Genomic DNA, 72089 nt, shown 5'->3' with positions numbered 1-72089 from the left:
AAAATCAAAATTTAGACCGAAAAATTAGGAATACCCATATTCTATAACTGAGATAAATGAAATCAATGAGTTTAATACAAAGAAGTTATTAACTCAATACTAAGCTGAAGCTAATTATGTCTGAAAATAGCCTCTAAACTGGACTAGAAATACTGAGACAAGCCCCAGCTAAATCTAGCAAAAACTGAAACTAAAAGACTAAATACTGAAAAGAAACTCGTGACTATTGTCCTCGGAGAATAAGGACTCACCACTGAATCTGCTGAACTGAAGATCAAAAATCGAACTATGCGTGATCTGGATGCTGAGAACCTGAACCTACATCGCGAGAAGATGTAGCGCACGTATGCGTCAGTACTTGAAAGGTACTGAGCATGTAAGATAGAATAAAGCTGAAATAAAACATAACTGAACAAGCACAAAAGCAAGTATAATAATCTAAACATGATATAGAGAATTTTGAGCTAACTGAATGCAATGACCAATCTATAACATGGTGAAACTGAATACAGAGTATACTGATGTATCGTCAATGCAAGAGAGTCTGACTGAACTGTGGGAGCTACTAATAACCGAAAATAAAACCACATGAGCTAAATGTGGAGTCCGATGTATACACCACATCGAGAGGACCCAATATACCCTGCCAAAGATATAAAGACATGCTGACATGATAATTAAACTGATCGCCCACAGAGGGGACTTACAACCTACTTGGCTAGTAGTTCTGGGACTAATTGGGTACGCTGAACCCTAGTCCAACTCAGTATTATGCTACTCCCAATGAATTATGTAGTTAACTGATTATGTCTGAATTTTCTGTAATTACTGGATAGCTCAAAACCGTACATGCAAACTGAGAATGCAACATTTAATCTGATAATGATGCATTAAAACTGAGGCATGTATAACTGAATAACTAAAATATCTGACCTAGCATGTGTAATTTAATATCTAAAGAAATACATAGCTAGGGTTCTGAAATTCATGCGATAAACTGAAAAAACAACATGAATATCTGATTTGAAACATATAACTAATTAATTCATGAAGTTCTGTTGAAGTTATAGAAACCCTAGTTCTAAGCATGATACGGGAATCATGAATCTGACTGAAAACTAGGGACCCAATGGGTGAAAGGAATCCACTAGTGAAATCCCACATACCTGGTGAAGAAATTCACGAAGAAACACTTAAATTTCGGGGCTGGAACTGCTGGAAACTTGTTGCGTTCTCAAGCTAGGGTTCTTAACCTTTTTCTCCTTTCTTGCTTGTAATTTTCTAAGTTTTGATTAATGATTTGACTTATGATAAGTTTTAATTATGTTTAGGCTTAAACTGACTAAAATCTAATGATTTAGGGTCAAAACGACGTATCTTAGGATTTAAACGAGGTGAGAAAAGACCAAAAGACCCATGGGTAAATTGTTGTCCGACCAAACGACAACCTGGACAGACGGTCCGTCGTTCCATCGACGATCCGTCGTTTGGTCCGTAGGTTGGACCTGTTCGACAAGCCTTTATTAAAACGGACATAACTTTTTACTCGGATGTCTGATTTTAGCATGATCGGTGGCTATGGAAAGCTAATTCAATTATCTATCTTTGGTAGGTCATGGGACACCTAATTCATTTTGTGCTGAGATTTATGATCATTTGAAGTTGACCCAACTGTGTTTCTCCCTTAACTGTCTATTAATTTCCACCTACGGACTGTAGGTCCATCTACGGATCGTGCTGGTCAATCGTGGTTCCTGTCAGAGAGTGGGTGAATGGGGTGTTAATCGACGGACTCAGACTACGGACCGTAGTTTGACCTACGAACCGTAAGTTCGTCCGTCGTTCGACACTTAGTCAAATTTTTTAGATTGAGATTCTGGGTAGTTTCTGACCCAATCGACGGATGTGCAGGACGGAGCGTGGGTCAGGCTGCGGTCCGTCGCTGACAACCGTCTGTTGCACCTGTAAATTTTCTGAAAAACTGATTTTTGGTCTGTTTTTGATACGGGGTGTTACACATTACATCAATGCAAATAAATTAATGAAATTAGAGATTAAATCGAGTTCAATTGAGGATTTTCTAAAAAAAATTTGAGAATTTTCTTAAAATGGAATAAAACTTAAATTAGTTAAAATTTAACTCAATTCAAATTATTCGAGTCAACCCGTTAAAATTCCAAACAAGTTATCTATAGTTGAGTTCGTTTTTGACATCCCTAACTACACCACAATCCAGGTCAGAGGGTTAGAGTTTCTTTGGAGTAGAGTAATTTTCGCATGGAGTTTTGCAATCATACAAAGACAATAGTGGGACCCTAAATCCAAGGTAAGATAAGATAATTTCAACTTTACTACTTCCTCCCTCCAATATTATTTATCATATTGTGTTTTATAAAATTCAATTTGATTAATTAAAGTTAAATTAGATCACATTAATTCGATATTTTAAAGAGATAAGTATCAAAAATACACCTAAATTATACCTTTTTTTTAGTTTTAGACCTAAAGTATTGAAAGTTTGAGTTTCATACATAAACTATCACTTTTTAGTTTGAAAAACACATCTCTCTTTTATACCACTCTCATCATGGTATGTGTAATACACTCTCTCTCTCTTTTATTTAAAGAATTTCTACATCACACTTCACATGTACAAAATATTCAACCTTGACAATAAATAAATAAATTATTAATATTAGCTAAAATTAAAAATTTAAAAATATTATAAAAAAATAATATTTTCTTTATAAATAAAATGTAAAATATTTTTCTTACCCACACCATTTTTTAAAGTTTTTTATTTTGCTTAAATTTCTTTTATAAAAGTATTTCATTTTTTACTTCATCTCCTCCCCCTCATCAAATACTAAATGAGAGATTATTTTATTTTCTTAAAAATATAGTTCTACCCATCCCACTTAACCCTCTATTTTCAATTTTTTTCCCCAGTGTTAAGATATACATGTCGAAAAAATTTTTTACTTGCCGCCACAAGACTTTTTATATTTTTAGTTGTTTATGTTATATTTGATACACTAGTAGAATTTTTTTCTAAAAATATATGCACGTGCATATCTAACACAAAAATAAGAAAAACGTAAAAAAATAAATCTTAGGAGCGGAAAATTAAATTGGATGGGGTAGATTTTTAAATAAAATAATATCAATTTCTATCGGGGGAGGGGAGCAGGATGAAATATGAATTTTTTACAAATATTTTATAAATAATTTTTTTTTAAAAAAAAGAATGGCGTTGTCGCGGGGGAGGGGGCTACATGGAGGAGGTGGTGGAGTGAGACAAGAAAAATAATTTAATTTTTTATATGGATAATTATCTTTAATTTTTAATTAATATTAATTTTTTATTATTTAATTTTTATCTAGATAAAATATTTTATCTATGTGGAATGTCATGTGTCAAAGTTTTTTCATATAAAAGAGAGAGTGCACTACACATACCACTGTCGTGTGTTTCTCTAACTAAAAAGTGATAGTTTAGGTATGAAACTCACACTTTCAATAGTTAAGGTATGATATTAAAAAAAAGTGAATAGTTTAGGTGTGTTTTTGACACTTACTATTTTAAACAAAAAAAATTAGATATTATAAAACTATATGAAAAGTACTATATAAATTGCAATTTGTTGCATATTAATATGAGGAAAAAATACATCTTAAAATGTTAGTCCAAGTTTTTTTATAATTTGACTCTAAAAATAGAAACTATGACAAATAATACCGGACGGAGAAATCACTTGATGATATTTGGAAAAAAAATGATAAAAAATAGCATTTGGAGTTAAATTAAAAAGTATTACTCTCTGTGTCCCAACTTTTGTGATATTTTTTATTTTTTTAGAGTTTGAACAATTTAAATTTGTTAAAATTTATGTATTTATAAATTATACAAAAAATATTATAAGACATAATAATTTATAATTTAAAATATCTTAAAAGATTTGAAGAATTTGAAAATAATATTGAAACATGCATTTTAATTGCAAGTGGCCATCAAGCAAGTCTCGTCATTGTGTTTCTTAAAAAAGAAGAAGAAAAAGAACTACCGACACCCTTCAAATATGTTAAATAAAAAATAAACGTTTTTTTCATGTAGTAATAATAATACTTTATATTTTTTAAAAGGATTATATTGTTGGAATTATCTATAATAATAATAATAATAATAATAATAATAATAGTAATGGTGATGAAATTTGTATATGGTGAAGTTGTTGTCCAGAAAATATCATGTGAGATAACTGTGCTTTGTGTTTAAAATTATTTCATATTATAATATATTATCTAAATTAATATAATTAATTTCAATGCAACTTAAATACAAGTATTATTTCCCTTCACCGACCAAATGATATACAATTATGCGAGATTATTGTTAAATTGGTGAATACATTCACGCTTCGTACAACAATTAAAATCTTATTAAATTTATATAATATTATTTTTACGATAATAAAATTTTGTGAACAATATTTTTAAATGAGGATGAGTTATAGAGAAAAATGATACTTACTAAAAATCCTACACTTAATTAGAGGATTTATGTGAGTCTTTGTCGTACTCATTCTTATTTATTTATTGTTTCAAATATGTTAATATAATTATAGTTATCGTATGATATAATTATTTGTTTCATAAATAATAGATTGAACATGTACTTTATAGAGTATAAAGCAATACTCTATGTTTATTGGTCCATTAATAAATGATAAGAAATCTTATCTTTAACAAATTATCTTGCATTAAAATAGAAGAAAAAATGAAAATAATGTTGAAATTTAAAGGATGAAAAATGAGATTGCAAGTTTTGACGTCTCATGTTTGATTTTTACAAGTGGTTAGAACACACCTGAACTATCCCTTTTTTTTGAGTTTCATACCCATACTATCGAAAGTGTGAGAAACACACCTAAACTATTACACTTTAGTTTGAGAAACACACCTCAAGTAAAATGTGATAGTGTGTGTATTACACTCTCCCAATTTATTTATTTTAAATGCCACATAGATTGCCACGTGGAAACAAATTCCACCATGGCAAAAGTTTAAAGTTTAACATTCAATATATAGAAGCATCCTCTCTATTTCTCAGCTGATCTTTGTGTGTGAATAGTTTGAGCAAAATTAGGGCTTTCACTATTAATTCACAAATTCATCATGGTTTGAAGGTTAGTTACTCATTTGTCAAAAAATGTTAGGGTTCTTATTTTTGTCTCAAAATATTAACGATTTTGTATATTTTTTTAGGTTTTGATTCATAGCATTTGAAAAGAGTTGAAAGGAGAAGAAATTGACTACATAAGGTACACTTTCTTTAATCCTGAACTTAATTTTGATGGTGATTTATAGCTACTGATTTCATGAACAATAGTTGGCTTATTAAACTTTGCATATTTCAATTTTTCTAAGGTAATGGACACTAAGTACGGAAATTTGAGGTTTCATATCGGTGGTATACTTGTGAGTGAGGTAGGACCTGCTTATATTGGGGGGAAAAATGAATATGCCTTCAATGTTGATATAGACCATTTGTCTATTCCGAAAATAATTGACTATTGCAGGGATTTTGGGGTTACCAATATAGAAAAAATATATATTGGAGTTGCTCAAGTTGACAATTTGGTAGAATTGGTCAAAGATAGGGATTTGTTGGTCTTGGCCATTTTGTTGGTTGCTGGGGGTACTATGGACATTTATATCTGCCATAAAGGGGAAGTTTTGATCAAAACAACACATACCAATGAGTCTTTTGAGACCACATGCAATGAAGTAGATAGACCTAATAAAGAATCTACCAACAAAGTTGGTGAAGGTCTCAATGCACGTTTAGGTAAAAAAATATCACTTATTGATGGTAGAGATCAAATTGTTGGGGTCCAACAATCAAATCTGATAGAAAATGACAGTAGAAACACAAACGAAGCTGAGGATGAATTTCAGTTTTCTAGTGAAGATGAAGATTCAGAGGAAGATGAAGCAAAAACTATTGTGCATAGTGATGCTGAAAGTGATGAGAATGATGACTTTTCTAGTGACGAGGATGGGTATGGGAGTGATATTCATGAAGAGCTGAGTATAGTTAAGAAGGATTTGAAATCATATTTGAAGAAAAATAAAGAGCCAAAAAGAAAAAAAAAGATTGCTGAGTGTTTTCTAGGAGAAGTTGGCATTAATCCTGGTTTTGAAGACATTGATAAACCCAAAAAAAATTTTACTGGTAAGATAGTAGGTGATGAGACTTTTTACGACAGAATTGATGCCGACAGCTTTGATAGTGAAAGTGAGGGAGAAATAGATGTTGAAAAATCTGACATTTTAAGGGCAAGAAAGAAGGACAAGAGGGTCTCATATGATCCAACATGGTCAAAGGTTGTGTGGCAACTTAACATGGTATTCGAAAATGTGAAAAAGTTGAGATAAGCTTTGAGCAAGTATGTAATTGAGAGAGGTTGTCAACTGGAGAAGATCCACAATGATCAAAGAAGGGTCAGAGTAAAATGCAAAGCTAATGGTTGTCCTTGGATACTTTATGCAAGCAAAGATTTCAGATCTTCTGATTTCATCATAAAAACCTACAATCCTAGACATAAGTGTTATAGAACCAATATCAACACAATGTGCAACTCTAAATTTTTGGCTAAGTACTATAAAACTAGAATTGTTTCTCAACCTTGCATAAAGGGATGGGAAATACAAGATTTGGCCAGAACAGACATGGGATTGTATGTTGGTAAGTTCGTGTGTTTGAAGGCCAGAAAAATGGTGTTGAAAAAGATAATGGGTGATCATGTTGCTGAGTTTAGTAGAATCTATGACTACAGAGATATGCTTCTTGAATCAAATCCAGGAAGCACTTGTGTGGTGAAAGTGACAAATTGTGACGATTGAAAAAAACTGTTTCATTCCTTTTATTTGTTTTTCAGCTTTGATTGAGGGTTGTAGAAAGTGTATTGGGTTAGATGGTTGCTTTTTGAAGGGAATATCTAAAGGCCAGCTACTAGTTGCTATTGCGAAGGATGGGAATAATCAGATGTTCCCAATAGCATGGGTTGTTGTTGGAACTGAAAGTAGAGAAACTTGGACTTGGTTTTTGAGAATTTTGAAATCTGATTTGGACATTAATGATGAAGGAGAAGGATTGGCTATTATAAGTGATATGCAAAAGGTACGACTTTTAGCCTCTGATTTCAATTTTTTTAGCCAATATTAGCTGATATTTTCAACTTCTTTAGCTACTGATTTAACAAGTTCTAGTTAATGTGTTTAATTAATTGTAGCTACTAATTTAAGCTCTTTTTAAACCTCTGTTTTTGTCTCTTATCATTCAGTTTTAACTATTTATTTCATGATTTTCAGCTGATGTGTTATAAGTAGTTTTTAGCTACTAATTTCAGCATTTTGTAAAGGACCTTTTGATAGTTCATAACAACATTCTATCTTGTCCACAAAATTAGATACTCTAGTGGTACTTTGTTATTTAACTTGTTTAGCTACTATTCTTTTTAGCTACTATTTCATCCCTTTTAGCTTTAGTTGTTAAGTGATTTTAGTCTAAGTTGTGCAGATTCTTCACCATATATTTTATTTATTGTTTTGAATGATTTTAACCACATAAGTTTTTCAGGGATTATATTTAGCTGTTCAGGAGTTGCTTCCAGAATGTGAACAAAGAATGTGTGCAGGGCATATACTTGCAAACTGGTCAAAAAACTGGAAAGGTGTTGAGAAACGAAAGAGATTTTGGGCTTGTGCTAGATCAACATTTAAAGCTGAACTTAGGAAGAACTTGGATAAATTATCACAATTAGGTGAAGATATTTCTAATGACTTGGTAAACTTCAATCCTAATAGATGGTCCAAAGCACAGTTTAGGACATCCTCAAAATGTGACAGTGTGGATAATAATATGGCTGAAAGTTTTAATGCTTGGGTGTTGGGTGCTAGGCACAAGACTATCATCAGTATGCTTGAAGAAATAAGGAAAAAGGTAATGAATAGATTCACTAAAGTGATAACATTTGTAAATAGTTGGAGTCATGACATATCTCCAATGGCAATGTTGGTTCTAAATACAAATGTGAAGAAGTCAATGAGGGTGGAAATTAGTTGGAATGGTGATATTGGGTATGAAGTCAAGGATAGTCCATATATACATGTGGTTAACCTAATTCAAGGAACTTGCACTTGTAGAAGTTGGGGATTGAAAGGAATTCCTTGTGCACATGCAATAGCAGCTATACATCACAATGAAGCTAATCTCCTTGACTCGGTTTGTAAGTGGTACAAAAAGGAAACCTATCTGAAAGCTTATAAACATTTTTTACAACCAGTAACAAACATGAAGATGTGGCCCGAAACATCGAATCCAAAAGTTGAGCCACCTCCTGTTAGGAAAATGCTAGGAAGGCCTGGTAAAAAAAGAAAAAAAGAACTTGGAGAGGTACCAAGTTCTGGAAAGCTTCCAAAGAGAGGAAAAACCATGACTTGCTCCGCTTGTAAGTCAAAAGGTCACAATATAAGAACATGTCCAAACAAACCTCCAGCCACTTCAGAGGTACATTTGATTTATATTAATATTTATTTATAGTGTATTAATACCTTTAACAGTTTCAAAATTATTCTTTGCATAGGGTATTGCTACATCACATACATCCGCCAGTAGTAAAAGAAGTGGCAAGCAGAAATCTCATCCCACTCAAGCAATGCAACAATCTGAGTCTTCTGAACCAGTTCAAGCAATAGTGCAAAGTGGCAGTGGTAATATGCAAATGATGCATTTAAGAGGCCAAGAGTAGTGGGTCATGGAGTATTTGTGAGCAAAGATGGTTTTATTTGTGCCGAGGTAAAAACGAGAGTTAATAAGCTTTTATTCTTGATTACACTTCATAAAAATAATTGAACGATTCTTTATTACTTTACAGCAAGGAAGATCTATTAGCAGGGTAATCAAGAGCGAAGCACAAGAGAAACTGATAAGTTCAGCTGTTGTAACCGGTGACCTTGGGTATGCACCAAGTAAAGGTCTTAAATGGAAGGGGAAAAGTGCTATCACGGGAAGTCAACTTCAACATAAAAGTGCTTTGCTTATACAGAAGTACATCAAGTCACAAACTTCATCACAAGGTGCAGCATGAACTGAAGGTGTTTAGGGATGATGTGGCTGATTTTTCATGTGGCTCGAACTATTTTTAAGTCGCCTATTTTGGTTGTGAATAGGACGATATCAACTATTAGTTTTGAATTTTGATGTAACTAAACACGGTGACTGATTTGCAGCCCAAGTAGTTATTGTAAGCTACTAAACATGGTGACTGATTTTTCATGTGGTTCGAAATGTTCTTAGGTCCTGTATTTTGGTTGTGAATAGGATGGTATTGAATTTTGGTTGTGAATAGGATGATATCAAATTTTGGTTGTGTATTTTAATGTTACTAAACATGGTTACTTATTTGCAGCCCAAGTAGTTTATCGTTGTAGGTTGCTCTGCAAATTGAAGAATTACTTGATTTTAGTGCTTCTATACTATACAAATTAGAGCCAATCAATTTACTACTTTGAGCTACTAAAAATGCTTTGTTGACTTCTATCCTTAGCAACTCATAGTTGTTTAAATAGTCACTTGAGCAAGCTTAAGCAACTTGAATTCCTTGTATGGCATCGTAAATTCCTTGAATGACATTATTGATATACAAATATTAGTCAATTTTGAGCAAGCTTAAGCAACTAATGTAACATATTTAAGGTGTGTTTTTCAAATTTATGAAAGATAGTTTAGGTGTGTTTCTCACCCTCCTAATAATTTAGGTAGGAAAGTCAAATAATTATATAGTTTAGGTGTGTTTTTGATATTTTATTTTTTTAGAAGAAGAAGCCATGTGGATGAAAAAAAAGGCTACACGCGCGTAAAAGAGTGTGTACACACACATTTGGTCCAGTCAGCACAGAGGTGTGTTTTTCAAACTAAAGTGTAATAGTTTAGTGTGTTTCTCACACTTTTGATAGTTTGGGTATGAAACTCAAAAAAAAAGGTATAGTTCAGGTCTGTTTCAACCACTTATCTCTTTATTTTTTCACAATATCATTATATTTCTCTCTCCTTTTATATTATCCTATCATTAATTGTTTTGCAAGTTGATTCTTTTATAGAGCGTAATTTTCTTATCTACAGTCAGTGAATCTATTATTGAATTATCGTAAGTGATATATGTTAATCTTCATGATCTGCAGCTCAATCAGAAGAAACAGAGAGTATTTGCAGTTGAGAGCTTCAGAGAAAGAGAAGTTTTGAGGAAGAAAATATCATTGATTGTACTCCTTCATCACATACATGTGATATATATTTATACACTCATTAACTAACTAAGAATCTTCTAGAACTAATCTGTAACTAACTAACTGTAAATTAACTAACTAACTAAGTAGTAATCAGCTGTTAGTCAGCTCTACACTATATTTCTGTTTCAACACCCTCCCTCAAGCTGATGGTTGATATATATCCTTCAAGCTCAGCTTGGACATGAAGTAACTGTGTTGTTGCCTTCCTAAGCTTTTTGTGAGTATATCTGCTTGTTGTTCCTTTGTAGAAACATGATGAGTCTGTATAATTCCTTGCACAATCTTCTCACGCACAAAGTGACAATCAATGTCAATGTGCTTTGTTCTCTCATGAAAAATGGGATTGGCTGCAATTTGAATTGCTGCTTTGCTATCACAGTAAAGATGTATAGGAACCTCAACTGTTATTCCAAGTTCTTTGTACAATCCAATCAGCCATGTTAATTCTGCTACCACTGATGCCATACTTCTGAATTCTGCTTCAGCTGAACTTCTTGCAACTGTTTCTTGCTTCTTTGACTTCCACGAAACAATAGCATTTCCAAACTTAGCTAAGTAACCTGTGACTGACCTTCTGGTTTGTAAACATCCACCCCAATCAGAGTCACAAAATGCCTCAAACTTGCATGAGCTATCTGCAGGCATAAGTAAACCAAGGCCTGGAGTTCCTTTTATATATTTAACTACCCTTAAAGCTGCTTCAAAATGAGACTGTTTGGGCTTATGCATGAACTGACTTAAAACCTGTACCACATATGCTATATCAATCCTTGTCATGGTTAAGTAGAGTAATCTGCCTACTAACCTTTGATACTTGCCAGGATCAGTAAGAAGCTTATCATCATTATCTGCAGGAGTATTGTTAATGATGGAATCATAGTCAACAGATGTGAGTTTAAGATTTGTTTCCAGTGGTGTTGTGAATGGCTTTGTACCACTTAGCCCCATCTCAGCCACCAACTCCAATGCATACTTTCTTTGGCTCATAACAATTCCTTTCTTGGATCTTGCAAATTCAATTCCTAGGAAGAATTTCAATTCTCCTAGATCTTTCATTTTGAATTGCAGCTTAAGATCATTTCTTGTTTGAGTAATCAATTGAACACTACTTCCAATCACTAGTAGATCTTCCACATATACCAAAACAATCACTATATCTCCTGCAACTACTTTAGTGAATAAAGAGTAGTCAAAGTGACTTTGAGAGAACCCAAGCTGAACCAATGCATCTGTTAACTTCTTGTTCCATTATCGTGGAGCCTGTTTCAGCCCATAAAGGGACTTATGAAGTTTGCAGACATGATGATTTCCCCCCTTGTCTGCAAAACCAGAAGGAATTTCCATGTAAACCTCCTCAAGTAAGTCACCATGCAGAAATGCATTGTGTACATCCATCTGAAAAACAGGCCAGCCTTTGGTAGCAGCAATAGCAACAATAGACCTTACAGTAACCATCTTGGCAACAGGAGAAAAGGTTTCATTGTAGTCTAACCCCTCTTGTTGACTGAATCCCTTAGCAACCAGATGTGCCTTATATCTCTCCACAGCACCTGAGGCAGTGTATTTGACCTTAAAAATCCACTTACAGCCAATAACATGTTTACCAGGAGGCAATGGTACTATACTCCATGTGGCATTATCTTCTAATGCTTGAATTTCAGCTTTCATAGCAGCAATCCACTTAGGATCCTGAGCAGCCTCATGATATGTAGTTGGTTCAATGATAGCAGAATAAGAAGATAAGGCTGCACAAAATGATGGTGAAAGATGATCATATCCTAGAACCTGAGATAAAGGATAGGAGCAATTGGCATTACCATGTCCTTTACTAATGTAGTCACTCATCCAAACAGGTGGTTTATGAGGTCTAGAAGATCTTCTTACTTCAGGTACAGACACATGTGAATGAGATGTTGTAAGTACAGGATATGCAGAAGAACTGGAAGAAGAGCAACTATCAACACTAGGTAAAGTAGGCACAACAACTGTAGAAGTAGAAGTAGATTCTGTAGAAGACTGCAAATGTGGCTCTAATACAGGGAACAAAGGATGTACATCTGCAGACAATTGTTGAAATGGAAAAATATCTTCATGAAAGACTATATCTCTGCTCACACAGAACACTTTGGTGCTAAGATCATACATGATGTAGCCTTTTTTTGTTGATGAATAACCAAGAAAAACAGCAGGATTGGCTCTAGGAGCAAACTTATCTACCTTGCGAACTTGAGTAACATATCCTAAGCAGCCAAACACTCTCATATGATCCAAAGAAGGAGACTGCTTGTATAGAACCTCAAATGGAGATTTACCCTTAAGAACTGAAGAGGGCAATCTATTGATAATATATGCAGCTGTAGTAACACACTCTCCCCAAAATCTCAAAGGAACTCTGGCTTGAAATCTGAGAGCTCTTGCAACCTCTAATATGTGTCTATGTCTCCTCTCAGCAACACCATTCTGTTGAGGAGTAAATACACAAGAACTTTGATGAACAATCCCTAAGGATTGTAATAAGGAATTCATGGATGAGTTAAAAAATTCACAGCCATTGTCTGTCCTAAAGTACTTGACAGAGGAATTGTAGTTGTTTTTAACCATGACAAGAAATGAAGACACTGCAGCAATGACATCTGATTTGGTAGGTAACAGAAATAACCACATATATCTAGAGTAATCATCAACAAGAGTCAAGAAGTATCTCTTTCCATTATAGGTAGGAACTCTATATGGCCCCCAAACATCACCATGTATAAGATGAAAACAAGTAGTAGTCATAGATGTACTGAAAGGAAATGGTTTTCTAGTCTGTTTAGCTAATGGACAGATGCTACAATCAGAAATAGAATCACATTTCAATGAGTTACAAGTTCTTATTTTCTTCATGACAGCAGCTGGAATATGCCCAAGTCTCATATGCCATATAGAGGCAATTAGTGTCTTGTTTTGAGTAACATTTGTTGCAACTGGTTGCCTTGAAATGTGCTTGGTATCTACACCAATTAGTTCCCTAGTTTGAGAAGGAGCTGACTGTGAACCAGATTTGTTAGCATTGAAGATGTATAAACCATTCTTCTCTCTACCAATCCCCTTCACCTGTCCACTGAAGGATCCTGAAAAACACAGAAGTCAGGATAGAAAAGTACTGCCACCTCAATTCCTTGGTTAATTGAGATACAGACAATAGATTATATTGGAACTCTGGTATATACAACACATTAAAAATGTGTTGAGTGTGAGGTAGGATAACTGAGGATCCTATATGATGCACATTAGCTAGCCTTCCTGTTGGTAAGTGAACCTTAGTATCATCACAGTGTGAAACAGCTCTAGAAGTAATTAACATATGTAGAGAATTGACCATATGATTTGATGCCCCTGAATCTACAATCCAGTACCCTGCATCATCAGATTTGGTCATACCTGCTGCCATAGCTGAATGTTTGCCCTCATTAGAGTCAAGTAGTTGCAAAATTTTGCTGTATTGATCTTTGGTAAACTGAGGTAGTCCGGGTATCATCTCATTTGAATCCTGGCTAAGCTCTCCACCTTGTTGCAATTTTGAAGTTCCTGCAAAATTAACAGAAGAACTAGCAGTACCACTAGTTACATTGCTACTTTTATCACTACCAGATCCTGATGTGTCTCTTGTAGATTGATTTTCAGCACCAAATCTTTTCTTAGGCTTGTAGTCTGCTGGATATCCATTCAGTTTGTAACAAGCATTCCTGGTATGACCTCGAATGTGACAGAAATCACAAATAACATCTCCTCTCCTAGATCTGTTGTTGTAAGGTCCAGATGAGTAATGACTTGGTGAAGAACCTGGACCTCCTCGACCTCCTCCTGGGTAGTTGCTGCCATTTCTACCAGTTTGAGTGCTGCTAAACAATGCCATTCCCTCTGAGTTCTCAACACTAGGTGAAGATGTTAAAGACCTTCTACTTTCTTCAGAGAGAATCATGGCATATGCCTTGTTAATGGAAGGTATTGGTGTCATCATCATAATTTGATTACTAGACTGAGAGTAGGACTCATTTAGCCCCATCAAAAACTGAAGAAGCCTCTGATAATCAAAGTGTTCCATATATTTTTTCGATTCAGTGCATGAGCAACTTGGACAAGGCATCAATGCATCAAATTCAGCCCACAACTCCCTCATTTTAGAGAAATAACTGGAAACTGAAGAAACTCTTTGAGATAAGGTAGCTAGTTGCTTATGAAGATAGAAAATACGAGATCCATTCACTTTATCAAATCTCTCTTGAAGATCAGACCAGACCTTGTAGGCACTAGTTGCATACACAATTCCACTTAGTAATTCAGTGCTAACTGAATTCATAATCCATGATAGGACTATAGCATTGCACTTTTCCCACAAATCATGTAATGTAGCATCAAACTTCTCTATAGAACATTTACCGGTTACAAATCCCAACTTACTTTTGCCAAGCAAGCTAATACGCATAGAACTACTCCACAAAGCATAATTTTTTGGACCAGTCAACTTAATAGAGATTAAGGAACTACCTGGAGTGTCACACGATTGAAGAAACAATGGATGATGTTGATCAATTGTCACCACATTGTTAGTCGAGTTACTTCCAGTAGCATTATCAGCTTCAGTGAGAGTTGGCATAGTTCTGATTTGGTTCAAACTTACAAAACGATGCAGAAGAAGATGAACCTGATGATTGCAGATAAACGAAAAACAGAAGGAGAGAAATAGAAGATGGAATTACGCAGTGTGATGCTCTGATACCATGTTAATCTTCATGATCTGCAGCTCAATCAGAAGAAACAGAGAGTATTTGAAGTTGAGAGCTTCAGAGAAAGAGAAGTTTTGAGGAAGAAAATATCATTGATTGTACTCCTTCATCACATACATGTGATATATATTTATACACTCATTAACTAACTAAGAATCTTTTAGAACTAATCTGTAACTAACTAACTGTAAATTAACTAACTAACTAAGTAGTAATCAGCTGTTAGTCAGCTCTACACTATATTTCTGTTTCAACAATATATAAATATTTTCTGTCATATTGTTAGAATATTAGTGCTTATGTCATTCAAAAACTAGAGCATATATATATATATCCTTTACACTAACGGACATACACGCGTGTCATAATCTCATTCATAATTCGACATTTATCGACGAATAAGATTGTGCTACGTATTTCTATTTAGTCTTTCATTAAAGTAAAGAGCATATATGCTCTAGTTTATGGACGACATGAATACGAATATTCCAAAATAATAGATGGTATCTACGTATCATCTATGATATTTTCAAAGATTTTTTTTCATTTTTCTACTTTGTTGTTGCTACTTCCTCTTCTACTTTATCTCTATTTGTTATTTCAAAACTGAAATACTTTTCTTCCTCGTTCATGCCCACAATTCTCTATTTTTTCACTTGCAATATTTGTGTCAGCTTCTTTAATCTATCAATCAAGATACACTTTGACGATAAATATTTAGTAATTTGATATAATTTTTTAGGAATTTTAAAATAAATCAATGAAGAAAATAAGATATATTCTACGACAAATAAAATTGTGCAGTAAAATTACCATCCCAAAAGTTTCAAATGAATTGATGGGCAAAATGTATTATTCACGTATATGAAAAATTATATTCTATCTCGATTAATTGTTTATCATGTATTAATCATAGGACATTTACATACTCTATCAGATTCTAGTCATGAAATATAAGAGAATTTTTTACCAAACTAAGTTATTATATAAAGTAATTTATTAAAATAATATATTTTTAAAAAATTTTACAAAACTAGTATAAACGTATTTCACACTAACGTATTATGGTATATTTTATTTTTTAAAAACTGACGGTAAGTAACGTTTTACTCCTAAAACGTTATTCACAGTAACGTTTTAGAAGTAAGACGTAACGTTTTAGGAGTAAGACGTTACTTACAGTAACATATATCAATCTAACGCCGTCAAAATGTATATATCATAAAACATTATTGTGAAATACGTTTTTACTAGTTTTGTAAAATTTTAAAAAATATATTATTTTAGTAAATTGTTTTATATAATGACTTAGTTTGGTCAAAATCTCAATATAAGAAGATCAACAAGACATAAAACATGAATGATTAAAAGAATTTGGCATAGAAATTATAGTAAAAATTCAATAGTAATGAACTAATTAATTATATGGGGATCATTTTTTATATTAATATTTTTAACTGAACCCAATATTATTTTATATGATATTTTACACTAAAAAGATTCATAATTAATTAAATAAAAAAACAGTGGTTAATTAATACACTTCCAATCCAATTTAAGTGATACCAGTTTACATAAAATTTCAAAAAAAAAAAAAAGGGAAAGGGTCAAAATTCTTAATCTACGTTAAAAAAATAAAAATATCCTCCATTTATAGATTGAATCAAAAATGCCCCTCCGCGAAATGAAAAATTACGAGTAAGTATATTAATATTTTTCTTTTTAAACACATCTTTCTTTCGAGTCAAAATATTAATGATAAAAATATTTTTTTAGCCAAACTATAAGTAAATGAGATTTTTATTTTTTTCACATAATTTAAAAATATTTTTTAGCATTGTTCCCAAAAAAATCGGCCCAAAATTTTAAAATAATGTATGAACAAATAAGACCCAAGAGCTTTATGTCCACTCATATCCACAGTAAGTTGACTAAGTCTAAATCTTATCTTCGAGTACACTCAAATTAACTCATTTTTTTCGTGTTTGACAGCTCAATTTTTAAAACACCCTACCCTTAGTTCTATAATCAAAATATAATTTTTTTGTGTGTTTGATATTTATATTGAAAATCTAATAATAATCGAATTACACATTTTGAAGAATTTATTAGGAGATAGCGTTTCTAATCGAATTTTCTCCCGTATGTTATAAATTGCTACCCCTTCTCCTAATTCTTTTGACACTTCCATTTTAATAAATTAAAATTACGTTAAACTTTAATTAATATTACTTTTTATTATATTAGTGCAAAACCTTTTTTAATATAAAATATTTTTGCATAATTTTTGAATAGCTAAATTTTAAACTTTTAGAACCTTAAACTCATCTAAGTCAATTTAGTTTTAAATATTATAAAATTAACTCATGATAAATAAATTATTTCACATATTTTACCTATAAACTCACTCCAAATTGTACGAAAAGAAAATTCTCTCCTCAAATAAGTTTTCTTCAAATGATGAAAAGTGTGTTTCACCCTCAACTAGAAGTTTCATGTTCGAGCACTGGATATGAAGAAAATCCTCTTCGGATCGCCACCCCTGAATGGGTCATGCAGTGCGTGATCTGAATTTAGTCGGAGCTTCAACGTAGAACAGCGGGTGGAAAACCAAAAAAAAGAAATGATGAAAAGCAAGAAAAAGCGGGTGGTAAACCAAAAAAAAGAAATGATGCAAAGCAAGGAAAAACTCCATCTTGGTCCCCCTCTCTTCTGTCCAAGACTATAGAAACAGTCTTACCTTACATTCCCTCCTCGATAAAAAAAGTGTGACGAATTTAGAATTTTCGTTCAGTGAGTTCGAAAAATAAAAGTATAAACATGTAAATAAGCTTTTAGAAATAGAAACCTTGAATCTTTTTGAGTTTAAAAATCACACTTTTAGCATATTTTTTAAAATAATTTTTTACTTTTTATATACCGTGTAATTTTTACCATTAAATCTCCTAAAAACCACGTGAATCCGCCCTTGATCCCACATACGATCTACTCAAAAAATAATAAAAAATAGATAGTGACTTAGATCGATCCATTTACACCAAAGAATATAAACACTATTTCAAAATACTTTTCGCAAAATATCATCCTATAAATACTATGACCAAACACTCACAAATCACAATCATACACAGAGAAAAATGAAGCCCCCCTCTATAGTTTCCATTCTTTCTTTTTCCCTCTTCTTTCTCTCTCAAATATCTCCATCTCTTTCAGCTGAAAGGTGTCACCCAAATGACAAAAAAGCCCTCCTAGAATTCAAAAAAGCTCTAGGTAATCCTGATGATTTGGGTAATTGGAATCCCAAAACTGATTGCTGCATTGACTGGTACGGACCTACTCTTGAATGCGATGAAAAATCGAATCGTATTAATCTCATCGACTTCTCCAAAATGGATCTCTCTGGATATCTCTCTCCCGCCATCGGAGATCTCACATACCTTACGAAATTCAGTATCCACAATGTACGTAATCTCACCGGTCCAATTCCATCAACAATTGTCAAACTCACGAATCTCATTTTCTTCAGAATTAGTGAATCGGACATTTCAGGACCAGTACCTGAAGTCCTTAGTCAATTGAAAAGCTTAACGTACATTAATTTGTCGTATAATAAGCTTGTTGGAACTATCCCAGCCTCGCTATCACAACTTCCATATTTGGCATTTTTACGATTAGATAGGAACAAATTAACTGGACCAATACCGGAGTCATTTAGCAAATTAGCTCCCAATTTAACGTATCTTTACCTTGGGCATAACCAACTTACAGGGATTGTACCGACTTCATTTGCTGGGTGGAGTTTTGACACAATTGATTTGTCAAGGAACATGCTTGAAGGGGATATTTCGTTTTTGTTTGGTAAAGATAAGACTACGTATGAAATGTTATTGGATCGGAATAAATTTGAATTCGATATGTCAAAATTGACGTTTGGGAAGGGGTTATGGAGGTTGGATTTGAGTCATAATAAGATTTATGGGAGTATACCGAAAATGATATCGAAGAATTAAAACCGTGGCAAATTTTGAACGTGAGCTATAATAGACTTTGTGGAAAGATTCCAAAGGGTGAGAATATGCAGAAATTTGAGATATATGAGTATTTTCATAATAAATGCTTGTGTGGTGCTCCGTTGCCGCCTTGTAAATGACCATCACTAACGTAAGAGCGGATAATATAAGTAATGCGTCTGTCTGTCTGTCTATCTGTTTGTCTATTTATGTATTTCAACTTCTCTTTGAATGTTGATGAATAATTGAGTGAGTAAACTTAAGGCTTTTAAGGCATAATAATGTACTTTAATTTATGAATTTTAGTTATCCTTTTTTCTAGTAACTTCTCGATGGATCATTAATTTTTTACTCTCTTGCTAAGCAAATGATTAACCATCATATCATCCTAGGAAATAGAAAATAAAAATAAAAAATAGAATTCATAGCTTTAAATATCATGAGCTAACTTTGTCCTTTTGACATATACTATTCGAATCATCTCATCACGATAAGATTTTTATACTGAATATAATATTATTATTGTTGTTGTTATATTGCAAATTTCAAAATATACACCCATTGTGTCTTAACTATTATTCCTAGAGTCTTCAAGTGGTTTGGATGGTCTGATTTCCATGATACCAACCAAACAGAGTGTCAAGAAGTGATTAAAATGAGGTCCAACTCCTAAATCATATTACTTTTGACATTATCATATTCACAAGCATTATAAGGTCCACAAAACTTGTCTACATTACTCTAGTCTAGTGCAAATTCTTCTACTTTTTGGCATCCTTTATAACTTTTAATGTGATTGGGTTCAGGGGCGTAGCTATCCTTTGGTTATCGTATTCAATTGGACACCCTTTATCAGAAAATTACATTGTGTTCATAAGTAAAATAATTAGATGGTTAAATAACATATATTGAACATTTTTAAAAAACAATTAATTTTTCTAGCTTAGTGATTTCAGTCTTTCAACTCTTACTAAGTTCTTTGCAACTTGCAGTGTGCGGGTTCGATTCTCGTTATTTGACTTTGATTTTTTTCTTTCATTAATTTAAATAAAATTTAAAAATAATTATTTAATTTAAAGTTAATAAGCAAATCTATTTTATTTGTTCCATAAGTTATAAAAGTGAAAATACTTTATATATATTCTTTTTAATATAACTCGTTTGATTCTATCCTTTATTTTTCATTTCTCGTTGTTGGTCATTAGAGGATTATGAAAACTTGAAGCATAAAAGTGATTTCACTCTAAATTGAAATATCTCTTCTTTTCTTTGTTGTTTCACTTCCTATAAGATAAACGTAAACATTAAAGCTAAAATTATGTAGTTTGATTTTAAAATTTTTGGAATATTTAAAATTTAAAAAATTAATCATTAATGTTATGTAGTTTGATTTACAAAATTTAAGTACACATAGTCTTTAAATTATTTTACGAGCTATGATATTTTTGGACACCCTTCATAAAATTTCTGACTATGCCACTGATTGGGTTGGACAACTATTTTGTACTCCCCCTGCTCCTTTTTATATGTAATTTTTTTTACTATAAATTGGTTCATAATATTTGTCAGTTCATAAAATCAGTACATAAATTATCATATCATTCCTTTTTTATTCTTGTGAGTTATTCACCTTGAAAATATTCATTTGAGCAGCTTAAAAATTTTAAGTAAATAATTCATGTTCATTGGTTAAATAATGGGAAACTTACCTAAATATGCTATGATAAAAAAAAAATATTTATCATTTATAACAATAATATTTTTTTCACTTGATCACTTTTAATTCATTTATAACACAAGTTTAATACATATTACAAAGAACAATTTATTATTGACATATAGTACAAGTTTTAATGATGGATAATACATTTATCACACATTTTTATACACTTATAATACAATGTGTCAAATTTTTACCAAATAAACATAATATATTTCAAAAACCAATTATAATTCATATATATTACATATATAATTCACTTTTAATACATATTGCAGATTTAACATAGTATTGCTATAAATAGTAATAAATAAAAAGTATCACTACAACCAGAAATTTTTATTAAAATATATCAATTCATGTAATATTTCCTTAAATAAATCAAAATAAATTGAGTAATTCATATTCAATGATTGAAAACTTGAGTTTCAAAAAAATTAAATAAGGATAGAATAGGAAACTTACTTAATTTCTTAAGGACAAATTTTATATATAACAAAGAAAAAATTGACAATTGTAGGCTATAGCAAACTATTCAAAATTGCATTCCGTAGCAAATTAAAAGTTTGCTACGGGTGATTTTTTGTGTATAACAGTTAACAGATATCTTCCTTTTATACAATTCAATTTTTAAAAAAATAGGCTGCAGATAAATATGGAAAAGATCCCACAATTCACGCGAACTCAGTTTTAGTTTTATTCTCTCTTCTTCTCCTTCACTCGTAATAGCTCCATTATAGACAATTTAAAAAATTGATCAAGCTATTTAAGTAGATAAATTATACACTTATACACACAATTGTATAATGAGACAGTAAATTAGGCAGTATAAGATATGAATATAAAGCAGATATTAAGATATTATACATTTATACAAGAATAATTGTATAAGCACAGAAACAGATACAAGAATTTATTATACATTTATACAAATAGTATTGTATAAGACATGAATCAACAGAAACACAAAAACATATACTAATATAGATTATACATTTATACAATTACAATTGTATAAGCACATAAACAGATACAATAATTCATTATACATTTTATACAAACAGTATTATATAAGGCATGAATCAACCGAAACACAACAACATATACTAATATAGATTATACATTTATACAATTACAATTGTATAAGACATGAATCAACACAAAAACAAAACATATAATATAAAATCTAAACATATACATGAACAATGACTATACAGATACCTTATGATGCTCGATTGACCCAGAACCAACAGCTTCATTTTTATCATTATGAACAGTATAAACATCAGTTTTATGTTTCCTTTTCTTACTTAACCCAGTAACAACATCGACAGGATTCTTCACACCTCCATCAACAAATCTACTTAGGTCATTATTGAATTTGGATCTAATCTCTTGAATGGTAGTAGATTTAGGCAATGAACCTGAAATCTCCCCAAATTTCTGAGTTACACCCAATGAAAATGATGGGTGTTCAACATCAATTTCAACATGCAATGGTATACCTCTTGTGAATCTTTTCGATGGAGATTGGGCATCCATTGATTGAACCAAAATTCTGAAGGAATTAACAAGTGAAGTGAAAAGGTAGTTTTAAGAAATTCAAAAAAATGAATAAAAATTGATAATGTGAGATGAGTTTTAGGTGGTACCTTGAAATTTTTGAAATAGTTTGAAAAACACAATGACGTGCTTGATAGAAGAAGCTGGTAGTTTGAAATCGCAATTATGGAGAAAATTGTGGAGAAATTGAAGGAAGAAGAAGAAATTGTATAAAAAGCGCAGAAAGAGGGAAAAAGAGAATTTTATTTTGGGGAAATTTTTTATACAAAATGGTGGGACGTGGTATAGAAAACTTACGGAGAGTTTGTCCTTTAAAGAAAATAATTGAAAGGGGGTCTATTTAATTTAATTACCTTCCTTAGTTTGTCATTCTTCACAATTTTTCCATTTCTTAATGTATGTAAAATCCAAAATGATGACATATAAATAGAAACGAAAAAAGTAATATTTTTACAGGTAACTAATAAAACAAGTTAGTTACCTTAAAAAATAAGATTAAGAAGATGATTATCATGGGCGGAGCTATGACATGGCAAGGTTGAACAGATGACCAACCTTCGTCGGAATTTTTTTCCGAATATATATACTAAATATCAATTTTTTTTAGACATATATTAACAATTGAACAGCCTTGACACAATAAAAGTTGACAGCCTAATGGTTAAGGCTGTGCAAAAATACCATTGATTCTCGGGTTTGAGCCTTACTGTGGCAATTTTTTGAAATTTTGCCATAATTTCATTTTTTTCTCTTAGAAAAGGCAAAACTCAGCCCGGGTTCGATCCCAGGCTTAAACATTTCGCTTTTTTATATATATATTTATTTCATTTTTCTCTTCAGAAAAAGTACAAAATTTACCCTTTTTAAGTTAAGAAAATAAAAGGACCATTTTTTACTTTTCTTTTTTTAAAAAAAAAATAGATTCATAGTTGTCATTTCCTTTTAGCTTGTTATTTTTTTCTTTTTCCAAAAACTCTTTATAACTTTACTCTTACCTTTCTCTCTTCTCAACTTTCATCAGGGGCGGAGCTAAAGCATATTAAGGGTGGTCAGGTGAACACTTAGTCAAGTGGTTGGTGTAGTCATTTATCTCATGGAGGTCCATGGAGCAATTCTTAGATAGCAAGCACTAGCTCCCGGTGCGACTTGATCGCCACTAGCTTTTTAAAAGAAATACAAATCTTTTTTTAAATAAAAAACACACAATTTTTTGTGAACCTACTAAAAAATATATTTTTAACCAACACAGAAATTTTTGTGCATCTACTCATTGTTAAAAAAAAATGTTGTGTCCCTATTCCGCTAAAAAAATTTTATCAACTCTTTAAATATTGAACATCCTTATCGAAATTTTTAGCTCCGCCACTGATAATCATTTGATCAAATTATTAATGAAAGACATATATGATAAATTATACGGAACTAAATTATTAACCAAAGACAAATATGATAAATTTTATATACTTTAGGAACGTTCTTAAACCTCTTATTTTATTAATTAATGATGTAAAAGTTTTGTTACGCTGTCAATGGATATGACTAATTTAATCATTTTATTTATTATCATTATAAGTTACATATGTTCGTTGTGTAATTAAAAAATTATATAAATTCTTGAATATTGTATTTAGGGGTGGCAATTTCAGCCCATGTAAGTGAAATGAAATTATATTTCATTTTGCTCAAATCAAATTAAATGAATTATTCATATTTTTTTTCCTTTACTTAAATGGATTCAATCAAACAATTTGTTGCTCCTAATTGTATTCATATAAAAGAACAATTCTACTATATATATAAGTGAAGTTATCATCTCATTGAATAAAATGTCCTCAAGTAAATTAACTAAGTCATGTGAAGCTCAAGTTCCCTTTACACTATTCTTTGTTTGTTTGTCAGGGAAATATTGAATGATAGAAGTCTAAATCATATTTAAGTTAGAAGTTAGATGTTAGAAGTTTGAATACATCAAAAAAGTTAAAATTTATATCATTACTGAAAAAAATAGTAGAGCGAAGATAGGGAATTATAAAGGGGTTCAACTGAATCTAATTTTTAGCTTCATCAAAAAAATTAGTAATGATCAAATTTTGTAGTTAAACAGTAAAATATATGTTTATTTTATATAGCGACGGATTATTAAAAAGAATATGATAGTTGTGAGAAATCTAGCAATGACGCTCATAGCTATTCCAAATTTAGCGTCTAATTATCGCTCCGTAAATAATAAGACACAGGAAAGAACATATTAATTCTAAATAGGGCATATTGACTTATTTGGTTCAATTACTCTCACAAGTCAGGATCCAATTTAGTGAGAAACTTTGCTAATGGATTTAAGTATATAAAAATAGAAAAAGCACACTCCAACATTACATTTTGATTTGTAAGTATTATTTACATGAATATTAGATGGATAAGATTGCCCAAACTAGTGAAAGAGTTGTTGCATTTTCAATAAGGAAAAAAAGAAAAAGTTAAGAATTACTATGTTTGTTCGGTAAATAAGAAGAAAATATAAAATATATTTTATAGAAAATACAATTTTTTGAACAATTAGTAGATTTTTTTACTTAATTTTTAAATTTTGGATAAATAAGAAAAAAAATAATTTTAAAAATATTTATAAATAATCTAGTAAAATATTATAAATATATAATAGCGAAATGGTGTGGGGAGTGGGAGTTCAGAGTTGGCGGATGGTTGGGGGAGGTCAGAGATATCAAGTGAGTGAAATAAAATAATGTCACCTATTCAGCTTGTTTTTCTAACGACATTACATAAGTCATATTCCTTTTCTTTTATATAAAAATATTTTAAACCAATCAAACGAGAAAATTGAAAATCGCATACGAATCACATTCTTGATTATGGCTGAAAATTTAACGGTAGCTTACCATCTTTGTGTATTCTTCCTTTGAATGCTTCTTTCGCTTTTATTTTATGTATAATCATACTTTTTATTGGAATAAATTGTTTAAAATATTAATTTGACTTGTTTATTTCATGGTTTGTATAAATGAATATTACATTGATGAAATTGAAAAATCAAAATGAGGATAGTACTAAGTGATAGGAGTATTAAATTTGGATGGGAATTATATTTATTTCTTAGAAATAAAAAAAATTATATGAAAAAAATGTTACCTTTGTGCTTTGACATTTTCATGACTTTTATTAGGTATATTATTATAAATAAAAAAGTAGTACTCTCTCCGATTAAAAAAAATGACCTTGTTTTTTTTAGTTTGTTTAAAAAAGAATGACTTCTTTCCTTTTTTTAGCAACACTGACATAACTTTAATTTAGAACCACAAAATTAAAAAAAAAATTTTTTTTTCTTAAACTTTATTATAAATCAAATTAAGTCATCCTTTTTTAAATGGATGAAGTAAGAGATAAAGCACATAAAGAAGTAAGCTAGTGTTTGAAAATGACTTTGTTTAGGTGGACCAAATCTAAGGCTTTTCTCTCTTAGATATAGCAAGGGATCCTAATAAAGATTGTTAATAACAAGAAAGTGAAATATACTTCCTTACCTAAATATTTTACTCTAGTTTTATTTTATGTGTTTTAGTTTGATTAAAAAACTTCTTTCTGAAATAAAATTAAAAAGAATATTTCTAACCTTTTTTTAAAAAAAATCAAATTGAAAGACCGCAATGACTTCTTAAAATCAATAAGTTCAAAAATATAAAGAAATTTTCTAAGAATCTTATGATTTGATCTTTTGATAACATATCAAAACTTTCAATTGTGTTTTATTATTCTTTATTAAATATGTCATGATGTAATTCCTAATAAGTTGTCACTAAAACTAAAATAAAAAATATTAAAATTAAAACCTAATTTAGAAGTGGCATTAGTTTCTTAAACATATTGAAATGAAATTAAAGCCACATAAACTACTTTTTTAATCTAAAGGAGGATATATAACACTTGTTTTTAAAAAGGGAACAAAAAGAAAGACAAAATGAAACAAAGTCCTGGACATCGACAAACCTCTTTCGAAGTCTTAATTTTGAATTTTAAATATAAAAAATTAATTAATAAAAATATAAATTTAAATCAATCAAATTTTAATATCGAAAAAAAGTCAAACCTCAATGGCGGCTTCTTTTGTTCACCCTGGCCAACCCCTTTGTATGTATAATAAAATAACTCCCTCTTTTGCAAGATAGTACTATAAATACATTTAATTATAACATTTATTATAAAGTACAAAGTTATATCTCTACTCTAACTAAAAAGTTATATATAGCTAGAGTCAGGCATGCATTTATTTTCAACTCTAATGGCTTTTGATTTTCAATCACAACAAGAGATCATATTATAATTTTCATGCTTTTCCCATTTTGCTAAGTTGATTTTTATTTTTATTTTTTCTATTTCCATTTCATTAATTTGTAGAAATATTAGGTGCTACAAAGTTTAAAATTTTTGAATATTTGAGCAATGGGTTGGAATTGCTTTGGAGTTTATCAATCATACAAAAACAATAGCGAGACTCAAGTCCAAGGTAAGTACACTCATAACTCTTATTTCTGTAAAAAAAAAAAATCGTTCTTATAAAATTCAGAATCCAGAAAGTTTGAAGATTTTGACGCTTCTACTGTACTTTTGCAGTCCAATTTTGTAAAGTACTTCACATAATTTTCATATTAATTTTGTGTTTTTCATTGTGTAGGGTTCACAACCAACAATGTGAGGGTTTTTTCCTATAACTCATTGAGATCAGCGACAGGTAACTTCCATCCATCTAACAAAATAGGAGGTGGTGGTTTTGGAGTTGTTTATAAGGTAATCAATCATCTATTGTTTATGGTGTCATGGTCCTTGTGGGTGCTAGTTATTAATTACTGAGTTTAAAATTCTATACGTTCAAAATTTAGAAGAAGAGTCAAGTCACTTAAAAAATAACTATAATGATTTAACCATTCTAAGTGGGATTTGCTAGTGAGTAGAAAAATGAGGGCAGTTAAGGATATAGCCTAATGAAGTGAGATATTTAGGTTCAAATCTCAACTGAGGCCCAAAAAGGGCGTAGCTTAGATAGATACCATCCAATGTAACTAAGCTTTGGTGGGTAGAGTACTGGTGAAATAGTCGAGGTACATGTAAGCTGATATGAACACTACCATCATAAAAAATGTAAAATAACGTAAATTACCTGCTACATTGGTTGAATCTTTTATGTATTTCCACTCGCTGTACTTGTGCAACTTTGTTCTTTAAATGTAGGGAGTTTTAAGAGATGGAACTTGTGTTGCCATTAAATGTCTCTCTGCTGAATCAAAACAAGGGACTAAAGAATTCTTGACAGAGATTAATATGATTTCAAATACCCAACATCCAAATCTTGTTCAGTTGATTGGTTGTTGTGTTGAGAATGGCAATAGAATGTTGATATATGAATACTTGAAGAATAACAGCCTTGCCAATGCTTTACTAGGTAATGTTCTCAAATGAATATGTCATAGTTGATGTTAGGCATGTTAAATGAGCAGATTGGACTGAATCTGGACGGGTTAAAATTGTTATTTCAGGTTCTAATGGTAAACGCGTTGCTCTGAACTGGCCTCAGAGAGTTGCTATATGTTTAGGTACAGCATCTGGTTTAGCATTTCTTCATGAAGAAGCCTCACCAACGATTGTTCATCGAGATATTAAGGCTAGTAACATCCTTATAGATGAAAACCTTCACCCTAAAATTGGAGATTTTGGTCTGGCTAAGCTTTTTCCTGAAAATGTCACTCATCTAAGTACGCGAGTAGCAGGAACAATGTGAGTAGTTACATCGAATTTCAGTTTCATAACATTCGATGTTCCTCCCCTGTCTTGTCTCAGCAAGGTATTCTGATGTGCAGAGGTTATCTTGCTCCGGAGTATGCCTTGTTTGGACAACTTACTAAAAAGACTGACGTCTATAGTTTTGGAGTTGTTGTACTTGAAATCATAAGTGGAAGAAGCAGTAGTAAATCAGCATTTGGAGTGGATCTCTTGGTTCTGGTGGAATGGGTAGGATTATACTTTCAGCTTTATGATATTCAAGATTCATTAGTAATCAGCATTTTGAAGGTTTACGCGTTGCAGGTATGGAAGCTAAGAGAAGAAGGACGACTTCTGGAAATCATTGATCCAGAGCTAACAGAGTATCCAGAAACTGAATTACTGCGGTTCATCAAAGTTGCTCTCTTTTGCATACAATCAGCACCTAACCAAAGACCTAATATGAAACAAGTGATTGAGATGTTGTCTAAGGAAGTCAACCTCAACGAGAAGGAGTTTATAGACCACATAGTGGTAGTCTGCAGAAATCATCCTCCGCGGGGAAGAATGGGGTGCAGTCTGTAAATCCTTTTGTAACATCAACAAAGTTTGAGAGCTTTCAGAGTGTCACCCAAATGCTTCCTAGATAATGTTATTCTTCTAACGTGGGCTATTGAGGAGTAAATGTATCGTCTCTCATTAGACTTCCTTTTTCATACATTTTCTCATGTAATGTAAAGTTGGCAGTAGCTGATAAGGAAGAAAGAGAGACAATCACACAGAATGAGCTACTATGCAACTCCAAATTTCAGATATGAAGATGAAGTTTACAGCAGAGACTATGAACACAGTACAGGATAGAAACTTTTCTCTATGCACATATTAGCTCCTAAAACTAGAATTGAAGGTAAAGACTTTCTGATAGGAGTTGTTCTCAAACTCATAACATTTAAGTTAACGTAAAGGACGACTGCTTTACGAGATCAACACAGTAGCATTTTCATTGTGCAGCAGAGGATAAACCTTCAAGGTGCAGCAGTAGTAGCTTGAGGCTTTGCAGAGGCAGCAACAGAAGTTTCTGTTCCTGTCTTTGCATCTTTTCTTGGTTCCAAAGATGATTTTGCAGAAGGCTTCATGTGCTCAGGCGGGTTGTGTTTGAGTTTCACAAGTATTTGACGCATTCTAGAGAGTTCAGTTGGCCTGCCAGGTTTGGGTCCTTGAATGACATTGATGAATGGCTGCTTCTCCTTATCCTTCTTTCCTTTCTTTTCTATGGTCGGGACCTCCTTTGGGATAAGCTCTCCGATTGCCCTCCAATAAGCCTTATTAGCTTCAGTATGGAACTTCTCTTGGTTGGCCAAGAATAACTGGAAAAAGAAAAAGATGACACATGAACTGCAACACATTGATTGACTAAGGAGGAACTTGCCGTACTGTGGAACTATGTCTAAAGATTCGACAAACCATAAAACCAAAGACATAGTTCTGTGGAGATTAGCAAATAAAACTCACCAAAGCACAAAAACTCAGCATAGATTGTTCAAAAGGTTATCAGCACATTTTGATCTCTTGTGGAAAACTTCCACTTTCAAAAATTTTAATTTACACCTCTTACGCAATGTTATCGCTAAATCATATGAAATTTAAACAGATAAATGTAGAAACTGCTTTTCTCTGAGTCCCTACCTTGGTTGAGTCGTAACTACCAATGCTATGATTTTTTAAAAACTAATACCTTAAAAAGGAGAGTAGCAAGTACCAAGATTAAAAATTGGATGGTACTTCTACTAGGTTAACTACGTTAATCTCCCTGTTTCAACACTAATATCCTATTCCGAAGAGTTGAAAGCAATAATTAGGAAGAGAAGGTAACTAGATGCACGACATGTCAGACCAGTGATAAGATTCCTTCCAGCTAAAGCAACTGTTTGGAAAACAAACACACAGCACAAGCAAATTTATGCCAAACTAGTTAACAAACCGTGACTCTAAGCAAAATGCCTTGGAAAGACTTTAAATTTATATGGCTATAGGTCTCACCTTCTCCTTCTCCCGGTTAGCAGCTACATTGTTCTCACATCTAAGTTTCCATTTCCTATAGTACTCTGCTTTGTATTCCTCTGCTTCTTCAATTATTTCCCTAACAATTTCTTTCTCCCTTTTCTCCTTTTCCTCCAGCCGTATGGCGTTCAATCTGGAAAATGGAACAAATATTACACCTCTCAGCTGAGAAGATCCAAAAAAGTAGCTTGTAATTTCACCTCACAAGCATACAACAAAGGAATAAGATAGTATGCGAATTAGAATGTCACTACACAAAAGTAAATTGGAAATGGCGAGTTTTAATGTATTATAGGTATGCGCTAACAATTACTTGATAACTACAGGAAAAAAGAAGCTCATAGGCATAAGCTGAGATATGCTCAAATAGAGAATTATGTGTTAAGCTTCAGATTGCACAATAAACACTATCTTTTCATGCTGTTAACAAGAAAAGCATCGGATTTACACACCAGTAAAGAAGCTTTGTACAATGCACAAACACATATGTACACTGCATATTAACAATTAACTAGTCGGTATTCTACTTTGTATCAGCTTCAGAGATTTTAAAGGGTAAAAAGAATCGCAAAATTTCCTTCAGGGATTAAAAGGTAAACTCAAGTCAACTGCCACCATGGACTGAAATGTTTAAGGAAGAGGGTGCTACCAGCAAATATATAGTGAATTTTTTTAAAATGTAAATCTACGTTAAGTTAGAACCTATTGTCAAAGTTAAGTAGTGGGTACTCCACAGACACTATCTTATTTGAACCAGCTACCTATAAGCTATGAGATGGCAAGATTATTTCATAAACAACTCGATCATCAATAAGTAATCACAGGCCTCCTCAAAAGTTTTAACAGAATTTTCTTTGATGAATTTATCTTCGGACCACCGACCAACTTAAATTTATGGATCCCCTATTGACTACCACATTGCAAGACCATGTAATCAGGAACTCATTTATTACTTAAGTATCAAAGATCTCCCAAATGTATTTAGGAGAATTTTCTTCTTTAAGAATTTATCTTAAGGAGTTGACTATATCAAATTCAATTCACTTTCCCCAACTAATTGGTCAAGGTAAGGAAATTACATGTGTTGGAGGTAAATCAGAATCTATTTTTTAACAAGGGAATGGATCGGAAAACTCTGATTCTATGTTAAATAAGTAATTGACAAAATGTAGAATAGAACATTATTTTCAGACAAAAGAGAAACAAACAAAATTGAGGATTGAACTTCTCATAGGTTTTATAAACTACTATCAATTTCATGGGTTTTATAAACTATTCCCTACTTTTACTTGTTCACTATTCAAAAAATAGATTTTCAATTTTACTTGTCAATTTTAACCTATCAAGAAAAGACAATTATTTTTTTCTATGTTAAACCTTCGCATTAAGTCCTTATTCCCCAAAACCTTATACTAAACATCAATTAATACGAGTATTATAGTAAACATCTCATATCAATTATTGTTTCTTAATGGATTTGAAAAGTTCAAAATGGATAAGTAAAAGTAAACGGAAGGAATACTACAACTATCTTCTCCGGAAAAAAAAATGATAAAGGGCAGCACTTATTCACTTGGCAATAAACATTGTAAGCACTTATCATAAGTTTGAAATCAGAAAACCAAAAAAGTGAATTGAATTTGTCGAAGCACTAAGATTCATAATACCAGCAGCAATTGCACTAAGCTCCCGCTGCCCAGGCCCAGAAAAGGGCAGGACATGATGTTTACTGTACATAGCCTTACACGAGTCTATTTCCATGGCTCCAAACCGCGACCTCATCATCATCAATCAACAACTTTTACTGTTGCGTCAAGGCTCCTCTCCATGATCAAATACTTTGATAGACAAACAATAAATTAAACTGAAAAAAGAAAACTACTAGAGTTGACTAAAATAGCTATTTGCAAAAATCAGTAGCTACCGATTCTTATTACCCTAAACAAGCATGATTATCACAAAAATCCATTACGGAATTTATCAATTTTAGTCGATCAAATCATGTTATACGAATATAATACATATATGTCTTTGCATGCAGAGAATTTAAAACCGAGAAATGAAAAAAAAAAAAAAGATTAAACCTCACCGTCGCCACTCTCTCAGGGCAAAACCTTCCTCCGCTACCATACGTTCTGTTGGAGGGAGAATCGGTCCATTTTCTCCGATGAACTGAGCTTCAGACGTCCCCGACTCCAAACCAATAACGTAGTCTCCGGAGTCTTCAGTAGCAACCTCGAAGTCTCCGCTACGGTCCAACGGCGGAGTCATGGCAGCGCCGGTGCCGGAGATATGTGATGACATGGCGGATTCCTCTTATTTCTGTCCTTTCCCGCAATTTCAGTTGTGTGTGTTTGTTCGTTTTCTCCTAGCGAGTCAGCACAAAAGGAATCAAGTGCAGTAAAAGCATTGGAGACAGTAATCACATACATCGCATTTTCCTTCATCTGAAACGTGTCAACTTACTATAGGGTATCGCTTTTTGGAATAATATACTCTAATTTACCAGGTAAGTAATAAATCTATTTCCCTTTCTTATTTTTTTTAAAAATAAATCCGAAATAATTACTTGTACTTTAGAGTAACAATTTTGTAATTTATGTACTTTTATTTATTAAAGTGTTGTTATTCGATTTCCAAAATTTATATTGCTTTTATTTATTATTTTAAATTCGGTAAACTTGATATGTTTAAAGTATAATAATAAAACTAAAAGAAAAATATATAAAATAGTATTTAGTAAAATTAATTTAATGAGAATTTCTTTTATAAAAAATTACAAAATTTATAATATTTGTATTCTTGAAAGTATTTTATATGTAATAAATAAATTTATTACCGAACTGGAAACTTAGAAATATAATAGAAAATAATTTTTCTTTCGCTAAGCAATTAAAATCGATACGAAGGATGTGAGTGGTAAAATTAAAACTTTTATTAAGAAATATTAAAATATATAAAAATTAGTAATAAATTTTTTTAACGAAATATCACTCTTGGATACATGTAGCTCCGCCACGTGTGTGAGGTAATCAATTTTCATTTTTAAATTAAGCAGGTTGGCTGCAATTAGCAAATATTCCATAGCTCATATTAGCTTATTAGCAGCGCAATTGACTTTTGCTTAGTTGTCTGCTAAATGAATTTTTTATGTGTATCAACGTCAATTAATAAAATTATTAAAACAGCGGAATCGACATTAAAATAACGTCATATACAGTGTTTTTAAAAATATTTTTGAAACGAGTTTTAGAGGTGAAACGTATCAAAAGTGTTTCGGATCATAAATTAAAGACGTAAATACATAAAGCATAAGTTTTAAAATTTGAGGCGTAAGTATCGAGCACAAAAACGTGGGCATAAAAACATACGCTCGGGTGTCTTTAATTTACTTTTTTGAACCTCTTTTTGTTTAAATCATATTTTTATTATTGGCATAATGATATTTCTCAAATAGAATTATAATATATTTTTTTCTTCATTATTGATTATTTGTTATCTCAAATAAAATCACAAAGCATTGATAGGTTTACTATTCCTTATTTTATTGATAATAAAACTATGAAATTGAATATATATGAAAGTAAGCCCCGTAGATTCATAAAACTTACATCTCAAGTGGTATTATATAAAACGTCTTTCCTCATGTTCTGCCTTTTAAAACAGGGATTTATATATATAAAGTCTCAAATAGGTTATTTTCTGTTTTGTCTCCTTTGATTTTTTTGATAAATGATTTGTCGGTTTACGTTCTTTTTCATTGCTTTGGTTGTTTTGTCATGTCCAAAAAGAAAATAATTAATTTAAAATTAAGTGTTAATTGATTTTAAAATGAAAACTACATAAGTAGACATGCTTCACTATCATATATATTATTACTATCAATACTTTCAAAATGTTACATATCTTATCACTAATTAAGAGTTTTCTACCATATAATGAGAAAGATACACTTAAATACATGAACTTTGGCTACCATATACACTAAATAGGGAGAGAAGCGAGCAAGATTCGTTATATATCTTAATCACATGTGAATCACACTATATACATGTATCTGGTGTGATTTGCATGTTTCTGGGCTACCAAATACATAGGAGAGTGACCAACGAAATAAGAGAGAGGCGAGCGAGATTTGTTTTGTATCCAGATACATGTGAATCAACTCGGATACAATGTATGTAGCACAAAATTCACCTAATCTTAACTCTATGTATCCTGATGAGATGCATGTGTCTAGACATATTCGAATGCACCAAAATCTGATAAAATACGTAATATTGTAGATTAGAATGTATCTAAGTAATTAGATCCTAAATTAATAGGCTTTATGTAAGTCTCCCTTTTAAAATCTTATATATTAGGAATCCCATCAATAGGGAAAATTACATGGGATGGCAAACATTCATAGGTAATTATATAATAAGGGTATAGTTTAATTTATTTACTTTTTATAATTATAGTTTAATTTTTTTTTGCTATAATTAATGGGGTCCACCACCTATTCCTAAACCAATAGTATAAAAACCTTTTTTTTTTTTAATTTTGTATATAATTTTACACAAAACAATATTATCTTTCCTATTCGTATTCCACCTTTTTCTCCTACAATTAATACTTCTATCCGATTTTGAATTTCAAATTGTCAAAAATTCAAGTCCTCCCTCCCGAAATTGAATTCAACTTTCGCAGGTAATCCTACATTTTAGTCGTTTTTCATTTTTTTTCCTTATTCAACAATTGTATATGTATTGTGTTTCTTATGTTTTTTCATATTTCTTTGGTGAAATAATCGATTGTTTGTTCTTATTAGATCATAAATTTTTCAAAATTAGAATGAATGAATCATCTTCATTTACGAGGATTATCAGAGGTATTTCATTGCATGTCAATTTTGTTGACAATTTACCCTCGTTTTCAATGGGTTTAACTCAAGATTTTGGGGTTGATGTTGGGTCTATGGTAAAATCCAAACAAGTTCAACATGAACAAACAATGGAAGAATTGAGATCAAAGAAAAAATATGACCTTACGGCAGTTCAAGAAGTTCTTAACAATGCCAAAGCTAGAGGCATTAAAATTGTACAAGGAGGAAGAAAGAGGAAAGTAGTAAACATTGATTCAGAGGAAAATGCATCTGAAATTGACGGATCTGAAGAACATCATAATCATGAGGTAGTGGCTTAAAACACAATTTTAGATACAATTTTTTTGTTATTTAGGTGTCAATATACAAAAAATTATTTGTTTAAGTAAATTTTTTATTCACGTAATTGTATATAGTATATTGGATGTTTAGTACACACATGTTTTAGTTATATAGTTGTATATTCCTTTAATTATTGTATGTGTCTGTGGATTTGATTACTTTATACATACTTTAAGTTATGTATAATGAATAATATACTAAGTTTTAATAGTGTTAGTAGCGGATTGTATATTAAAGGCTCCTTATTATTTTTGTTTTTGTATACATATATAAAAAGTAATTGGATTTAGTTATACAGATGGGAAAATTTCATATATGATTATAATTTGTATATTTTAGTAGTTATATACAAATTATTGAAGTTAGTATATATTAAGTTTATATATTATTGTAGTATATACAAAGTCATTTTAGACAGTTGTATATATTGTCATGTTTAACTACCATATTCATGTACACGTATTAATATACAAAAAAGGTAAGTTTGTATACATATACAAAAATTGATCTGTCCATGACTGCTTTCAAAATTGACTGTTTTTGTATACATATACAAAAAGTAATTATATTTAGTTAGATAGTGCTTTCAAAATTGACTGATTTTACACTGATCTTTTTTTTAATATACAAATACTACATCAAAAAAAAGTATATAATTGTATCATATGAATTTTCTTTTAAAATTTTTTATATTTTTGAAATCAGTTCTCAAAAACAAAACACTTATGTTATGGCTATATACAATTATCACCAACGATTACATGTATTCGATTACACTGATCTTCTTTATAATATACAAATACCATATCAACAAAAAGTATATAATTGTATCCTACGAAATTTCTTCGTAAAAAATTTATATATTTTTAAATCAGTTTTCAAAAGAAAAACACTTACGATATGGCTATATACAATTATCACCACAATAACGAACGCATCTACATCAAATTTTGTAAATCCAATAGAACATTATATAATTATTGCAATAATAAACATGAATTTTCATCCAATGAACGATTACCTGTATTCGATTATAAAGAAAAATAAAAAAAAATTGATGAACTGCCGTTTCATAAACAGCAAAAACAAGTCTATCTTGTGTTTCAATTGCTGTATACTTCTTATTTTTTTTGAAAAAAAAATGAATTTGAACGTTTACCTTAAATTAGGGACGTTTACCTTAAATTATGGCATTATCTAAATCTATTGTTAGGATATTTAACGCTTTAGTTACAAACCACTTTTTAAAATAAAATTGTATAAATAAAAAACAAAAGAAACCTTATATACAAAATTAAAGATACCTAAAATAACTAAACTATACCCATAGAATGTAATTAGGTAAACTATACCCATATAATGTTATTTAATCAATTAAGTTTGCCATATATGAAGTTTTCCCAAATCAATATAGGCAGAATAGTAGAACAAGTATTAGAGCCCGTTTGAATTGACTTAAAAAATAACTTTTACCTTAAAAACAAAAAGTCAAACTTAAATAACTTTTAAGTCAAAAAATAAAAAGTAAAAGAGACCTACTTTTGATTTTGAACTTATTTTAAGTCATTTTAAATTTTTTTAAGCTACTTTTAATATTGTCAAACACCTTTTAACTCATTTGAAGTCATTTTTTGACTTATTTTAAGTTATTTTATATTTGCCAAACATTTACCTTAGTCAAAAACTGACTTGAAAGTAGGTTGACCAACTTTAAAGTCAATCCAAACACCCTCTTGGTAACATAAAAAAAATCATCGTCATTAATATGTTTGCTCACAATAATTGTGACCTCTTGTGAGAAACGATGATTGCATCTTTGTTTGACAGATCTAAAATCAAAACTTTAAATGATTTCATTTGATGTTGAGTGTTTGATATTACTTGTTGTTTCTTACTCTTCGATTTTTGTGTTATTTTTTTGTGCCTATATTTTTTAAAGAAAGAGAGTGGGGGTTATAGATAAAATTGTTTGCAAAACAGAGATGGAATGATTGTTCATAACATTTTGCGTGATTAATCAATATTCCTGATGTGAATTTTGAAACTTGAAGAAACTATGCTCAAATGATGAGTTGTTTAGGGTTCAAATCTGTTGTGTTTCAAGGCGAAACATATATGAGAAAGCTAGATGTTATTCCTGTTAAGAATTAGAATATCAACAAAGCAAAACATTATGCTTTTCTTAGAAAGCCCTAACTGAGAATAAAAACATGTAAGTCACTTGAACTTTTGGACATTAGATGCACAAAAGGAATCCAAAAATTCATGTAATTGACATGTTTTCAGTCTCAATCAAGGCATGATGTTTTGCTTTGTTTGTTTTCTAATTCTTAACTAGAATAGTACCTACTCTTCTAGATATGTTTTCCCTTGAAACACCACTGATTTGAACCCTAATTGACTCGTCGTTTGAGTGTAATTTCAGTGAATTCAAAATTCAAATCTAAAATAATGGTTAAATCACGCAAAAGGTGATGAACAATCATCACACCTCTAATCTGCAAACAGTTTTATCTTTCTCCCTCCCTCCCTCGCGCTATTTTCTTGAAAAAAAATATAACTACGACAAACAATTAAAGTGTATAAAACTACAAGTAATATCCGACACAAAACATTTAAGATTTTGAAATCAGTTAAAGTTTTGATTTAGATCTTTCAAACAATATTTGTTGTCCTAGCATTTTAGAATTTCAATTTGATTAACATTTAATTTTACATTAATTATTTTCTTTTTCTGAGCATGATAAAACAAACAAAGCGTCGAAAAAGAACATAAATTGAAAAATCATCTATCGAAAAATCAAGTGAGACACAATAGACTATAGCATATTTGAGATACAATATTTATTTATATCTTTAAATATATATAACATTATTTTAAGGTTAATTGCTATGTTTTAATAAATTTATTCTTTTTATATATAATTTTATTTAGCTCAAACATTGAGGGTCATTTAAAGTTGTCCGCATAATTCACTTGGACATCTAAAATTTTCAATTATGACTTGTAAATATTGAACACCTCTAATATTCTGAATCGAAACCACTAAAACATTTTAAATGATTATCAAAAACTTAAGCCTCTTATTAATTGACGTGATATACACAACAAAGCATATAGACTGAACTAGAGTATTAAGTAGGGTGATTTAGTGGATGGGATGGGATGTTTGTCCAATTAACTAGTTGTTAAATTTTATTTTCCCTTTTATCTTTTGTGATGCATCTTGTTTCTCTTACCATATATTTTAGGGTCCTAAATTATTCTCCTAATATAAATATTCTTTTTCTCTTACCATATATTTCAGGACTTCCTAATTTTTAAAATATATTTTATTTATTATCATATATTTTAGGATTTCTTAATTTAAATATTATAAAGATAATAAAAATAATAATTTAATTTCATATCGCATGTCCAACAATATCAATAAATCATACAACTACAAATTATCACTTGCTAAATAAGTTAAGGGAGCAATAAAATATACGTGTCTCTAGCAATTTGAAGTAGATTAATATCATACTATGCAACTTACTTCCTTATCAACTTAAATATCATTTCATCAAGAATTTAATAAAATTATTTTCAAATAGCAAAATAATAAAAATTGATGATATTGAGGTATATAATAAAATCATGAAGATCAATGAAAAATGAAGTTGTAAATTTTAGCTATGCAATTTTAAAAGATATTAATGTTTAAGTGATATCACTCCTGCATTGTTCTCAACTAATAATTATGCAACAAAATAAATTGTTATTTGAGTTATTTTCAATCTTCTTTTTATAGATGCGAAAAAAATTGTGCTCTATAGCATTTACTAACAGTCTTCTTACTAATAACTAATGAATTTGACACTTCATATGTGTAAGATCTTTTAGGTGAGCCCCAAATATTGGATGTATTTGAGACATTCAATTAGAAAATTAAGATGTAACTTTAACAAGATTAAATCCCACACGTGAATCTCAAAAATCAAAATGTTTTAAATATCCTCAATGCGTCCCAATCTTGCATGGTTGCATTCTTTATTGCTTAGAGTCACTCATGTAACGACTCACATTTATATTTTGTCAATCTTAAAAACTCAAAACTGAGATTTAAGAATTGTTTATCAATATTTGGATTAATACATTTGAAAAAATGTCAATACCAAGAAGGAAAGCAAAGATAAAATCCAAACATAGATGCAAAAATATATCTAGACTCTAATGGTTTATAAATAAGGAGTACAAATTATAACTCTAATTAATAAAATTATATTTTATCTTCTCAATTTAATTTTATGACACTTTTGAATTTGAGATTTAAATAAGTGTATTATCAATCGCATTTTCATATATCTTTTACGGAATGGGCGCAACCTCAGGCTTGAAATTGTGCGGTTGTGCTTCTCCCCAGGAGGATAAAAAGGGTTAGACGGAAAACCCATACCTGCGTCGCACGCGGCAAGGAAGCCTGCTAGAGCTTTGCCCTAATAATAATTCAAAAATAGGAGAGGGAGAAGAACGAATACCAAAAGATATTTTATACTCTTTGTTTTGACTCTCGAATAGAAAAGGGTAGAAAAAAGGCAAAATAATAATACAATACATAAGAAAAGATGGAATTTGATCTTGGAAATAATCGACATAATTGAATTGTCAATTATGTTATCTATAATACTTTTAATATAATTTGCTAATATATAAATTTTATTTCAAAGAATATAAAGATTTGATACCTAAATTCACGATCAAACATAAATTATTTGACTTGTGATATAAATTGGGTAGAGGGAATGACTAGTAAATAAGGGAGTAATAAAATACACGTATTTTCAGCAACAGATAAAGATCTCGTTGATCGACCTATCATTATTGTTTCAAATTGAAATTTGATACATCTTTTGAATTTTGAGATTCAAACAAATGCATTTTTTTGTATCTTTTTGCATATATTTTTTAATATCATGACCCAAATACATCGTGAATGACACCCACAATAATCCCCGGTGGAAAAACCAACCAACTAAAACCATTCAACCCATTAAACAATCAAAAATCATAAATCTTTTAAGTCAACAAAAAACTTTTATCAATTCAGACCAAGTGGTATAAAACACAACTTATAATTATCAATTATTCACGGAAATAACCCTCCCTAGAATTTGAAGTCGTGGTACCAAAATATCTACTAGTCTAATGTAGAGTAATTTAGCCTCAAAACCAAATGACTAAAAAGACTCTAAGTTCGAAAAACGTATTAGAAAAGAGATGAATTCATGGCAACATGGACAAGTGTGCTCTTTCTTGAATTCAAATAGCGCTAGGATCACATTTAAGGTCGCTAAGCAACCATTCGAATATGTTTAATACTAAAAAAAAAGAGTAATTGCAGTATCAATACATAACCATAGTATACTGATAGAATCATTAGCTAGTTTCAATTATACAAAATATGAGTAGACAACCACAACCTAATAAATCAGACAAGATATAATTATAATTGTCAATTGTATGATTTATAATGCATACTTTTTAATGTAATTTTTCATAGATAAATTTTATTTCAAAAACTTGAAAATTTTCATATGTAAATTCACGATTAAACTTAAATTATTTGATCCGCGATATAAAGAGAGGTAGAAGGAGTACTTACTAAATAAGGGAGAAATAAAATACATGTGTTTCTAACAATATATAAAGATCTCGTTAATCGAAGATTATTATTGTTCCAAATCAAAATCTGTAACATCTTCACTTTATATGGCATTTTTCGAATTTTGTAGTTCTAACAAGTGTATCTTTTATCGTAATATCTTGATATATCTTTTATATATTTTAAATATTTATCAGTTATTATGTCTTATAAACGTCTTTACATAATTGCCAAATATATAAATTTTTATCTCAAAAATTTAAAGATTTTATGCCCAAATTTACGATCAAACTCAACATTTGATTCAGAAGCATAAAGTTGGACCGGAAAGTACTTGCTAAATTAGAAAGCAATCGTACGCGAAAATAAGAAGTTAATGAAGTCAGAGAGAACACCCGCCAAAAGAAAACGGTTAGGAAATCGCCTTTGTTAGGTAACATTTAACCCGCCAGCATAAGATCTCCTGGCGCGAATTCAAATTTAGTCGTGCTTCAACGGGTACCGACCATAAGGGAGTAGTAATAAAATACACACATCTCCAAGCAACAACTTAAATCCTCGTTAATCAACGACCATTATTGTTCCAAATGAAAATCTTGTAACATCTGATTAAAATCTCGATGATCGAATGGTCATTATTTCACCAAATCAAAACGTTGTAACATCTTTACCGTCAACCAGAGGGTAGGATAACAAAACCCTGTGTAAGCCTCACACATCGCATGCGTACCTTGAACCTGATAACTCATGCGAAACCCTCCGGTATTTCCGTAAATTCATACAAATGCGAGACTAATTGTAAACCAATCCCACCTCTGCTTTCTATAAATACCTAGACACACCCCATACATTTGAAACCGCTGCTTATTATAGAGCGAGAAAACGAGAGCAATAGCATAGTATAGCGCGCCAGCTCTAGAGAGAGAAACACACACAAAGAGACAACAGCAATGGAGTGAACAGAGAGAGAGAAATTGAAAATTCTCTTCTAAATTTTTTTTGTACTTCTCTCTCTGTATTTTTTTCATCATTGTTCATCACATTTGGCGTGATTAACTGCTATTTTCGATTTGAATTTCGAATTTCAGTGAAACTATGAGTCGTTTAGGGTTCAAATCCCTGGTGTTTCAAGGAGAAACGTGTTTGGGAGAGCTGGATACCATACCTGTGAAGGATCAGAACTTCCAATTCCCAAACAACGAGATACGGATTGATCATATCTCTACAAATAGTGAGCGAGTTCATCCTATTGCTGTTTTGAGAACGATTTCATCACCTGTTCGTTGTAAGCTTGAACCGAACTCGAATTCAGCGCCAACTGGTTCCGAGAAGTCTCCGTTGATAACTCTTCATTCCTCGTGCTACTATGACCTCAAGGTTAATAGACATTAACAATTTCTTTTAATTGAATAACGAACTATGATCAGTTTGTATAGTGATGAACTTACTTAAACTGTGAAATTACTGCACGAGTATTTTTATTTATTTTTGGTTATGCAATTTTGTTTCCAATGAGAAGAATTGATTGTTGATGATTATATGTTTGATGTGAAATACTGACTCTGCATTTACTACGAAATTACCAGAGAATTATTGTTGTTTAGTTGTTGACGGAGTTTCTGACAATGAGAGATGATGGTTGTTGATGATTTTACATTTATTGTGAAATTTACTGGATGCAGTTGTTCTTGTAATTGCTTACCCCAAATTTTTGACAGTGAGGAATGTTTGTGGCATTTAATGTACATTTGTGTGGGAAGTTTCGTAGCAGTGCTATGATTGTGGTTATTTTGTGAAATAACTTGCCATTTTCGGATATGACTATGATTTTTTTGTCGACTATAGTGGATATGTAATGGAGTAATCGTGGCATTTTCATGTGGATGTGTATGCGAACTCTTTTGTGGTATTAAGATTTAATAATGAGGATGCTGAATGACGTTGGCAGTTCTACATATATTGCTGCTTTTTTGGCATTTATGTATCTATTGAAAATAATTGATGCATCTCATATGAGATGTAAGCAGGTTCTCTTAAAGCTGTTGTCAGAAATGTGATTTGTCTGGAATATACATAGCATTAGCTCTGGTAAGGGGGATGAGCATATATTTAATAATGTATAATTGGTGTTTTGTGGCTATAATGTATTCTTATGGTAAGATGTCTGCTGACAAATTTGTTCCCTTTCCTTGGTCTTTGTGTAGACTGCAGTGGTCTTTCTGGGGGAAGAAGAAATACATTTGGTAGCAATGGCGAGTAAGCAGAAAAAGTTCCCCTGTTTTTGGTGCTATTCAGTGCCCGTTGGTCTGTATAGTGCTTGTTTGCAGATGTTGAATATGAGGTGTCTATCAATTGTTTTTGATCTGGATGAGACTTTAATTGTTGCAAATACAATGAAGTCATTTGATGATAGAATTGAGGCTTTGCGGGGTTGGTTAGCACGAGAGATGGATCCAATTCGGTCGTCTGGAATGTCCGCTGAGCTGAGGAGGTATATGGAGGATCGTGCACTGCTGAAGCAGTATTTAGAGAGTGATTCTGTTGTTGACTGTGGGATTGTATATAGAGCTCAGAAAGAGGAGGTGCTACCATTATCTGAAGGGCAGGAGGGTGTAGTTCGGCCAGTCATAAGGTTGGGGGATAAGAATGTGGTCCTTACACGGATTAATCCAGAGGTAATAAGATACATATATTTTCTTTCATTTCTCTGTTATGCCTTGCAATTATTGATTCTTAGCATGGTGCACACATCTAAAGCATGCATATTTCTCAATTTATATACTGTTCGTGTCATGGAGAATATCCCCCCTGCTCAGTGCATTCCCTTAAGGTGCTAGTGGAAGTTGATGAGTTGCATGTCGTGTTATACTTGTGGAGTAAAGGTTTGGCTATTGACTTTTTAGTTGTCGGTTTGTCATTAATTTTTATAGTATTTTGATATTATTCTTTTGATTTTTTAGTATTTTAGGTTTATATTATGGAAGTGTATGCAGTGCATTGAGGCAAGTTGATTGATTGAATTTTGAAGTTGAGTGGAGGATGCTTTATGGTTTCTCATACAAAATGGAGTACTATTGTCGGAAAGTAGATTAGGTTGTTAATTTAAATGATTCACCTAGCTTCACAGTATCTGAAAGTTCTGTTCTTAAACATTGGTTGTTGTCCTGTCTTTTTATATGACCTGTTCTCAATATACTTATTAGTTAACAGCCTTCAATATTTTGGGATAACTGTGATCACTCAACAATTACAACTGTGATCACTCAACAATTACGTATTCTTTATTTTCAGAAAGCTTACACACTCTATTTATATCTTATAGGCAAGGTTTTTTGCATAGTGTATTTAGACCATTCGGTGTCAAACTTAATATGTAATTGTTACTTTTAGTTTGCTTTGTAAAACACATTATCTGCATCTAATGTCCAGAAATTCATACTTCATTTTGGTCCAGTGTTTAGGTTTTTTTAAATTGTTTATTTTTTTTGAAATTGCTAGTGTTTAGGTTAGTGATGTTTCTTGTGTCCTTATGCCAAGAGAAAGAGCAGATTGAATAATACTGTTGTCTAAGTAACTCATTCATTTCCCCTCACTATGAAGATATTTGTAATATACTCTATGGTGTCTATTGCTCCCTCTTTGCAGAAGTTTTTAAATGAATTGCTATGGATTTGAGTAACCTTTGTTCATTATATGTGTGAACTTTTTGCTGCTGATGGTCCTTACACATGTCAATTTGCTAATCCACCAGCAGAGGCAAAGTTGGATACCCCTATGGGGTGATCACACTTGAGCCTCATTTGTTCGCATTTTATGGAGTCTGAATTAAATTCAGCCTATTAAGTGTGCCTGTTTTAAGGTCTGAATCTTAATATTTAGATTCATCTCAATAAGAGTGTTTGTTTTGTTCCTTTAAAGATATGTTACTTGGGTTTAACTCAACCCTACAACCTTCAGGAGTGGAGGATTGCTCAAGTCCACATAAATAGACCACTAATCTATTCCCCAACCAAATGTTGGACTTTAAACGCACTCTAACACCCTCTACATGCACAAGCCCAACTGGGGGTGTGGTTCAATAACCAAAATAGGGATGGATCTCTTATGGAGATATGACACTTGAGTTTAACTCAACCCCAAAAGATATAGCTCATTAGGGGAGGATTGTCCAAGTCCATATAAGTAAACCACCAGTCTATTCTCCAACCAATGTGGTAAACCCACTCTAATACTCCCTTCACGCTTTGTCCCACTTGAGCGTGGATCAGAAGCCCAAATGGAGACGGACCTATCTTTGATTCTATGTGAAGATATGACAGCCGACTCAAACTCCAAAAGTTAGCTTTTATGGGGAAGATTGCCCAAGTCCATATAGGTAGACCACCAGTTTATCCCCAATCAATGTGGGACTCTAAACCCACTATAACAGTTTTCTTATAAAGCGTCTTAATGAGTCTGAATGAATTAGATCTATAACAGGGTCTTAACACCATTCAAATTCTTTAAATAATTTGCTTCATTTCAAGATCTTTCAAGTCCTCCCTTCTTCTCCTCTCAACAAGGTTTTCACACTTCTCACTCTCCTTTCTCACCTCTTGAACCAATAAGTTCTCATAGTTTTTACAAATACGGAATATTTTTGAACGTATTTTTATGTTTAGCAAGAACTCTCGCACCCACAAAGATTAAACACAATATAAGAAAATTATTTAAATTATCATCGCTGCTCGACGCCACACTCAATAAACGAACCCATGAAACCTTCGATTCTTAGAACTGAATGTGCTCCCTTCTTCCTTCATGAAATAGAAGCAGTTTATCTCTATTTTTCTTCTGGGAATTATGTTAAACAGCCTTAGATAATTATTTTGTAACCTGTAGATTACGATTTGAAGTGTTTAACAACTCTAGTTTGCAGAAAAGGAAATAATGACAATGACAGGTCAGAGGGCTTATGCAAGTTCTCTTTATAGAAATATAAGCAACAAAGCAACATCAAGAAAAATGAGAATTGAAGATTTGATTTTTTTTTAACTTGTCACAATAATTTTTTATATTGATGTGCATAATTTTTATTTGCATTTTTTATCGTTCAGTTTTTTTAATCAAATAAAAGTATTCAAAATATTATTTTCTATTAATAAACCAAATTTATTTTGTTAAAAGGAGATTTTTATAATATTTTATGAATGAAGTGTTTAATTCTATATATACATTTGGATATTTAAAACAAATAGGGTTAATTATTCAGTGTTTGGATCTCAAGATAACATCTTAATTTCAGATGTGCATTCAGAGTCAGACCTAGATTTTGTGCACATCTTAATATTCAGATTCGGACGTCTTAAACTTGATGGAAACAAATGTGGCTTAGAGATCTGCATCCTTGTCTGTTCGAATTGCTGGGAGGAAGCGTTTGGAGGAGTGGAAAGCATCCACCTCCGGTCTTTGTTCTTTTATGTCTCTTCCATTCATTCAATATTATGTTCATGTAGCTAAAAGAAATTGGCATTTGGATGTTTGGCCTTCTAGTTCAACTGCAACTGGAATATCTAAGGTTTTCATTGTCTTATTACAGTTATCAGTGTAACCTTGGAATGTGAACTCGAATTTAGTTGGACATTTTGCAACACATTATGTTTGTCTCAAGATTAAGTTTTTAGCTCCACACATTTTCTCATCATGGAAACTTCTTGTGCAGAATCGGGATACCAGTGTGCTTGTTAGATTACGTCCTGCGTGGGAGGAGTTGAGAACTTATTTGACGGCGAAAGGTCGGAAAAGATTTGAAGTATATGTTTGCACCATGGCAGAGAGAGATTATGCCTTGGAGATTTGGAGGCTACTCGACCCAGGGTCACACCTCATTAATGCCAATCAATTGATGGACCGTGTTGTATGTGTTAGATCAGGTTAGGAACTAGAATAGTTTCCTGTTTTATGACTCCTTGGGAAAGTAATAGGTTGTTCTTCTATACATGGTAACACGATTCCTCTTCCCTATCCTGACAAGAGAAAAGATAATCCTCTTCTCACAGTGAAGCATAATGAAGCACCATAAGTAATGAAAGATTTGTCTTCTTGTGTTTGATTTATGTCATTCTAAGCTCATTAGTGGTATTTTCTTTAAGCTTCTAATGTATAGTAGCAGTGACATCCAAAAGGCTGCCAACTGTGATTGCTTCTCATCAGAGGACTATAATACCTTTTCCTCTTGAACTGGTAAATTATAAACTTCTTTTCTTTAACCAAGTAAACATCATCTCTGTCATTTAATCCCACAGGGGCCAAGAAGTCTTTACTTACTGTCTTCCGAAATGGCATTTGTCATCCAAAATTGGCAATGGTTATTGATGACCGACTCAAAGTGTGGGATGATAAAGATCAACCTCGTGTTCATGTTGTCCCTGCTTTCGCTCCGTATTATGCTCCACTAGCAGAGGTGTGTGTTTTGCCATTTCAAATGATTATAATGTCATCTTGTTTTTTTCTGTCACACCTAGACTGATTGGAACTTCTTTATTGAGTAGATGGCCAATGCAGTACCGGTCCTGTGTGTGGCAAGAAATGTTGCTTGTGATGTTAGAGCTCGTTTCTTTAAGTAAGTTCATTCTCAGTCCTCTAAAGAGTAAGTTTGAGTCAATTAACTAGTTTTTATCTGATCCATTTCTTTGTCAATCAGAGAGTTTGATGAAGGCCTACTCAGAAAGATCTGTGAGATTTTCTATGAAGATGAGGCTGTAAATTTACCTTCTGCGCCTGATGTTAGCAACTACTTAATGTCCGAGGTATTCATCTACGAGCTCTTTAAATTTCAACTTTAAATGAAGGCTGATCATTAAGATGAAGGTTTAATTTCTTTACTCTTAGGATGCTGGTTTTGCGTCATGTGGGATTCCTGCTCCTATTCCTGAGGGAATGTACGGGCCTGAAGTTACACAAAGGTTGAATCAACAGGTGGGGTTTTACCTGTTATTACTGCCTATCTTGACTTCTTATCACATGATCGATCCCCCAAAAAACTTGGAAGTGTTAACACGTCACACATCAAATCAAGTACTTTATTTTTCAGCTGTCAATCTTCTCATGTTTATATTCTATCCAGGAGGGAAAAGTTAATATGAACTCTGCTCCTGTTTTCATGAGTAACAATCCTGATATGAAGCCAGGAAGCTCCCAGCTTATGGTTGGAATTGCTGCAAATGCACCTGCTCAATCAGTGAGACCAATTCAACCTTCAGAAAGTAATGAAATCTATCTTTACCTGCAGTTAAATAATAGATGTATTAATCTTTTTGGTTTATCAACCCGTGGTTCATTTTGTTCCTGTGTGTTTAGAACCAAGTTTGCTGGGAGCTCCATTTAGACGAGATAACAGCTTTTCTGAAGCTGATGGTGATGGGAAGAGAAGGCACCCCATATTGAATCCTAGCCAGGACATGAGGTATCGTGGTTCAGCAGAACCTCCTTTATTACCTAGAGTGCCTCAGAAACCACCCATACTGCCCATACCACCACTTGGTGGATGGTTGGTGGAAGATGACCTAAATAAAGGACACATGGGTGGTCGATCACCTGGAATTTTTCAAGAATCTGATGCATCAAGGTACGCTAAACAGAGAGGTCATCAGAATTTTCTGAGTCAAGGTGCAACAAACATGATGTTACCATCATATGCATCTGCAGGGAAGAACGGGGAGGTACTTGCTACTGCTTCCTTCAGAAATAGTTATGACTGTCTTCCTGCTGACATATTCATTCGATCACACGACTCTTTGCAGGTAAATTTCAGGCATGAAATGCATAGACTTATTCATCAGACAGGTGAGTTTGAGTCACTCTTATACTGTGTTACTGCTTATCGCAATTTTAATACCCCATTTCACTGTTAAGAAGTGAAAATATTATGAGCAAAAGCTGGCCTTTAGGAAGGAATGCATTTATTAATCATATTGCACTAGTGTTTGCTCTTGGGGTTAAGTAGCCATCTCAGTGACTCGTTTGGGGAATGAATGTTGTTAAGTTAATGACTAGTTTAAAGTTTGACTGAAGTCGTTTTCGTAAGGGCTAGTTTTCAGCTTGTGATTATGAGCCCAGCTATCAAATTATAACAAATCCAACTAGGTGCATGTTTATTTATCACTAATGGTGTGGGATATAATTTATCCAAACATGTAAAGAAGGCTGGAATTGCATACTTTTACTTGTTGATTGCGAGGATGGTGGTATGCGTATATCTTTAATGATCAAGATAGTGTTTGGCAGTGTTCGGGAAAGCGAGCGCTTCATTGCTTTAAGCAGCGAAGCGAAGCAAGGGTTCAGTGCTTCAGCGAGAAAAGCGCGAAGTGTTCATAAGCGGCTGCTTCTGGGATTGAAGCGCAATGCGACCAGAAGCGGCAAACCGAGAAAAGCAGCAGTTATATTTTTTTTAATTTATAAGTGATCGATTTTAAAGAATAAAAAGAGTCACCACTTACCTCGTCCTTAAGAAATCAGAATAATAAGGTTTCAGAGTACTCTTTCCTTCCAACAGTTTTTCTCTTTTCTTTCTTTCTTCTTCTTTCTGGTGCAGTGGCACTGCTAGCCTAGAATTTTTCTTCTTTTTTTCTACTCTGTTTTCCTTTGCCCTGGTTAGCGTTGATTATTTAAATTATATGTTGCTGATTATTTGTTTCCTCACCGTGATTAAAATATATATTGCTGAATTGTGTTGTTTCTTAACAATGACAAAAATGTCGTTGAATTTTCTCTTAATAGTGATAAAGCTATAATGTTGATTATTTTTCTTAGATCTTATCTGTGATTAAAAAAGGCTAACCTGGCATGGAAAAATGAAAAAAAAAAGTTGAGGAGACCAATAGGACAACTATTGTATGTCTGTTTGTGACAAGACAACTAAAGGGAAACCTTTTTTTAGTGTTCAATATTAATTTTTACTTATATATTTTGTCTCTTTTTGGTTTGGTCTTTTTTCTTTTAAATTGTACTTCTTTTCAATGAAGCGAGCGCTTCGCTTCACGCTTTAAGCAAGCGAAGTGTGAAGCAGGGACCTTGTCACTTTTTTGCGCTTCGCGCTCCCCTGAACAGTGGTATTTGGAAGGAGTTCAAAAGAAGTTTTGGGATAATGTTAAATTCTAGAAGCAAAATATTGATTATGGGATATGCACTTTATCAATTGTTTTTAGTTTGGTATTACGGAGAACAAAGGATGGTTGCTGAAAGTTGAGAGAGAGATCCGCTAAAGTTTTCATTTTAAGCATAGTCTCTTTGATCTTCTTCTTTTCCTTATTATTCCCTCTCTTCATCAAGTTCATGACAAAAGCTTCCTAGGCTGATTGTACTTTGCCTCGACAGAGGGTAGATTCTCTCAACATCAGTCGTTATTTAACAACAGAGAATCTCAACTAGAAGCTGGGAGAATGAACATCTTGCCATCTTTAGCTACTGGAGTGCTGCAAGAAATTGGACGGCTATGCAACTCAAAGGTATGTGCTACATACTTTTTCGCCAAGATGTTATCTCTGTTGATTTTTCTTGGTTGTCATAGTAAGAGCTCCACCAATGTGTCTTGCTTTGTAGGTTGAGTTCAGGCCTGTGGTGAGCACCAGTGAGGAATTGCAATTTTCAGTTGAGGTTAGAAAATTCATTATGGAAGAATGTTTTTCACCTATTTGAAGCTTATCGCAGGGATTGATATATTGCATTGTTTGTCGTATAAATATGAAGCGAAACTTCCGTTAAACAGCACTAGTTTCCACTGATAGTAATAGTGTTCCTCTTTTGATTCTAACGGGATACTAGGAAGTACTGTGCAAGGTAATGGCTGACGAGATACCTGAAAGTCGTGTGCTAATGAGTTTGACATTCATGCATCTGTATGTCTTGATATTTGACTCTGAAAATTGTTAGGTGCTTATGAACTGTCTGTTAATGTCTATCTTTGAAAATATTCATTTTGATATGAGAGTGTTGCTTCTATCATTGTTGTTCATATAAAAGTGCATAATTATTTTGGCATCTGAATTTAGACAAACAGCATAAGGTTTTATATTCAGAATTCTGAGCCTGAAAAATCTTTAGGTCTTCTTTATCGGTGAGAGAGTTGGTGTTGGGATGGGTAAGACTAGGAAGGATGCTCAGCAACAGGCAGCTGAGAATGCACTTCGGAACATGGCTGGTAAGATCCTTTTTGAAATGTCCCCTTGAATTTCCTGGTTTAACTTGTTTCAAGAATCCTTAGCTAATACTGTGATGGAGATCCATTTTTCTTGTTACTATTTCATAAGAGGATTTGCAAAATGAGGCACCAGTGCCTCATGTCAAGTAAACTCTTAAAAACTGTCTCGTGCAGTGTTATCTGAAGATATTGCTTCATTTCTTAAAGCGATGAATTGATTCTCGAAGTAGGGTGTTGTACTTCATAGGCGAAGCCATGGTCTTTAGAGTAGTTTGTGCTTCAAACATGGTGCATAAAGTGATTCTAGCTAGAATCTGTCACTTGTTCGAATTTTGAGAATTTTTCTCATTGCAACTTAACTTTTATTGTACTAAATTCATTGTTTCCAGTAAATTGTGCGCTTTACTTCAAATAAGTGTGTGCTTCACTTGTCACTTTTGCTTCAAATCCCATGGACCTCATCACCTTTTTCGCTTTCAAAAACACTAGCCTTGTGAATTTTAGCAGAATTGTCCTTCATTTCCTTAGTTATCACTTCTACATGATGTCATTATATCACTCTTGTCAATTCTGACATGTTTACACCTATATCTGAATTCAATTTCATTTTATGATAAGATCCAGGACTTGCTTTAATTTCTTTCCTCTCTTAATGTTACCTTGTCAGGGTACAAGTTCTTTTTTAGAGATTATTTGTAGACTGATATTTGCTTATATGCAGGTAATTACGTCTCATACATTACATCTCACCCTCTAGCAGTGGATAAAGACTTTGATAAGATTTCGGTGGAAAATGAAAATGGGTTCTTGTGGGACACTGTCAATCACGTGGATGAACCTTCAGTCGACGATAGATTACCTCAAGTAAATGTTTCAGAGGTGGGAGTTAATGTTGATGCTTCTCATGACCGATCACTTAATTCTTTGAAAACATGACTGGTGTTTGGTAAAGGGGGTGGGAGGGTGTGCACTGAAGCAAATCTCGGAGATGATGGGTTGAGATCATATGGGTTTTTACCCCTCCTTCCTTGAATTGTGTTGTATCAGAGTCGGGAGCAAACCAGAAAATTGTGAAGCTTGTTTGCCCAGTTGTTCATCTGGCTATGTAGGCCATTCTTGATGCTTCTTATTTTGGAGGTATAATGGTGGTTTTTAGTTGTAATTCCACCCCTCGTCTTTCCCATCAGAATTTTTGTTCTCAAGTAACTTGTGCCTGAGTGCTTTGTGGTCCTTTTCTCTTTTGGTTCTAAAATATGGTCTACTCGTAACTGGAACGCTATATCTTCCTGTAGCTTCTGGATGAGTAGTGTTTGACCATTTCCTACTCTTCCTCAGATGCACCTTGCTTCTGGCTCTCATTGAGATATCCTGAATTGATGTTTTTGTGGTGCAATGAATGAATGGGGGATGAGAGCCCAGGTAATATTAGGGCTATTGTATATGATGTTTATCATAAGCCAAGCTCCCCAATTCCCTAATGTTAGTTTCTGCACTGGTAATGAACTGAGCCAGTTCTGGAATGAAGACTTGTTGTTCGTTTGGTAAATACCAACTTTAGTCATCTCTTGTTGTATACAAGACTGTAAATGTCCAATCCGAATAATGTCAAGACAAGGAGGGCTATATATTGCCACCTGAGTCATTATATATTCGGATGTCCTGCAGCAGTAACAATTTGGTGGCGGAACAGTCGTTCCAATTGGCTACTTTTCATGATTTTCTCTGATATGTTATGGAGAAATTGAATTGTCTTCCGTTTACTCATTGGAGAAGTAATTCATACAATTTTTTATCAAGGGCTTTTTGGTGCCCTCATTTCTGCCATACTTTGTAACTAGTATTTATTTCCTTGCAGTTTAATTTTTTATACAAAGGCTTTTTATTGCCTTTATAATAGCAAATTCCTGATTTTTTTATTCAGAGACAAAACTCTCTGTTTATCTTAAACCTTATCAAAACAAACCTCTTTATTGATAACCCTTGAAGCTTCTTTTTTCTCAATTGAGGGTTCAAGAAAAATAGAAAATAAGAAAGATGACTATGTTCTTGTTTTTCTTCAGAAATACAGTGTTTTGTTGTGTCTGACTGTGGGAAGAGAGACTGGTGGTTATTAGAGACTGGAGGTGGGGTTAATTTAAATACTACTTTATACTCTCTTTTATTTGTTCCAATCTTCGAGTCATTTGAAATTATTTAAATTTGGTTATACCAATTTTAAGTTTTTAAAACAATCTTTTCATATTTAAAACTATCTAACAAATAGTATTTCATTTGTCCCCATTAATATGATATACCTTTCTTTTTAATCTGTTTTTAAAAAATAAAATATTTATGCTTCTATAATAAAACAATTTAGTGTCATACAAATATCTATAACTTAATTTAGATCAATATGCTTCAAAAAACTTCTATTGTTTTCTTAAATATTGTACTAATCAAACTACATCATATGATTGAGACAAAAGAGAAATATAAATTATAATAATTTATAGCTCTAAACATTATCTAAAACAACATATAAAAAAAACTTTGTTAGCTAAGAATTATAAACTATGATTACTATAGGGTAGTACATGATGTTGATTATAATTTTAACCTAATGGTGGTTAAAAAAAATTACACTATCTTATCTTATATAAGTGGTGGATTGGAAGTTCAAAAATAAAATATAAAACCCAGGATTTAAACTTGGAACCTCATGGAAATTTTGAGTGAAGTATTAAAAACATTCATGAACTTGTCGTAAATTATTATTTTCGTCATTAAACTATTAACAACTTTAAAAATACTCATCTACTTGATTAATTAAACTTAAATGCACATCCAATTTATCACATGTCATAAAAAGTGGTATCGAATTCTTGTATGAGTATAGAGCTATCAATAATAAAGGCGAGAGAAGTATTGAAAATACTCCAAAGTTAGAGAATATAAGAGTGTATTTCACTCATAAAGATCGAAATGTATTTAGATTCAGTTAGTCATGTAAATTGATATTTTGAAGGTTATCACTAATTAATAGATGAAATAATAATTGGGAAAATTGTATATAATAGCAAACTAATAACCTAAAATAAATAGAGTAGCTAGGGTTTAATATAATTGTGCTCCATAGCAAACGTTTGCAAAAAATTGTCAGGCGCCTCTCTCCCAAATCTCTCGCTCGCCACTCTCCTCCAATCTCTTGCTCGCTTCCTCACTTTTTATACAAACACAAGTGTATAAAAATTGTTTCTAGTTGTATAAAGCAGAGAAAATTGTATATATATATATATATATTTTTGTTCCCCGTCTCCCCTCTTTCAGATCTCGCTCGCCACTCTCCCAAATCTCGCTCGTCACCTTCGCCTTTCTCAATTATACAAACAGAAGCGAAATGTATAAATTGCGTTTATGTTTGTATAAAGCGTGAGAAAATTGTATATACACATGCAATTACATATACTTTCGTCCAATACACTTATAATTATACAATAAAAATACTCCCCTGCCCAGTTTCTTTTGCTTTTCTCTCTTTCTCGTTTTATACAATTTTCAAATTGTATCTAATTTCTCTCTTTCTCGTTTTATACAATTCGATTCAATTGTATATTCCTTGTCAAGTCTCTTTTGTCTTTCTCTCTTTCTCATTTTATACAAATTCAAATTGTATATAATCGTTCTATACACTTATAATAATACAATCCGTTTTATACACTTCGTTTTTATACAATTCTCTGCCCAAGTGTCTTTCTCTTTCTTGTTTTATACACTTCGTTTTATACAATTTGCTTCAACTGTATATGTATAGCGAATTATACAGTTTCTATGTTTGCTATGGAGCGCAATTATGCAAACTTTGCTATAGCATATAAATATAAATTTTTTATTTGCTATATGTAAAAATTGCCCAATAATAAATCACATTGAAGTTTAGCAATATTTCAAACACTTATCTTAGAAGCAGGCCCATTGGACCAAGCCCACGTGATTGAAGGTTCATTTAATGTTTAAATTGTCTTTAATTTTTATTTTTTTAGGAAAACTATATAAATTCCACTATTTTAAATTTTAATTACTAGGATTTCTATTAGTTTTTAATAGGAAAAATTATATATAATGATAAATTATTAATTTATATTAAATGCTAACCACACTTTGACTTAACTGTGCACTGTAGCAAACTGTTTGTCAGTAGCGTCTCTCCTTCAAACTCTCGCTCGCTACTCTCCCTTTCGCTTGCTCCCTCTCTCGCTCGCCTCTCTCGCTCCCTCTGTCGCTCACCTCTCTCGCTTTATACAATTAAAAATGTAGAAGTTGTATTTTTGTTTGTATAAAGCGAGAAAAAATTGTATATACACATGCAAATATATATATCTTTGTCCTATACACTTATAATTATGTAATACAAATATTCCCCTGCTCAATTCTCTTTTGTCTTTCTCGCTTTATACAAAACATATTATCAAAATATAATCTATAACTTATGTTTGTAAAAAGCGAGAGAGAGGCTGCCAACAATTTATACAATTTGTCTACCAGGGAAATTATATAAGTTTGAAGAGGAGCCAGCAAATTATACAAATGATTTATACAAACGAGAGGCTGCCAACAATTTCTACAAATGGCCCGCCAACAAAATTATACAAATCTAAAGAGGAGCCAGCAAATTAAACAAACGATTTATACAAACGAGAGGCTGCCAACGAAATTATACAAATCTATAGAGGAGCCAGCGAACTATACAATTTCTTCTTTTGTATGTATGTATAGCGAAATAACCTAGCTTCTTTTGTATATATGTATAGCGAAAATAATCATAGCATGTTTGTTATGGAGCGCAATTATGCAAACTATAGCTATATCATACAAATATGAATTTTGTGTTTACTATATGTGAAAGTTGTTATTTTTAATATTACTTTCTATACCACTTTCAGCTATATATCATAAGCCGTTAGATACATGTATCTAGCAGATTTTAAAGGACGAGATACATGATTTAATTGATTTGAATTAAATTTTATAACTTAATTCCCTAATTAAAGGACTAAATAATAGAAAATTAACAAACAAAACGGATTTAATAGATCTTTCCGTACCAACTATTATCAGTTTTAATATGAAATCTAAATCATAAACATTAGTAATTTTGAAATTGTAAACTTCATCTTCTTCATTAAGTCCTTCTTTTGAATCTTCAATTTTCAAGGTTCTTTTTGCAAATGGTCAATATCATAGTATTTTTTAGGCATTCGGGTTCATGGATTCCAGGAATCGAATTCTGGTTTAATATCACATGTATCCCTGAAATTGATACATGTATCTCGCGAGTAATGACACATGTATATCAAGGACGAAATATTCAAAACTTTAAGATACAAAAGAAGAAATTGATGAAGAGGATGGAATTCACAATATTTAGATACATAGATACAGAAAGTGGTGAAATATTCGAAACTTTAAGATACAAAGAAAGGATTTAATGAAGAAGATGAAGTTTACAATACTAAGATACATGAAAGTGATAAAAATCACAGTCTCTTAAATCAATTATGAAAGTTATAGAAGAAAATAACTTACATCTATTAATTTAAAGTAATAAATTTGTATCTCAATTTTTAAAGTTGATGAATACACATATCTCGCGAGGAAAAATCAATTCCAAAACTCTAATGATGCCAGGAACCTTATGCTTGACATGTTTAACCATCTTACCGTCAGCCATAATGAGTATTAAAAATAAGTATTTTACACTAATACGTCAACAAAAAGAAATGTTTGATGTGAAAGAAAAATTTAAATTGTTAGTATTTCATTAATTAAGAAGATTAAGCTTTAAGATAACTACTCATTGTCATATTCAAAAGACTTGTGTATCTGATTTAACTTTATAAAATATATAGTATAATTCTTAAAAAATAATATTACATGTTAAATTTTTAAAGTAGACGTAAAATATCTATATATATGATAGTGAAGTATGTGTTATTAAGTAGTTTTTGAAATGAAAGGGGTCTTTAGTTATACTAAAATCCTAACTTGGAAAATATTATGATTCAAAATTAAATATTTACAATTCACTCAATTTTTTGTTACGAGAGATATATATTAAAAATTAACATAAAAACAAAAAGTAAGTATTAGAATAGCAAAAGTGTTTCTAAAAAGATATTTTTAGTGAAAAATAATTATGCTTGTTAATAAATTTAAGAAACACTTTTAAATATAATAATTGGTGTTTTGGGTAATAAAGCCGAGGAGAATATTATGAACTCAATTTTCCATATTACTTTTTTTGAGAAAAAGGACAAATATACCTCCGAACTATTATAAATGGTATACAGATACCTTTGTCATATTTTAGGGGCATTGTTGCCCCTGCCGTCCAAAAATAGAGCATATATGCCCTTCACGCTAACATGATACTAAATAGGGACACGTGACAATCTTATGCATCGATCAAATGTCGAATTGGTGGATAAAATTATAACAATGTATGTCCGTTAGTATAAAGAATATATATCTAATTTTTGAACGGTAGGGGCACCAACGTCTCTAAAATATGAAGAAAAATATCTGCATACCATTTACGATAGTTCGGAAATATATGTGTCCTTTTTCCCTTTTTTTTTAATCATTTACCGTTTGAAGTAATTTCTGCCTAATTAAAAAAAATTAAATCATAATCAGATTTATTTACTATTTTCCACCAAAAATAAAACAGCACAATCCAGCTCCGGTGACTTGGTCAACTCAATCTTTTTGCTCAGTTCAACCTTTCGCCGGCATCACTATTTTTCAATTGTCCGATCAATGGAAGACGACGGTGGACGACGTACCATTCTAGGGCAAGGTGGTGATCGAGTAAAGCTCAACGTCGGCGGTAAGCTCTTTGAAACCACAGTATCAACACTTCGTTCTGGTGGACCAGATTCTCTTTTATCCGTCTTAACGAATCGGAATTCCGACGAGCCTGTTTTCATCGACCGGGACCCAGAAATCTTCTCGGCTCTTTTAGCTCTTCTCCGGTCTAATCGTCTCCCTTCAACAGCAAAACGTTTCTCTAATCAAGAGCTTATCGATGAAGCTGTTTATTACGGAATTGAATCACAACTCAGATCTGCACTCGCCCCGAGTCGACTCAGTGGAATCGACGCGTCACTTTTCTCAACCATTCGTCCTACCTCTGATGGCGTTGTAACGGACTTCAATGCTGTAGACTCTGATGGCTCCGTTTGGGTTGCTCACGGCGGGCAGGTTTCTGTTTATGATTGGAGTTTGACACATACCGAAACTATTAGGACACACCTTGATTACATCAGCTCCATTAGGAAGGTTGGACCCGATTTGGCTGGTGTTGCTTCTGAATTCGAATCCGGGCTCCATTTTTACAACTTGGCTAATGGACGTAGAGTTGGCTCTGTGGAATGGACCGACCCGTCTGACCCGAGAATCTACAAGGCCCGAGTACACGCTGTTGTTGACTCGCCGGACTCTGTTTTTGCTGCCTTCGAGTGTCAACATAGAGAAAATTGTGTTCTGAGTATTGATAAGTCTACGATGAAAGCGGTTTCGGAGTTGGGAAGACAATCTGGTAATTCGGCAAAGTCAACTGTTGTTGAAAAGTTAACATTTTTGCCGGAGATTAATGCGCTAGTCGGTGTTTCAGTTACTGCCGGAGCTTTTGGGTATGCCGGTTATGTGCGGTTGTGGGACTCTAGGTCCGGAGACGTTGTGTGGGAGACGAATGAGCCGGGTTCAGGTCGGAGCAGTCGGTTCGGGGACTCGTTTGCTGACGTTGACTTTGACAGGGAGGATTTGACTATGTTCAAGATATGTTCAAAATCAGGTGATTTGGCTGTGGCAGACCTACGTAAATTAAGTGAAGATCCATGGGTTTATCTGGAAGAGAAAAATCCATGCATGAGGAATTCAGGTGGTGGAACTAGTAGCTTGATTCACTGTTATAGACAGCAGGTGTTTGTGGGAAGAGGAGGAGGGTTGGAAGTATGGTCGAGAATGGTGGAGAATGGAAGTGATGTTGAGAGGGAAAGGGTGTTGCATGAAGGATTGTATAGGAGGAATTATATGGATAAAGTGGAGGATGCCGGAAGAGGGATCATAAAGAAGATTGAGGGAGCTGGAGATAGGTTGTTTGTTTCTAGAGAAGATGCTGAGGGGATTGAAGTGTGGCAAAGTTCTCAGTTTTCCGGTGCTGTTTTAAGTTTGTGATCGTGTGGAGCTGTGAGCTTTGTATGAGCTTACGTTGCCTGTTTCATGTCCTAACAGAGAAGAGGGTTGCAATCAATTGATGATTAGAGTGAAACTACGAGCCGACCTGAGCTACTTTGAGATTGAGCAGATTTATTGTAGTATATTTTTGAGCTGTTTGCAATGGTCATCAATGGGAAGTTGGTCGATGGTCAGAGTAAAGTTAGAATCCATCCCGAACTAGTTTGAGATTGAGCTTAGTTGTATATATTTTAGCTGTCCAACTACAGCTTGCAATGGTCATCAATGAAATGAATTGTGTATTTGGTTGGATGTCAAGTTGATCAATCAAGGAACAATGTGCAAAGATTTGATACGACCGTGACAAATACCTGAAATCAGATTCTTGTTGATCCATTTTGGACATGATGTTGATCAATCAAGAACAATGTGGACGTGTGTTATGCCATCATGTGAAATGAATTTGGGGTTTATTGGTGAATTTGGGCATCCCTGTTATCAAGAAAGAATCGTATCCAAGCGTGTTTAATTATTTGTATCAGAGGTAGGCCTCTAATTGTTGCTTTTGATGCTGTATTTGTATTCATAACTTTGGTTGCTAGATTGCTGTATCATTTGGTTAGCTACATGTACACGTGAGGTTATAACGTTTTACCTTAGTATCATCCGTAATTCCACGTTGACAAGACTCATACCATATTCCTTAGAAAACTAGGTGGCAAAGCAGATTTGTAAGTATTGTATTCTTTGTTTCAGCTTATAGTGATGGTGAGTCATTTCAACAGAAAGTAACTCTTTTAGTTTACATGTCGCTTTTACCCCAAATTAGAAGTAATCCCTGTTCTTTTTATTGGTACTTGTCAAACTCTCTAGCAGGTGGTTTTTCTATTTTAATTTTTTCTTGATCTCCCCCAAGTAATAAAGTGAAAAGCATGTTTAACACTTGTTTCTTGCCATATGCTGTAATTTATGTGCTGGAGGCACATTCTTGGGGTTATGTGGTTGTGTTACTAGTCTAGTAGGCAAGCAAAGTGGTGGCTTGAAGAATATGAGAAACAACTCTCCAGTATTCATATCTTCCTGTTGGGGAATCTTAGTAGTTCAGTTGGTTGGTTACTTGAACTCCTACCTTGTTGGTGAGGGTTCGATTCCCAACATTGTGACCTTCTTCCCATTTCCCCTTCCCCTCCCCCCAATTTTTGAATAAATAAATTTTAAAAAAATCATATTTTCCTGTTTAAAGAAGCTATAACTGAACATTGAAATTTTAATAGGCATTGAATCTGGGCTTTTGTGTAAAGAAACAAGTGCTGCTGTAATTTCAAAATCAGCAATTAAGCTTATCTCAAAAGATTGAAATCCCTAGACTACTAAAGAGAGCAACCTATAAGAGGAAAAGAATAAAGAGAATATACGGCGAAAGACTGAAGAAAGGGAATTGTTGTTTGCTGGTTTAGGAATGAATACCTTTCTTTGTATAGAGGCTGCTTTAGTGATGGCATTGTAGAGAAGTTATAATCTCCCTCTCATAGTTGTTGAAGGGTTAGAGGAGACATGAATGAGCTCAGAATTGATGGTAAAGGATCATATGATACCTGAAAGCAGTAAGTGAAAGTGTAGTTTCTTTATCTGTTTGCAGTCAATGCTCATGAGACCGAAGTGCTTTTCTTTGTTTATTTGTGAAAAATCTCTCCAGTCTGTTAAGCCCTCACATCATCTGAAGGTTTGTTGTGCTTGGCGATTACGAAGTGTTTGATGCACATACCAAGACTGAAAATTCTCTTTTGTGAAGGAAGCATTTCGAGTAATCTGTTCTGCTCTAGTCATGAAGGAGTAGGAACAAGGATTTCACTGAAAGAACAGGAACATCAAACTTTAGCTTTTTGTTTGGACAGTTAGTGGGAAAGAGTATTTCTTGATAGTAAAAACTGAGGAAAAGATTTAAGGAATTTAAGAGGATAATGTTGCAAGTTTACTCATTTGTAGCAGCTTATTTCGAGAACCTCTCAAATATAAAAAGTTATTACGATGCACTTACAAATTAAAAAAAGAGGCAGCCTGGTGCACAAAGCATTCCGCGGACCACATCCCAAAGGGTGTGATGTAGACAGCTACCCTAATGATCCACTTGCAAATGCATTAAGAAATTGTTTATAATCCTATTACTGTCAGGCCTTTTCTTTTAAAAACTGTAAGACCATTATTTATAAGCTATAGCAGTAGTTATAAGTTTTCCCTCCTATGCATCACACCTTCTTGTCTTATTTGTGAGTTGCGACATACCTCCAACATACATGCATACTTCCATAACTCCACAATTTATGGTCCTTTTTGAAGTGCTCCTATGTACTCCAATCTTGTCGTCAGTCCCATCACATAAGGGGGCACATAAGTGTGGAACAAACAGTGACTTTGGATATTTTTGGAGATGGAGCTAGAGTTCTTCCCTCGGAATGCTTTGTTTAAGTTGTGATTAAAGCTTAGATTCATTTTTGTATATTTTGTGCTTAGTGGCAGAGCCACACTTGGCCAAGGGATGTCAATTGACGTCTCTTCACTGGTTAATTATACTGTGTGGATAGGTAACTTTTTTGTATGTATGTATACTATTTGTTGAATCCCCCACACTTGGCCAAGGGATGTCGACTGACACTTCTTCGCTGGAAATATACCGTGTAGATAGGTACATTTTTTTTTATGTATACATACTATTCGTTAAAGCCCCTTCGCTTCTTCATATGTTTACTTCTTTATATTTTGACCCCCCTGTGAAAATTGTGGCTCCGCCATTGTTTATGCCACATCTAATAGCTGTTAATGAGGATTAATTGTCTATACTGGTGCTCAGCTTATTTTAGAACTACAAGCTTAATATTTCATCAACCTGGACATTCCATATCACTTCATGAAAACATACTTCACTTAAAACTGATATGGTTTCTAGAGTCCACTGTAGAATATTGAACCCTTTCAAGCTGCTGATAATGTCACTGTGCAGGTTCAAGGACTAAGGCCTTTTCAATTAGTTCTTGTTAGAATTGTAGAGGAAAAGAAGTTGCTCGCTGATGGAGTTGAATGATCCCAAGCCAGTAATATTCTTGAAGGTCACATTGCATACCAAGTGGAACAGCTGGGCTGCAAGCTTGGAGATCTGTAGGGTTTGGTAACCTCATTATTTTTTGTCGTGTTAGTACATTTACCTCAGGTCCCATGTTTTTCTAGGAATCTTTTAGTGAGAGAAAATAGTGAGAATCTAGTATTTGTATTCAGTTTCAAAAAAAAGAATCTAGTACTTGTATTTTTGTTCAATATTGGTCCAGATGAGCTTAAATGGAGCAACATGATCCATGAGGATTTACATCGCTGACCCCAACTTGCGGCGTTGTTGTAAATTGGTTTGTGAAAATTTCCGTCGGAGGCTGAGATGCGCGCTATTTCCAAATGTTAAATGAAACAAAGCATGTCGGTCAACTAGCATAAACACTTGTAGTAATGCTCCATTGGCCATCCTTGTTGTTTCATTTCTTGTTATATGTTAGTTATGTAGGACAACTTTTCTTGATATTTATTAATCTGCTCATTAAATCAGCATTGTGTGTGTGGTGGTGGGTTATTGCCTCTCTTCAAAGCATTCTAGATCGACTGGTTAACCTATGTACTTTCATTTTCTTACAGAGCTAACTATTGTAAGTTGTTGTAAGTAAGCTTGCAACATGATTTGCCTAATAGATACTGTATAATTAAAATACAGTAATAAATCATTCAACAATTATTGTTAATTGCTGTTTGCATATATACTATGCCTGGATGCTTTAGGAAAATAGTTCACAGTAAGTAATTTCTGGCTTCAATTTAAGTTTGACTGAAGTCTTTGCTGCTACTGATGTTTTCCTAAGGGCTAGTTTCAGCTTGTGAATATGAGCCCCAGCTATCAGATTATAACAAATCCAACTAGGTGCGTGTTTATTTATCAATAATGGCGTGGGATATAATTTATCCAAACATGTAAAGAAGGCTGGAATTGCATACTTTTACTTGTTGATTGCCAGGATGGTGGTATGTGTGTATCTTTAATGATCAAGATAGTGTTTGGCAGTGTTCGGGAAAGCGAGCGCTTCATTGCTTTAAGCGGTGAAGTGAAGCAAAGCAAGGGTTCAGTGCTTCAGCGAGAAAATCACGATTGAAGTGTGATGCGACCAGAAGCGGTGAAGCGAGAAAAGCAGCAATTATATATTTTTTGATTAATAAGTGATCGATTTTAAAGAATAAAAAGAGTCACCACTTATAAGGTTTCAGTGTACTCTTTCCTTCCAACTAGAAGTTGGGAAAATGAACTTCTTGCATCTTTAGCTACTGGAGTGCTGCGAGAAATTGGACGGCGATGCAACTCAAAGGTATGTGCTACATACTTTTTAGCCAAGGTGTTATCTCAGTTGATGTTTCTTGGTTGTCATAGTAAGAGCTCCACCAATGTGTCTTGTTTTGTAGGTTGAGCTCAGGCCTGTGGTGAGCACCAGTGAGGAATTGCAATTTTCAGTTGAGGTTAGAAAATTCATTATGGAAGAATATTTTTCACCCATCCGAAGCTATTGCTGGGATTGATTAATTGCATTGTTTGTCGTATAAATATGAAGAGAAATTTCCGTTAAACAGCACTAGCTTCCACTGATAGTAATAGTGTTCCTCTTTTGATTCTAACGGGATACTAGGAAGTAGTGTGCAAGGTAATGGCTGATGAGATACTTGAAAGTAGTGTGCTAATGACTTTGACACTCATGGATCTGTATGTCTTGATATTTGACTCTGAAAATTGTTAGGTGCTTATGAACTGTCTGTTAATGTCAATCTTTGAAAATATTCATTTTGACATGGGAGTGTTGCTCCTGTCATTGTTGTTCATATAGAAGTGCATACTTATTTTGGCATCTGAATTTAGACAAACAGCATAAGGTTTTAGAGTAGTTTGTGCTTCAAAGAATGGTGCATAAAGTGATTCTAGAGATTATTTGTAGACTAATATTTGATTATATGCAGGTAATTATGTCTCATACAGAAAAATTGTGAATCTTGTTTGCCCAGTTGTTCATCTGGCCATTCTTGATGCTTCTTATTTTGGGGGTATAATGGTGGTTTTTTTAGTTTGTAATTCCACTCCCATCACAATTTTAGCAACTCCAGCTTGTATCAACATATATTTGATGGAATAAGAAGTTGAATTTGTTTACATTATGATAAAATGGTCGATTACATATCTAAATTATGTAACAATCATACGACTCACCTAAACATTTTTTCTCAATTATGTACTCTTTTCACTAATAACTTAATTTTAAAAAAAAAGAGTCAAAACATAGCATATGCAAATACGAATTTACTCATTCTTGCATCCCAAACAAAAATTAAGCCTCAAATATACTTCTTGCACATTTCCAAAATTGTAATTCATAGTACTTTTTATATAGTTTTAAAATACTTAATATTTTTGTTTAAAATATCAAATTAATGTAATCTAATTTATTTTTAAAAAAATTAATTAAATTAATTTTTGATAAACGCAAATATATTTGGACGGAGGAGTAATTTCTTAGATAGTGGGGCAAAATGCCAAGGGAACAGCGTAGGCGTTACGTATGGGTGGGGGCAGAATTCCTTGTGATAATAATGTGGTTATAATAACAAGAAAACATTGAGATTTGTGAACACATTATCTTATTTACCTATAGGTCACAACATATACTATTTCTTCTTGTTCATCTCACTGTCTTTATTAAATATCATAAAATTCAAAAAATCTTTTTTATATTCTTAAATTTCATTTTATCCGATCTCTTGAAAATCTTTTCCTATCTAATGAATGGGAAGTCCACTTTTAAATCGTACACCATGCACCCAACTTTTGATTATATGCTTGAACAGGAATTACACGAGGGTAGATTGACTATTGAATAAATTTACTATGATAAATGTTCTATTCGAAAGAGAATCCAAACAAATTGAAACAGAAAGAGAGTAGAAATATGTATTGGGACAAAATGTAGTACACATAGCCTCAAGATCAAAAGAGGATCATCATTCATTATTAGTTGATATACACAACTTTTTGTTTTTTCCTTCTCTATGAGCTAATTTTCATCCTTCAAGCTCTACTTTTACAGAAACCCAAACTTGCAAAGAACTTCAATAGTGTCTTTTTACCCCTTTGCATATCACTTACAAACACATTCTCTTCCATTGGCTTTCCATTAGACCAATCTCCTCCTCCTTCAACCATTTCAGACTTTTCTATATCTTCATGTCCTATTCTTACTTCTTCCTTCACATTAGTCTTCACCTTTTCTGGAGGATGTGTTATATCCGTCGCTAACTCTTCCTTTGTACTCAACTGGACATTTAAAAGTGACAAACATATCAGTAAAGAAAATAACCTTAAAAGGCCTTTGAGTAGTTAAGATATGCAAGATTCCCACCTAGTATATAAATGGAACCTAAAGCATACATGTTAAAGCGGACTAATGACATATGCAATACTTGAATTCTCGTCTCATTCTTCAGGGAATACGAGTGTAATAAGAGCATCTGTTGACAAAAGGATCACCCTAAGATGTTCATCTCGTGGACATAATGGGGTTACACGTTTTAGTTTGTGTGTCTAACTTTTACAAGAACATCCATTGTTACAATGTCATTAAAAGATTGTGCTATTCCCAGTTTTTCTTGAGAAAGAATTTAGAGAATGGAAATATTTGTTCGTTCTTGGTAACTCAAGCACAAATGACTCGATATCAATTGGTAAAATGTCTCTATATCATTGTACGAGAGCTTATTTATTACGAAGACAAACTGAGAGGATAGAACTACATTTGCTAGAGACACTTTCCTCCATACAATTATCATTTATAACTGATATGTAAGGGGTCATCGACTCATCATCACTTGCCAAGCTTATAAAGAAACAGACTTTTTAAGAGGTGTTAAGCAGTTACCTCTGTCACATTGAACTCCTCCTCCGATTTCAATCCAATTGAGCCCTCAACAACAACTTTTTCCGTGTGAGCTTCATCCAACAACAGATTACACTCTTCACTATTTGATCCAAGTGAACTCTTGCCAACAACTTTGTCCGCGTGAGCCTCTGATGTCAAAATCTGTGTTAAGCCAGGAACCAAGACGGGAACTTGTTCGTCCTCCACTAAGATGGACTCATTTTTTGAGCTCAACACATCATCAATAGTGGCCACCATATTCTTGCCAATAGCTTTTGCTTCCATTGTGGTCTCCTCATTTCGATCAGTGTTCACATCCTCATTTACTTCAGTGATATTTTCCGTGACTATAGCTAGAACATCATTAGTTTTTCCCTCATTTACATCATCTTCTATGGCTACAACTGACGGTGGAACCAGATTCTCAGCTATTAAAATTTCTGGACTAACTGCAGGTTCCTCTTCTACAATTGTCTGCAGCTCAGCATTGTCCCAATCTTCAGAAACAGTTATCGTTTTCTTCGTTTCCCATGTTTGAAGAATTCGATCAGGGCCTTGTTGCCACAAGATAGTCTCATCACCTACCGTCATAATGAACTTGTAGCTTATAGTTTTTCCACTCGGTATATCCTAAAAAAGTTCATAAAATTAGAACATCCTTAAGTTAACTACAACATTATCCATACTTAAAGATCAATCAACAACATGTTCTTACCAACTCGACGTTCCATACATGTCCCTCTGACCATTCAAGTGGCACTGCATTTGATGGATCCCATAAACCGAGCATTGGATCATCGCCCACTAAGTAGAAATGCTGACCAAAGGAACATTCCTTATTCAATTGAAATTTTACGCGAACTGGTTTGGATTGATCTAGAAAGAAAACAACAGGATCAAGTTGATTTAGTTTTTTGCAATAAAAATAACTCCTACATCTAAGACAATGTCACAGTAGGATTAACTTACTTGTATCACTTGTTTCTGTTTCTTCACTCTGATTATGTATCTGAATGAGTTGTAAGTTAAATATCATTTATAAATTTTCATCCAGTTAGTGCAGATACCATTAATATAAATGTACCAAATATTCAACTTTATATCCTAATATTAGTATATTATCTACATAAGCAGAACCAGTGGTAGAGCCACCTCGCAATTAGGAGTTCATCTGAACCCCCTTTGGTGGAAAATATTATGACTCATACATGGTTAAAATATTTTTTAGGTATATATACTACATGTCAAATCGCCTTCGACTACTTTGTGTGGCTATTTTTTAGATTTTGAATACTCTTATTGAAAATTCCGGATCTGCCACTGTAGAACACATGATTCCTATTGGGACTATAGTATCATGTTTTGGTAAAGAATCATCACAAACAAAAGCACCAAACTATGTGGCTAGTCAAATAGTGACACGTAAATTGAAACGAAGGGAGTTATATCTTATTCTGAGCTACCATTAACTTCACTTTGAGGTGAACAATTTCAACTCTACAACATTTTGCATTGCAAGCCAACACCTTTCCACTCAAAATTTGAATAGAAACAAACAAATTAATTAAAGGTAAACTACAAAGAAATTAACAAGAATCAATTTTTTTTTGCCAACATAAATCAAATCAAGCCCTAAATGAAATTGAAACTAAATAAGTAGTATAATATTCAATAAAAGAAAAATAAAACAAACCTGAGTGTCAGAAGCACAAAAAATAGGTTGAATAATTTTGTGCTGAACAGAACATGAGGTAATATGAACAATCTTCAAACTTGACAATCCAAGAAAACAAATTTCTGATTTTTTACCCAAAGATAAAATTTTGTGTTTATCTAAAACATTATCTAAACAAACCCCTTTTATTGATAACCCTGTTAAAGACTCCATAACTAAAAAGTTTGAAGCTTTTTTTCTAAATAGAAAAACAGAAAAATAAGAATGATGATTATGTTTTTGTTTTTCTTCAGAAATGTAGTGTTTGTTTTGTCTTTTTAAAAGTGGGAAGAGAGACTGGTGGCTATTAGGGAGTGGAGGTGGGGTTAATTTAATATACTTTTTACTTTTTTTATTATTTGTTTTAATTTTCGTGACATATTTAAAATTAATTAAAAATTTAAATTTATTATTTTGAAAATAATACTTTTATATTCAAACTACATAAAGAAATACTTTTGTCCCCGATTAATATAATAGTCTAGAAGCTTTCCTTTTAGTCTGTTTCAAGAAAACAAACATATTTATATATTTAGTACTCCTTTCGTCAATATTTAATTTGATAGAGTTTAAGAAATAATAAAACTTTTGAAATATTTATTAGATTGTCCTTTAAAAAAAATATGCTCACTTTTATTTTTTTTAAATGTATTTGAATACTATTTTTGAATAAGTGTGACCAACAAGAGTATAATACTATCATATAAAAAAAATGTGACATTCTTTTTAGGATTGAGCAAATAGAAAAAATGTGTCACATAAAATGGAACGGCGGAAATAATAATTGTAGAGCTTTTCTTTTAGTCTGTTTTAAGAAAACAACATATTTTACATATTTAGTAATAATTTTTAATTTCAAAATATTTATTTATAGTCACGCAATTCACGAGTGTCATAACTTAATTGAAACCACAAATTTCCAAAAAAAAAAAACTTAAATTTTGTATCTGATCAAACTATATCACATGATCGAGACAAAAGAAAAATATAAATTATAATAATTAATAATTTAAATTATTTTTTAAAAAAATATTAAGAAACCTTTGTTGGATTTAAAAATTTTGTGTCACATTAATTGAAATCGAGAGTGTGGGGTCCAGTGGGTGAAATGGCCACGGATCAAGTACCAGGTGACTTCGTTGCCCATGAATTGAATCTTGGGAAAAGGGTCTGATATACCCCTCAACTTTATCATTTGGAGCTGATATACCCCTCGTTATAAAAGTGGCTCATATATGCCCTTATCGTTATACAAACGGCTCACATATACCCCTGCTGTTACAAAATAGCTCACATATACCCTTCATTTAACGGAAGTTAAAAAATTAGTTTTATATTTATATTTATTACTTCTAATTTTTTTTAAAAAATTATTTAGTGGTATATATGATTCTTCTATCAAAGTTCAAGGTATATTATAATTTTTTTCATACATAAATTATTTTTTGACTTCTTTTATTATAATTATTTGAGTTTCTTATTCTTATTTTGTTTTTTTGTTTCATTCCTTAGTTTAAAGAAAAAAAAATTAAACTATTTTTTTGTGTATTGTAATTTAATTTCGTATTCGAAGAAAAAATTTGGTCATCTACAATAAGTTTTACAAGAATATTAGTGAAACATAAATAAATTTGATTATCAAAATAATAATTATAAATTAGTCACTGAAACAAAAAAAAGTCAAAAAAATATGTTTGACGAGGATTAAATTTACTCATATGAGATTATATTTTTTAGAAAAGAATAATAAAAGTTTAGATTAAAATTATTTTTTTTTCATTTCCGTTAGAGGAAAAGGGTATATGTGAGCCATTTGTTTACAAGTAGGTGTATATATGAGCCACTTTCATAACAAGGGGTATATCAGCTCTAAATGACAAAATTGAGGGGTATATCAGACCCTTTTCTCTTGAATCTTTTAACGTTAATTGGAATCTAAGTGAGTAGTGATTTATAATAGTGAAATCATCACAAGGATGAGATACGATTAACTGTGAATGTTGATAGAAGGTGAATTCAAATTTATCGACTTTTAATATGAATATTGAATTCTAAGTAAAGAAAAAGTAAATAATAATAAAAATATTTTTTGTAATTTTCTTGTTCTTGGGAGTTTAAATTAAATAATTAAAGGTAACGCACAGCTTACGTTCTTACCATTATTTTATTTTATTTTATTTTATTTCTAAATAAAAAGGGCCCTAACTTTTGATCCTCCACATATTTTATAGAGTACTTACTCGTGATGTATTGTATTTGGGTCACATAATGGTCCTACAAGTGGACCTGTTTTTGGATATATCATTTTTAATTTATTTGTTTTTAAATTAAATTTCTTGAGTTGGATTTGTGGATATTGAAATATAAAAGAATTGATATTTTATACAAATTTAAAATTCATGAATTTGATTCTAGAATATATATTTACTATACTATACATATAATAGTCGAATAAATTCAAAAATTTAAAATTCACGAGTTTGATTCTAGAGTGTATATATTTTTTACATATCTTTTATACATATAATAGTCGAACGAATTCAAAAATTTAAAATTCATGAATTTGATTCTAGAGTATATATCTACTGTACATATAATAGTCGAACGAATTCAAAAATTTAAAATTCATGAATTTGATTCTAAAGTATATATCTACTATACATATAATAGTCGAACGAATTCAAAGATTTAAAATTCATATATTTGATTCTAAAGTATATATCTATTATACATATAATAATCGAACAATATATATAAATATATAGTAACTTTCTCTTAAATATATTTATCATAAAAAATGTTACGGTATACCTGAATTTGGAAAAGAAAGAGAATTTAGTGTTAAGCTTACTAAAACAAGTATAAAATGAATATTGAGCACTCTTTCGAAAGCTGCAAAGATATCAAAGACATATATTTTCCCAAAAAGGAATAAAAGAATTAAAAAAACAAAGAACTTTATTTTTCTTATATTTTCCTAATATTTCCTTTGAAAATGCCAAAGAGAGACCCTTAATTAACTCAATTATTTTTTAAATTCTTAAAGCTAAAAGTTAAATACAAGTTTCATTCCATTATGGATTTACTACAATATCTTTTTTTTCTCAATCACTTGAATTACCTAAAATAAATAGAAAAGATTAATCAACAATAACATATCCGTGAAATATCATAAAGTAGGGGGTCTAGAAAAAGTAAATTGTATGTAGATCTTATTACTACCTCGAAGAAAAAATAATAATAAAAAAATAAATATATATATATATATAGTTTCTAAATACAAAAGATTTAATATCTGTTAAAATATCCTTGCTGTTTCTCTTATTGTAATGTAATGGCATGCTTGCACTTAATAATTCTTAGGCACCCTACATACTTTTATGGAAAAATTACTTTTAATAAATAATTATTATATTTGGAGATATTTTTTTTGTTTATTATTATTATAGCAATATATAATAATACTATGATAGAGATCTTCTTTTTTTAAAAGTAAATATTCTGAAACGACCATTTTTATTTTCTGTTCAATATATAAGTGTCCAAGAAACCTCATTTTCTGTTAGATTACTTTGTCAGATACCTTAGTCCTTTATGAAATAAAATATACAACATATTTACTTTTAGGAAGCCAAACAATATGAATTTATTCACTTAAGCTTCGTAGAATTTTGGTAAAATATACTTAACTAGGAATTGTTCACATTTCAACACGTTAAAACATTCAAAATGCTTCTTCACCAATTTTATTTTCATGCAAAAGACCATTATTCATCATTCATATATATTAGGCCTAGTTGTTATAGTTCTTTCACAATCCATAACTTTCTATGATACACTAAGAATTGTTATTTTTAATGTTAAATGATGTTTAATTACTATACAAAGTTCAAACTTTTCTT

General features: G+C 32.2%; 6 protein-coding genes and 2 pseudogenes across 15 annotated transcripts in view; 6 read left to right on the top strand and 2 right to left on the bottom strand.

Moving 5' to 3' along the window:
* Positions 1 to 5045: 5045 nt before the first annotated feature.
* Positions 5046 to 9449, top strand: LOC107029598 (annotated as a pseudogene).
* An 8714-nt stretch (positions 9450 to 18163) lies between these two features.
* Positions 18164 to 19453, top strand: LOC107029780 (annotated as a pseudogene). Its single transcript, XR_001458073.2, has one exon. The product of XR_001458073.2 is annotated as a polygalacturonase inhibitor-like (transcript).
* Positions 19454 to 26701: 7248 nt separating this feature from the next.
* On the top strand, positions 26702 to 29021 carry LOC107029545 (putative serine/threonine-protein kinase). The gene is made up of 6 exons (XM_015230980.2): positions 26702 to 26934; positions 27103 to 27215; positions 27657 to 27867; positions 27962 to 28199; positions 28283 to 28433; positions 28509 to 29021. Exons 1-6 carry the CDS (start codon positions 26871 to 26873, stop codon positions 28767 to 28769), a joined length of 1038 nt encoding a protein of 345 aa, XP_015086466.1. The 5' UTR covers positions 26702 to 26870; the 3' UTR covers positions 28770 to 29021.
* LOC107029546 (clathrin light chain 2-like) lies at positions 28969 to 32629 on the bottom strand. Its single transcript, XM_015230981.2, has 3 exons — positions 32335 to 32629; positions 30225 to 30378; positions 28969 to 29551 (listed from the first exon to the last, which is right to left on the bottom strand). Exons 1-3 carry the CDS (start codon positions 32547 to 32549, stop codon positions 29210 to 29212), a joined length of 711 nt encoding a protein of 236 aa, XP_015086467.1. The 5' UTR covers positions 32550 to 32629; the 3' UTR covers positions 28969 to 29209.
* A 9316-nt stretch (positions 32630 to 41945) lies between these two features.
* On the top strand, positions 41946 to 53177 carry LOC107031121 (RNA polymerase II C-terminal domain phosphatase-like 2). The gene is made up of 14 exons (XM_015232349.2): positions 41946 to 42476; positions 43304 to 43774; positions 46801 to 47011; positions 47384 to 47541; positions 47630 to 47700; positions 47782 to 47887; positions 47970 to 48056; positions 48205 to 48343; positions 48438 to 48799; positions 48881 to 48923; positions 50454 to 50584; positions 50679 to 50732; positions 51180 to 51276; positions 51998 to 53177. The coding sequence occupies exons 1-14, from the start codon at positions 42195 to 42197 to the stop codon at positions 52210 to 52212; spliced, it is 2427 nt and encodes an 808-aa protein (XP_015087835.1). The 5' UTR covers positions 41946 to 42194; the 3' UTR covers positions 52213 to 53177.
* A 4734-nt stretch (positions 53178 to 57911) lies between these two features.
* LOC107031122 (BTB/POZ domain-containing protein At3g09030) lies at positions 57912 to 64719 on the top strand. 9 transcript variants are annotated; one of them, XM_015232350.2, is made up of 4 exons: positions 57912 to 60034; positions 62489 to 63884; positions 63979 to 64032; positions 64525 to 64719. In XM_015232350.2, the coding sequence occupies exon 1, from the start codon at positions 58072 to 58074 to the stop codon at positions 59488 to 59490; it is 1419 nt and encodes a 472-aa protein (XP_015087836.1). In that variant the 5' UTR covers positions 57912 to 58071; the 3' UTR covers positions 59491 to 60034; positions 62489 to 63884; positions 63979 to 64032; positions 64525 to 64719. The 9 variants fall into 9 exon arrangements, with proteins under 9 accessions (XP_015087836.1, XP_027767517.1, XP_027767516.1 ...); XM_027911716.1 differs by lacking the exon at positions 64525 to 64719 and having other exon boundaries at positions 62489 to 62653; positions 63587 to 63884; positions 63979 to 64391; XM_027911715.1 differs by lacking the exon at positions 64525 to 64719 and having other exon boundaries at positions 62489 to 62653; positions 63577 to 63884; positions 63979 to 64391.
* A 764-nt stretch (positions 64720 to 65483) lies between these two features.
* Positions 65484 to 68493, bottom strand: LOC107031782. Its single transcript, XM_015233254.2, has 5 exons — positions 68167 to 68493; positions 67443 to 67482; positions 67189 to 67349; positions 66474 to 67103; positions 65484 to 65872 (listed from the first exon to the last, which is right to left on the bottom strand). The coding sequence occupies exons 1-5, from the start codon at positions 68359 to 68361 to the stop codon at positions 65627 to 65629; spliced, it is 1272 nt and encodes a 423-aa protein (XP_015088740.1). The 5' UTR covers positions 68362 to 68493; the 3' UTR covers positions 65484 to 65626.
* Positions 68494 to 72051: 3558 nt separating this feature from the next.
* The window catches only part of LOC107029946 (lactosylceramide 4-alpha-galactosyltransferase-like), a 1209-nt gene continuing 1171 nt past the window's right edge, over positions 72052 to 72089 (top strand). The window contains exon 1 of the mRNA XM_015231378.2: positions 72052 to 72089. This exon is cut by the window's right edge and continues 1171 nt beyond it. Coding sequence (XP_015086864.2) covers positions 72052 to 72089 — 38 coding nt within the window.

The sequence above is a fragment of the Solanum pennellii genome, chromosome 9, assembly GCF_001406875.1.
Source record: "Solanum pennellii chromosome 9, SPENNV200".
Classification (NCBI taxonomy): domain Eukaryota; kingdom Viridiplantae; phylum Streptophyta; class Magnoliopsida; order Solanales; family Solanaceae; genus Solanum; species Solanum pennellii.
This window is presented reverse-complemented; position numbering and strand designations above follow the sequence as displayed.

Bases quoted from the DNA above. Each gene is read 5' to 3' on its own strand.
- LOC107031122 (XM_015232350.2), top strand. From the start codon at position 58,072: ATGGAAGACGACGGTGGACGACGTACCATTCTAGGGCAAGGTGGTGAT.
- LOC107031782 (XM_015233254.2), bottom strand. From the start codon at position 68,361: ATGGAGTCTTTAACAGGGTTATCAATAAAAGGGGTTTGTTTAGATAAT. The intron at 67,483-68,166 runs GTTTGTTTTATT...CAACTCATTCAG, and splicing joins TTTGTGCTTCTGACACTCAG to ATACATAATCAGAGTGAAGA. The intron at 67,350-67,442 runs GTAAGTTAATCC...TTTTCTTTCTAG, and splicing joins AACAGAAACAAGTGATACAA to ATCAATCCAAACCAGTTCGC.
- LOC107029545 (XM_015230980.2), top strand. From the start codon at position 26,871: ATGGGTTGGAATTGCTTTGGAGTTTATCAATCATACAAAAACAATAGC. The intron at 26,935-27,102 runs GTAAGTACACTC...TTCATTGTGTAG, and splicing joins TAGCGAGACTCAAGTCCAAG to GGTTCACAACCAACAATGTG. The intron at 28,200-28,282 runs GTGAGTAGTTAC...TCTGATGTGCAG, and splicing joins ACGCGAGTAGCAGGAACAAT to AGGTTATCTTGCTCCGGAGT.
- LOC107031121 (XM_015232349.2), top strand. From the start codon at position 42,195: ATGAGTCGTTTAGGGTTCAAATCCCTGGTGTTTCAAGGAGAAACGTGT. The intron at 47,888-47,969 runs GTATTCATCTAC...CTTTACTCTTAG, and splicing joins GCAACTACTTAATGTCCGAG to GATGCTGGTTTTGCGTCATG. The intron at 48,057-48,204 runs GTGGGGTTTTAC...TATTCTATCCAG, and splicing joins CACAAAGGTTGAATCAACAG to GAGGGAAAAGTTAATATGAA.
- LOC107029546 (XM_015230981.2), bottom strand. From the start codon at position 32,549: ATGTCATCACATATCTCCGGCACCGGCGCTGCCATGACTCCGCCGTTG. The intron at 30,379-32,334 runs GTGAGGTTTAAT...TCCATTTTCCAG, and splicing joins GCCCTGAGAGAGTGGCGACG to ATTGAACGCCATACGGCTGG. The intron at 29,552-30,224 runs GTGAGACCTATA...TTCTTTTTCCAG, and splicing joins CTAACCGGGAGAAGGAGAAG to TTATTCTTGGCCAACCAAGA.